At 38.9% G+C, this 57,926-nt stretch overlaps 1 protein-coding gene across 1 annotated transcript; it reads right to left on the bottom strand.

Moving 5' to 3' along the window:
• Positions 1 to 33,554: 33,554 nt before the first annotated feature.
• On the bottom strand, positions 33,555 to 56,168 carry LOC109995022 (brevican core protein). Its single transcript, XM_020648597.2, has 14 exons — positions 55,946 to 56,168; positions 47,706 to 47,785; positions 47,201 to 47,584; positions 46,888 to 47,062; positions 45,260 to 45,387; positions 44,600 to 44,893; positions 43,090 to 43,965; positions 40,204 to 41,850; positions 36,804 to 36,911; positions 36,468 to 36,626; positions 36,284 to 36,366; positions 35,390 to 35,534; positions 35,111 to 35,293; positions 33,555 to 34,383 (listed from the first exon to the last, which is right to left on the bottom strand). Exons 1-14 carry the CDS (start codon positions 55,963 to 55,965, stop codon positions 34,259 to 34,261), a joined length of 4,407 nt encoding a protein of 1,468 aa, XP_020504253.2. The 5' UTR covers positions 55,966 to 56,168; the 3' UTR covers positions 33,555 to 34,258.
• Between the last annotated feature and the right edge of the window lie 1,758 nt (positions 56,169 to 57,926).

Below are 57,926 nucleotides of genomic sequence, written 5' to 3'. Positions count from 1 at the left end.
AAGTTTTAAACTGAAGAATAGCTTCTAGCTGAAGATAAAGAAGATCCAAAACAAACAAAGAAACAAGAAGTAAGGTGCCCTGCTCAGGTTGGTGTGTTGTTTCTACTGTATTTGCTGTATGTTGTATTACATTTGTTTCTTGATTTCTTAAAGACTTTATAGGCCGCAAACTGCATACATCAGGTTCTGGGCTGATTCTCCACACACAGCGTTCATAGGTTTGAGGCAACCCCAATGACATGCTTTCAAAATAATAAATAGTGTTTCTAAGGAACCTTGACAATATACTCCCAAACTTTGGACAAACTTTTCCATCTCAATTGAATTTCCATGTCATTTGACTGTTTTTATTGCCCTCTTTGTTAAGCAGCTTGAGGAGCCAAGTCATCAAATATTAAAAGTAAAAAACATTTTAAGAAAAAATCTAAATATATCTACAAAAACATGCAGGGATACACTCATGAAGTGGAGAATTCACAAGCAAGGACATTGTTGAAAACAGTCACCTTCCCTTTGAGGTCCTGTAGTATCACAAACTTGACAGTTCAATCAATACCTGTGAAAAATGCTCACTTTCCCCTCAACAAGGAAATCAGAGAATAACCCGCTGAGTTCATCTTGACACTAAGATTTAGAATGAGAAGCTATAGAAACTCTGGAGTTTGCAGAGAACTACATTTATTTTAAAAAGAAGAATAAAACATATATTTATTGCATATCAGACAAATAAATGCAGTGAGTACAAAGAGGTCTGCATCAATCAGCTTTAACCCCTGATTATCTCACATTTTGTCAATTTTCCCTTTTCTACTTTCCCACGATAGCAGAGACTGATCTGCAACTGTTTTCAATATGCAAATGATCTCCAACACATCAGACAAAAGGGGTCCAGAAAGATGCAAAGCCTGCTGGTGGTCCTTCTCATCGAACAACAGTTGACTCCATGCAAACCGCAGAGGAGCTGAGAATAAGATGGAACATAAAATATATATTCAATATATGATGTACTTTATTTAAAGTCAATTCTATGTGTTTTTCTTATCTTGTAAGTGAGGCCAAATGGTTTACTCACAGGCTTTATTTTGAATTTTTACAAAGCTTTTTTTTTTTTTTTTAAGAACATGCAAATGTCCATTTCTATAAAGGCATGCATATTGCTGAAACAACTCTGGAAATTCTGCAGCATGCCTGCATCTAACAAGAGTGCCCCCTCTTTCATTTATTATACACCACCATGTCTAATTAAGCAGCTATTCAAATCAGAGCTGCACCATTTGAATATTGGCGCGACGTGGGGGTGAAAGGGTGCCAGGTCTGAGTTCTCCTGCATGCAGGGGCACAAACACACACACTGAATCATTGTGGCGAGGCTAAAGCATTACAGCTCATACATTTACAGTAATTATATTTGTAGTACATATCAGCAGCATCGACATGTTGCTCATGAACATGCATAAGTAGTCAGGCTTTAACCCGCCGCCTGTGCGCACTGCAGCCTGCATGTTGTCTGGCCTGGCAGCAGTAAAACAATGGAGGGATGTGAGGGTGCTTTACTGCTGTCGGAGGCTCTGAGACAAACTGTGACCCAGCAGCCAAAAGACTGTCTGCTTCTCACGGCCTAAGTAACGCGCTATAAAAGTAAGGGGCGCCTATAGGGAGTGTTTTTGCACGCTTTATCTTGACTTTGAACGCACCACATTAAGTGGAATAAATCGATGTTTTATGTTGCTGGAAATACGAGAACATAATAATATTAAACACTTAGGATTTAAATAAAAAAAGCGGAATAATGACGTTAAATATAGGCTATGTAAAGCATACATGACGCTGGCAATAAGTTACAGTCCGTCTAGTATAGGATCATTTGTGTTACTTTACACTGCTTACATCTAGGACTATTGGAGTTTTAAAAGTACAGCGATTTTTTTATTTTTTTTTAAGAAATTTGTATAGGTTTACGATTGTACAGGTACGACTAAAGTAGGTCTACAGGATTTATATAGTCTACGTTTTGGGACATATGAAGTATGGGCAGATTATTTGGGTCAAATCTATGTTTTTATTGGCTTTATAGACCCAAATCCTTTGTATTGTAATACTGCACATACAGAGTGTGTCTTATCTTATTTAAAGTGTGTTCGCAGTTATTTTATTTAGGCTGGTTTTCTCTTCATGAGGTGTACTGATGGTCTGCAGCTTTAGGGACCACTCTTTTGCGTTTGAGGACATTTCTCGAACTTTTTGCTGATATAGGCCTAGATAGTTATCTTTACACCGAGACAGAACCATTATTATAGTCTAGTCTGTAAAATAGACTGTTCTGTATCTTGTTGAACTAAGTTGTGAACAAATATTTTAAAGGCTACCATAATGCTGACATTTTTTAAATTTGAAAGAGGCTTAATCTACACTTTTCATGTTTTAAAGTGATTGTTTTTTTTGGTTTCAGGTCACGAGGCGAAAAGAGTTTGTTTAGAGTTGTGTGGCGCGCGCTCACAGCTCCTCATCAGGGATCTTTTTGGAGGTTGTGTGTGTCGATGATGAACTTGAATTATCGCAGGACAGTAAACATGTCTGTGCTTTTTGTTCAGATGGTGCAGCAAAAGTACTGATATGGATTGCAGTTGTTTCTAATAAAGTTAACATAAGTGACAAAGAGAAAACTTTTTTGACAGGCTGACAGGCTGATGCCAAAACAGGTGAGGCAAGCAGGCATAGCCGTTTATTTCAAAAGATAGTCTTTACTCCATAGCCTACATTTGGTTTTATTCCCCCACTAATTAACAATAGAACACTGATGGAGGATTTGTCGCAGCAGGCTGATGCCTTTAATAATGACGTGTAGGCTGTAAGGTTTTGGCACAGGTTAATAAAAACATGAAAGCTTCACAATGTCTGTTTTGATGTCAAATAGGCCTTGTGTGTGCTTCATTCGTTTTTGATAAGTGGATTTTGGTGGAGAAGGCTTTTCCTAACAGGTGTCAAACAGTCAAAGTAATTTCTCTCAAAGAAGAACGTGTTATTTTCAATGTTACAAAACATTACCTTAACATTCTTTTACTGTTAATAAATCCATCATTAAAACGCTTCCCTTTATAAAGAATGTCTAAAGTTATAATTACATAGGCCTATTTGTAATTTGAAGTAGGCTACATTTTTCAGTGTGTGTGTGTGTGTGTGTGTGTGTGTGTGTGTGTGTGTGTGTGTGTGTGTGTGTGTGTGTGTGTGTGTGTGTGTGTGTGTGTGTGTGTGTGTGTGTGTGTGTGTGCAGCAGAGATGTAGCTCTGCGGCCTGCGCATGTGAAGGCATCTCCACTCTGTGAAGACACACATCAACATGGCTGAGTTCACTTTATTTCATGCAAATGACAGAGCCCGTCTAGTCTGTGCATATACATACAAGACAGACATGGACATGAGATCCCACACAATAAGGTTCCAGAGGATTCTTCTCTCATTTTATTCTAAAGATTTCTGCTGCGATTATCATGATAATCAGCTGAGCTCAGAGCACCTCTCGTGTCTGTCTTTTTAAAGTTTTTATCTGAGACAACAACTTCTTTGAGATTCCGTCAATTCTGGGTGAGACGCCAAATACAAAAGGCGAGACTATTCCTATTAAACCTGAAGATGATGGTAACTTTTCTCAGTGATAGTATTCACTATGTATGTGAATTAATCCACGTAGCCTATTATCTCACAATAAATATTAAAAGACACTATCAGGATGTAACATCATTAGGCCTAGAAATAGAATTTATTGGAACAGTTTAATGATGCTGACGTTTAGGCACTTAAACAAAATAGAGGATACACATCTAACGTTCTATATTATAGGCACTACGTCTTGGTGTGCTTAAGACATTTTTACTATAGTCTAAAAATCATATAGTAGTGCACACTGAACACACACTTTGTCTGAAAGCCCCCACCAGAACTCAGAGATCTGTTTGCAGCATGACTGAATGATGGATCCACCGTGCACTTCTGCATGCGTCTGTTGGGGGGCGTGAGAGCTGCTGCCATAGGTCCTTATTACAATCACAGCGGCCGTCTTGCATAATATGAAAAATCTCAGAGGGTGGGAACAGTTTTTACCTCACTGACTCACGAGGGGGCGGGACTTGGACGGCGTATATGATTTTGGACAAATGAGACGTAAACGCATTTGGAGAGACAGCGGTGGGGAAGATGTAGCTCCTCCAACATCTCCCCCTGCGTGGTGAGGCGGAGGATGGGGGGGCTGAGGGTGTAGATCCAAAAGGAAGAAGAAAAAAAAAATCACAAGAGGACCCGTTAGATTCAAGAAAAAAATGGACGGTGTCGGCGGAACGTCACGATGCGCCGTCGCCACAATAAAGCCCAATACGTCGCTCGTGAACGCGCGCACTTGGCTCCCAGCATGCCGCACGTCCGGAGGGAGCAGGGCTTACCAGGAACTCATCCAAATCCGGTGCAACCCACCGTGCTGCATCTGAGAAGGACACAGTAAGAACCCTTTAATTTATTTCTGGTGATTTCTTGCATTTTGAGTCTTGAGTCCGTGCAAAACGGAACAGAGAGGCGCCAAATAGGGCAAAAAATCGGTACGTTTTAGGCTGTAGCACATTGTACTCTGTATTTATCTTCCAATATAACATAATCTCAAACACTAAATGTGTGATTCCTCTGCTCTAAAACCAGTTTAAGGTGTGCTTGTATCGTACACATCACATTGTGAGATAAAGGCTGAACATCATCAGATGGCAGCATCAGCACCTCAGACGTGTACTTTCACTTGTGGCTGCTTGGATCCACTTTTGTTTGGTACAGGATAAAAAAAAATCCAAAATGAGTTAAGTGAAATCTGAATGTGATAGTATGAAGTCAATTAACCTACTTAACACCGAGTTTATGGTCTTTCCCTTTGACAACAGTCTCCCACAAGGCATTTCATTAGTTTCAGGCACCTTTATTGGCATTTAAGTCAGAGGCAAATGAGGATTTATATGTATCCCTACTCTTATCCTTCTGCATTTTAACCTACATTTAGAATACAATATGATTCACAGAAAATGCCCAGCAAACAACATGGTCTTTCTTTTAAACAAGGCGAATTCTTTGCAGCCAACAAAGCAATTTTTTTTTGTTCCATTAATGCTGAACCTGGTCAGCCTTATATTCTTTGTCGTTTGTTATCCTGTTGTATAATGTTGCTCAATTCCAAAGCAGTTAAGTCCATAAAGTGGAGGCAATGGTAAACCCTTTGGCTGTAAGGCTCCTCATCTATAATTACTGGGTTCCAGTGGGTCCATTAAACGCCTCAGGCCGCTGTGTTGGTGGTGTCACTGTGGCCTCGGGCGGTGCAACCTGCCGCAGCCCGCGGTTGTGTTTGGCATGTTTGCTGTCAACAGATTACGAGCTGGAGAGGCTAAACAGTAGGGAAAAGCATGAAAAAAAAACAGAAAGGGTGATTATTGTTCGCCTACATAGAAGCCAGCAGCGTGGCTTCCTGCAGCCTGGGATTATACAGCACGGTGCCAGCACGGAGAGCTCTTACATAAGGCCTTGTTAATCTGTGTTGAAAGCAGGATTTTCCTCTCACGCATGTTTGATTTGGTGTAATTATTATTTCACTTATAATAATCTATTACTTCTGCGTCAGGTGGTCACGCCCTAGAAACGTTTTTTTTGTGCAATTCTGGACTTTTCTGTATTTAACTGATTAATGAGGGGGGTGGGGGGTGGCGGCATTGAAACACAAAGTGTACACGTGCAGGGGACTATTTCCTTCAACATAGAGAGGCCCTTTTACTGCACAACTAGCCAGGCCAGATTATGCAAAATCACAACTATTCCTCCCGAAAGAGGTCATGAGTCAGGTCTGTATCATGTGCAGTTAACATGACTCTGCACTTAGAGTGAACAGGTGCATCCAGGTAGAAAAATAAGAGGGGGGGGTATGTCGAGTTTAAAGACAGCAGCATCCTAAGAGCCTCTCTCTGCTGCAGAGTCAAAGAAGCTGCAGGTGCAAAGCTCTGACTCAACCAGCCTGCTGCTGAGCAAACACACACGGGGCTTGTCTGGTGCGTTCACTGACCTAGTGGGCACGTTTCCCACGCAGAGTGTTTTCCAGAGAGACAGAGAGAGAGACTGTGTGAGTTTGTGTGACTCTCATTTAAATAAAAGGTGTTTTTCAGGGACATTTCAAGAGACTATTACTGAGTCAGTTTTTTTCATTTCCCCTTCAGAAATTTGCACCCAAAGGCAACAGAAAAAAAGACGAGGACGTCCTCCAACTTCCAGGTAGGCTAAATATAAAAGCATGAATGAATCAGAGAACTATACAACCAACCCTATTGTCTCTGCATGTGACTTAAACTGGCTTACAGCTTGTAGTGCTCTACAGAAAAAAAAGTTAAATCCATACTGTACAACATCTTTAACACACACACACACACACACGCACACGCACACGCACACGCACGCCCACACACACGCCCACACACACACACACACACACACACACACACTAAGAAGCAGGCGATCACGCAGCCACAGCAGCAGCACGCTGTGTGGAACTAATCGATTACTCGTGGAAATCATTTTTAAATCCTTTCTGGATCCTTTATGTGAAAATGAATGTTCCGCTAAGACTTCGCAGCATTACCAGCAGCTTTTTGTGCTCCTGACAATCTGTTAAAGTAGAACATTTCTGTGTAATGCAGCTGATGCGTATTTAACAGAAACGTGTGTAATCTCTCTGCAGGAACAAGAGAGTCAGCTCTACCTGTAAATGTGCATGTCTTCTCTCTTTCATTTTAATATAAACACGTTTCCTTTCTGTACCTCCTCTGGGAGTACGGATATTTGTATTGGAAGAGCACCTTCCAAAAGCCAGGTTTGCAAGTGCAAAACTCTAAACTATTAGGCTACAGCCGAATATGATAAACACACACACAGTTAAACACTTTAAAGAAGATTTATTGAACGATAAAATGTTTAATTTGGGTTTTTAATTTAGCCAGGAGTCAATTTAACATTCTCTCTAAATCAGGAATTTCAAAAGTTAAAATAAGCACCAGAGGGAGATAACGTTAATAAAAAGGAAAATAAAGAAAATAAACATGTGGAATTACTACCATTAGAGTTATTTTTACTGAGTTTAGCAGGAGAGAAAGAACACTATTATTAAGCTACATGACAATTATTTGAGCCAGTAAAACAGCAACCAATTTCCCATTTAAAATTCATTGCAATTCAAAAATTAGAGTCTAAGTTGATCATTTTTAATTCCGTTAACACACACACAGCTCCTCACTCAACAACAGGTTTGATTGGGACGAAATTCTGAAGCCAATTTGATACAGCTGTATTTCAGCTCCGCTCCCTGCGGATACAAACAGGAGAATAGATAGAAAAAACAAACTATAACAGAATTATATATAAGCTTATTATATATCATTAAATATTTTAATAAGCGTAACGCTATTGATCTCGTGTGTGTCACGGCCTGAAAACAGCAAACTGATCTGCTAATGCGTGTTTCTTTTTTGGCAAAAATCCAAACTGCTACACAGCCTGCAATCCATCCTCCTTTATTGGGACCTTTCGAGAAAGAAAACGTGTGTAATAGATTTTTAAAGCGTGCGGTTATACGGATTTATATGTCATCAGAATTAAAGAAAAACAAAAAAAAACACCTTTTATGATAAAAAAAAAAAAAACTAGAGCTTTTAACGGGTTTCTTTGTTCTGCGGAGCGTTTTGGCCTATTTCTGCTGCCTCTCCATAATGGCGCACGGAAGTGTGTGTGTGTGTGTGTGTGTGTGTTAATTAGACATCACATCTCGCTGCTAACGCATTAATTGAAAGCCAGAGCTACGTGTGACGTCACTCCCCACTCTATCACTCTCTCTCCCACAGCCAATAAAAACGTAGTTTATTAGAAAGGCAAAAAAACAAATGCTTCTTTATATTTTCATGATCGGGGAAACTCACATCTTGCGCATTTGATAATTATTATTATTTTTTTTAACTTTATATAAAAAACCGACTTATACTCAACATATTGTGTTAACATCAGCTAGGTCAAAGCAGAATCCTGTACTGTAAAAATCTCCTGCATGCTTATTTGAATTCTGGAACTTACATCCAAATATGGTGAAAATATGATGGTAACATAACTCCAATCCAATGAAAACATTAGACATGGCCTGGAATTTAAATATTATTTATTAAAAATCTACAATTATTATTTAAACAAATCCACAATAATTTGCACAAACTTGTTGATGTACTTAACTTCTGACAATACCTTAGCTTCTTATGAGTCTTTTGTTACTTCCTCTTCTCCCTTAAAGGTATATACATATAAACTTTGTACTCAGTGTACTGGTTTTATTACAGTTTTTAATGTTGAGGCTGTATGCTCATAATATTTAACTAAAACTGAAGATAACATAATGCTATAAAAACCCATCGTTATGAATGATAAGCACATTGTGCCTGTACAGTAAACATTAAACAAACTGGACCTTTAAAACAGACTGAATACCTTTATGTAGTGATAGAGTATTTATCCAAACTATAAAAACGAGTGCATGTGTTAAATTTCAGGGGATTTCCTCCTTTGCATTCAGCTGTAATATTTTCTATTTACAATGTTTGTGTAAATTATTCCCTGCAGTGCTGTTTCACCCCCTCATAAAGACCTTTATTGTTGTTGTCTTTAGTTCACTGGATACTCGGCTTTAATGCTTTGTTTTGAATTCCTATAAGAGCCCGTTCACATTTCAGCGGTATAAAAAACACTTAATAGCTTGGAAAATGTGTTTTCCCAGCAGTATCCCCTGTGAATCTTTAGTCATGCTTGTTTTTCATCTCATTTCACTGAGGCGTTCTTAACACCATGTGATAAATCATCTGTATCAACACTGCAGATTTATGACTATTATTGTCATATGTGCAAAACACCAAATTAGCTCTGCTTTGTTTGGTGAATTAGCCTTTTAAGCTCTTTTTTTTGCCCGTGTCATTGTTTGTCCTTACAGGTGTGTCGGGAGCTGTGTGTGTGTGTGTGTGTGTGTGTTGTTGGCAGAGAGGAGGAGTGTGTGCAGGCCCGAGGGGTTGTCTGTTATCTTTGGTTATCTAGCTGTATGAGTGATGTACATTCTTCATAAAGCTAGATAACCGAAAGTAACAAGAATCCCATTACACGCCTGCACACCGAGAAGAAAACTAAAGAAACAAACACATCTAAAGAAAGCAGAAGAAGAGGAGTGAGCCCGGGACGATGGACGCTTCTAGTGGATGGATGACGTGAAGGTATGATGCTGCTGTGTTGCATAAGACAAGGGGGGGGGGGGGGGGGTCATGAAGGGATTAATGTGCAGCAGTTGACAAATGTCATACATGTAGTCTAATTAGACAATCAGATTTGATGTTTCTTTTGTTAAAATCAAAGCTTCAGTTTTGCTGGCATGGCAGGGAATACTGCAACTTGTGCTGTTGTGAGGATTCCTACATTTTACTGGGTGGCATTGTGATAGTGTAAGTTTGTGTGTAGTTGTGTGTATTTCCCCATACGACCTTTTTAAAGCCAAAGAAAGAGAACACACTTGTTAATTCAAAACATACATTGAGATTTAATTTGGGCTTAAAGTAACCTTGCACTGTAAAATCACAAACCTAGCTAATGATGAGCACCTGCTTCTATTCATACAAATAATGGAAAGATCCCCTAGGGTTTTATCTTTCTTCTTAGAGATACACTAACCAGTATTATTGACAGATAGGAGATGATGCCCTCAAACTTCCACATTTAGTCAAAATGCCTTTTTGACTGTATGTTTCACTTAAAGGCCAATTTTGGAGATTTGCAGACTTTTACCAGCATAAACAGAATTTTGTGTTTTTTTTACAATGGGCAAATAATCTGCAAGATTAAACAAAACTGTGCAGACAAATCAGTTTCCAAAATCAAACAAAACTTGAGAAGTTTATTTGCCGTGCACTTCACCTCAGAGATGTGTGGCCTTCACCTGCCTGCAGCCTGTTTTTGATTTTATAAAAATGAAAGGCCTCCTCACCTCATCACAGATCAAATCAAAGCAGGTTGCTCTGACACACTCACAAAGTCTTCATCTGCTCGATGTTGTAGTTTGGACCAAGAAGATAAAACTAGAGAGTGAAGAGTTAAGCAGCCTGTTTGCATGAGATACATTTTTTTTTTTTAAGGAAATCACAAGATATAATCCTTTCCCTCCACTGTGCCTCTTTATCATGCACACACACACACACACACACACACACACACACACACACACACACACACACACACACACACACACACACACACACACACACACACACACACACACACACACACACACACACACACACACACACACACACACACACACACACACACACACACACACACACACACACACACACACACACACACACACACACACAAAGTTCTTTGTTTGCTTGCACTCTGTTTTGGGCACAATTTGTCCCCAATTGGTTCTAATGAGCCTTTTTGCTGTTTCATCAGAGCTAGATCATTTGCCTAATCATGGTTTTAGCCCAGTTGTCTCACCTGAATTGTTTTATTATTTATTATGTTGTAGTCATCTTTAGATTTGGTGTAAACTACACATGGTGGAGTTGTAGATTAGATTAGAAAACTGATCCCCAGCGGGGAAACTCATTTGTCACCTGGTCAGTTCATACACACAACAAACAATATCTACAGTACATCACGGTACACAACAAGTAAATAAATAACAAACACCACTGAAACCGTTTGAATAATCATGTAAAGCCATGAGTCAGAAACACAACTAAAAATGTTCATTACAATATGGGACTGCAGCAGGAACAAAGGACCTCCTGAGTGGTTCAGTGGAACATTGTGGCTTCTGAGTCCGTTACAAAACATGTAGAGGATCGCCTTTAAAGATCAAAAGACTTTGAAGTTTGGTCCTCATTCTCTTATGAACAGCTCAACTCCCTTGTACATTCAGCCCCTTGCCAGATGTAAACATCTCTAACGGGAAAGACCTTTGTTCATGTACAGTAAGGCTTCAAGTCTTATAGCTTCGTTTTTTTCTGAAGTTAAAACCACAGCCATGGCTTGTAGCGTATATTTGGTGAGTTTTAGGGCTCAGGTGACGGTGATGTGCATGCATTGTGTCACACACAGGCAGTGTTGGAGAGAGAGGTGAAACTAAACAAAGAAACACCTCGAGAGGCAATTAGCAGCACTTTGCTGCCGTTTGGAGAGTCTCCACTCCAAATGATGCTCTTCTGCAGCCGACTTTCTGCGTTTCTAATAATTAATTTAAAAGAGGTTATCACAAACAGACCAACAGGGCCACTTCTGTAACAAAGCAGAAACACAGTGTATTACATGCCACCTCTATCTTTTTGTTTAACTTTGTCACTGATAGGGACTTGAAATATGTTTTTAAAAATAAGCAACAAAATCAACACATTTTAAGGTAACATCATGTCAGCACTTTCAGTTTCATCAAATCAGTGAGAACAGAACTCCAATAGTTTGTAAAGCAGTGTACATAAATCAAACACATCGGTTATAACAAGGCCCGAGTTTAATCGACTGAACTGATCTCAAAACCTGAAAACACCATTCATCTACAGAGTACTACATTTTATGAAAAAAAAGGTAAAAAGTATTTTCTTTTTCTTTACACTGTACTCTACTACACCCCCCCCCCCCCCCCAAACACACACACATTCCCAACATGCCTCTTCTTTCTTTTCTCTGCCCCCCCTCCCCTCATTCATTTAATTTTATTCTTTTGCTTTTTTTCCCAGCTTGGATTCTCAGATGGTTGGTTCTGATTTGTATGCATTTGCATAATGAATGTCATTTGCATGCTCAGGGGCAGACCATACCATGAGAACAGCTGTGTTGGTTGTTTGTGTGTGTGTGTGTGTGTGTGTATTCATGCATGGGCACATGTGTGTGTGTGTTTGTATGTGTGTGGTGTATATTAAGCACATGTAAATTACACTTATTTTTTTTTTTTTTTTTTTTTACACAAACAGACCATCAGATGTGTTTTGCACCCACACTGTATAAACACTTTGTTCTTCCTCTCTGACATTAGAGTGTTTGTGTGTGTTTGTGTGTGTGTGTGCGTGAGTGTGTCCTCTATGTGTGCATGTGGGGCAAATATCTGACGATCATGCCTCTTTCTGTATCCACGCCTCTCCTGGTAACCATTCAGCGATGTACAGACTAGAAGAACGAAAAATAAGAGACTGCCTCCTCAATCCCACAATCCTCCTCTCCTCCGACCCCTCCCTTGCCAGTTTGTCCTCCTCTCCCACACAGCAAGTCACAGTCCTGCCACCATCTTAGGTGTTAAGACTGGCACAAAATGGCAGCTGTAAAAAAGTAGAACGTGGATAGCCTTTTGCTTGCTGCACCTTCCCCCCACTTCATGTTGGCCCCCGATCGTTTCCGCGCCATTGGCTGCCTCGAGACATTGTTAATTACTGCCAGGGTGTTAATTGTACAGATCGCCCCAAGAGACGTAGCGGGAAGGGAAGAGATAGGAGGGGAAACCGTGGTAGCTTTTTCAGCGTTGGCAAAGTGGCATTTTTAAGGGCAGCTGCGTCGCTTTCGATTGTGCCCGCCGCGCTGCAGACGCTGATGAGCCACCATTTTGTGAAATTCAAAACAGAAAACCCTTCCACCGCTGTGTTTCTTCGGCTTTAATTAGATTATTCCAAAAGGCTTTGATTGCAAAGAGTTAAAATTTTGCTCTACTGGCATTATTTCTGCATGTGAAGCATACACAGGATATTTACGCTGCAGGCGTGTGCACACTGCTTTGTTTGATGATGCGAAAAAGAGGAGAAAAAAAAAAAACACCTACACGCTCCCTGACACCCACATGGAGCTGTAATTAGCAACATAGTGGTCTTCATAAATCTCAGCTTGTTCTTACACTTGGATTCATCACATTTGCAATATGCTTTATTTCTGGTACTGGTGGTAATGTGGATCATTTGGAAAACATAACTCTCCTGCTCGACTGCAGGAATGTCTGAACTTCTATATTTAACTGGAAATATCATTTGAATAATCAAATAGATGTAAACCATCACTTTGCCCAATGCTCCTGCTGTTTAATAGAAACAAAAAAATCTCTTCAGTGAAATTTTATGGCAGTATTTTATAGTTTTCTTACCTGGTGTGTTTAGTTGTGTTGGAAGGCTTTCATGGTTCAAATTGCTAAACTCAAAGTCTACATGCCTTTAAGAGATGTGTGCAATCTTTCAGAAAACATGTCTGAATTGAAGAAGTCTTAAATTTTATACTTAACTGGACACAACTCTGAATTAAGATTCAGGGTTTTTTTTGGTTTGCTGAAAAAAAAAAAAAAAAAAAAAAAAACAGCACGCAAACCTTTTTTCATTTGTTACTTTGAGGGTTATATGTGTTTTATGGTTAAGGCTCCTTAAGAGTTGAGAAGTCCAAGAAAAGTAAAAGTTTTGCAGAGCGGCATGCAAACCCTCAGCTGGTGAGTTATGAAGTCTTTTATATCACAGTGTGTATGATCAACTTTTAGGACAAATTAAGAAGTGAGAGAGGTGAATCCACAGCTCTCACCAGGACGAGCAGAAACTGGGGAGCCACCTTTGAGTTCATAGAGGAGAAGAGTAGTAAGTGAACGACTGAGGAGGAGGACGGGGGGGGGGGGGGGGGGGCAGACGGACTAGGAGAGGCAGCCTGCGACAGTGAGATCTCAATAGTGAGAGGACTTCTTTGTGTTTCTGTGTGAGGTTTATTTTGGGGGGCGCAGGGGTCCACTAAGAAAGGAGGGGAAGAAGGAGAGGGGTGGGGATCCTCTCCCGGCCCCTCAGACAAGCAGCACATTGTCCTCCCCGATGTGTGGCGGCACTTGTGGCGTAACGCCATTATTTAGGCCAGTGGAGGGACCGGGGGTCTGCAGACCGGCTTAACCAAAACTCCAATTAGACCCGGATCGTCCTGATTAATGGATGAGGGAGATTGGTAAACAATGACGGCCATTGTTAACGTAACTCCCCCCATTCCACTGCTCCTCAAACACACACACATACAACCCCCCCCCCCCCCCGGTTCTTTCACACAGGAGACCCTCCATCCCTTCTGCCTCTCACACACGCAAACACACACACAATTTGTCTGTCATGCCAGCGCTCAGGGGCCAGCCTTTGGCTACTGGTCTGTTTTCTACTTTCACACTGTCAGTGTCAAGTTTGAGAAGATGCTCTTTTGGTTCTATATAAAAGTTATTTTTATATCCAGAGCTGAATTTAATTAGAGTAGATTTTTCTGAACAATAACTATAAATTCTTCAAACTAAACTTGTGAATGAATTGTGAAAAATGTTTGGTTTGAAATGTTATGATCGACTGTTCTTTTACATTCCATAAAATTAGCTAAATTAAAGAATTGTTTTGAGTCTAAAAGCATTGAAGTTGGACTTTTTAAGCGGTGAAAATGAAGCGGTTTTCTTCAAAAAGCTGCGCTGGTTCTCGTATGTTAATCACTCACTGTGCCAAGCTCGGCTCTGCATTTCAATACGTCCTACTTTATTGTTTTTTTTAAGCATATGCGCTGAATAATTAGCCACCACATAGTCCAATCAGCGGCATGCCAATGTGGGGTTGCCATGGCGACCTCATCAGTTCTTACCCCCGACTCTCATGCCTCTCACCCCCTCCTCCTCCTCCTTCTGCCTGGCTGCAAACAGGACGGAGAAAAATAAAGCGTGGGAAAAAACACTTTGGAGGCTCAGACAATGATAGAGAGGGGGGACACAGGGGGGGGGGGGGGGGGGAGAGGAAGAGGACAAGAAGGAGGTGTGATGTTGGTGATTGAGAGAGCAGCTTGTGTCTAGACTAGAAAATATGGTTGTTTTGGAGTTTGGTGTTTTTTTGGGGGGTTGGGGGCTGATTTCACCTCGTCTGTTTGGATTGATTGTGTGTGTTTGTTCCCTCTACAGTCAGCGGATGGCAGCTTCCAGTAAAGTGTTAAAAAATGGCAGCAAAGTCAATACAGTGAACAGTAACAATAGGCTTTGTGATAAATGATTCCTTGGCTTAGTCAAACGAATGACTGTGTCTGTGCACGTAAATATTTTTCGTCTTTAAGAGCTTTTAGCTGGCGCAAGAGAAAATGTAAACGGCCTTCATATTAACATGATTTCCCCTGATTAGCGTTGTTCAAAAAGGCTCATTGTTCTCCAGAAAAATTGGAAATGTGCCAAACGAAAAAAAAAAAAAAAATTGTATCAGAAGATTATGTACTATTGAGCTCAGCTGTATTCTTTATTGTTGCAATAAGTTGCACACAAAGCTGCAACACGATAATCAGAGCAACTGGGCAAATTGACCGGGCTTGAGAAAACTGGTTAACAAATAGAATATGACAATATATTCTGTTGTTCCATAAACTGTGTGGATAATAAGTAAAAAAAAACATTGTTGTTTTCACATTGTTTTTAGTGAATTGTTGCATTTTTTGATTTACAGATGCAAAGTTGAGAACAGTGGAGGTGAATGAGGCTTTGCTTCATCTTGTTGCTTAATAATGAACACTTTTCTCTGTTTCTTCCTTTAAGGTTTCTGACCGGTCTGAACTCAGGATGAAGATTAAACCTGCCTCCCTGCTCTTTGGACTTTGAGTGCATCGACGTACTCCCCCCTCACAAATCTCACTGCATGGTTGATATTGGAGGAAATTCACAGATTCTGTGACTGAAGTCGTCTTCTTCAAGCTGACAGTGGACAGAGTCAAAACTGTAAGGTCCTAAAAGTAGTGATGGATACAAAAGTGACCGTCTACTTTCCAAGTGAACATTTTCATTTCAACAAGGAGAGGAACCAACGAGAACCCTTCAACACTAGTGGAAAAAAAACTGACATTTGGCCATTGCAAGGCCGAACATGTGGAGAAGTAGACCCCTCTGTCTGTGTGTATCATTTGGTGTGTGTGTCTGCTTGTTGTACACTGTGCTCTTTGGGATTGCTTTGCAAAGCTGTTCAGGAAACATCTGCACTAGATTTCCATGTAGGTCAGAGATTGGATCACCCTCATTTAAAATCTCTCTCACACACAAACGAAGAGACAGAAAAATTCAGTAATTTTAGATTTAAACGAGATAGATAATTACGTTAGTGGATTTAGCATTTCAATTCTTCTTTTTAAAATACACATTTTAATGTCAAGATTTTAAATGTTTTTTTTTTTACATAATATCTACTTTCTTCTTACGTATCTTTAGACTCTTATTAGTTTTATTCCTTATTGTCATATGTAAAATTGTGTTTCAATCAAATTGCTGACAATCTGTGAAACTGATTACATGAAACATTTGAAATTATATATATATATATATATATATATATATATTAAATCAATCAAGTTTGATTTTTAAATAATTAATTCAGACTCTGACTTTTAGGTTCTATTTTTAACATTTCAACATTACGTCATCCCTGTGTACAACAGTTTGACACTTTTTTGTTTGACAGCTGTTGCTCTTCAAGGTACTTTAAAATATCTTGATGAACTGGGTTAATAAGGCCTTGCACATTTCTTTTAACAGTAATCTATCATGCACATCACAGTCTGTTCATTTTGTGAACAATAGTTTATAACATTGAGAGCAAAGTCAATCTATTCATCTGTAATTTTTTATTTTTTGTTCAAATGTGCACTGCAGGAAGCATTTTGTGCAATCAAATCTATAATATGTTTACTTTTGATCTATGCAAGAGAGATGACTATATGAAGTTTATATCTGTGCCAGTGTTTGCACATGAATTGTGAAGTTTGCACATTAGAAGCTAAAGGTATACGGGTTCAGTTTGTGTCGACATTCAGAGAGAAGAGAGGTGTATTGTGTTGTTTGACTTATGTGCACTAAACGAGCGCAGGTGCAATGTGTGTGTTAGCAGGTTTGATTGGATACAGGTGAAGTATCCTTTCTCTGTTGATTCAATCAGTGTTTGCACAGTCAGTCTCAGAGACTCAAATCTGGATTATTCCACGTTTTATTTGTCAAATCTTTTGTGATGACAATGTATTAAATTCTGTTTTGAATTATTGTGTGGAAAATGAGAATATTTGCAATGATGCAAGTACTCTATAAATGATACTATAATGCACTATGAAGTACTCTTTTAGGAGTCTTTTTTGCAATTGCAAATTTTTGCACATGGGCTCATTTATATGAGCTCAGTGTTTGTACTATGCAACTGTGTGTACTGCAGGTGAATCAATAAAAGTATTAATGTTTACAATGAGAAAAAAACCTGTCAATGTGGATTTACTCCTGTGTGTTAAAGTCAGTTAATAAGAGATTAAGAATCAACCTGAACACAATCATTATTTTACAATCAACAACATCAATGACTTACAGTGACACATTTAACCTGCTAGCATATATTCAACCATTGAGCCGTTTATAGCTTAAGATTCTATTATTAAAAAAATAAATAGCTGAGTTAAAGAGACAGTATGGGTAGGATTTGTTTGTTGCCGTTTGTAAATGGACCATTCAAAGATGGCCCCTCCTTCCTGGCTCATGTAGAGAGCTGTAGAGCAGCGCTGGTTAAGCACAGTGAATGAGGGAGGGGGCAGCGTTGGCATGAACAAGGCAGTGAATCAGACAGTCAACGTAATCGGTTGTTTGGAGGCCGTTATTTTCTAGCCCAGAAAAAAAAACATGTAAAATCTGCCACACTATCCTGCTGATTTGAGAGCAGAGAGAAATGTGTATTCACTGTGTTTGAGAATAGATAAATAAATATAAAACAGTCAGAGGTCGCTGTGCAGAGACAGACACCACTATAGGTAATGACTGAGAGGTCTAAACACGTCTATGCATTGATTTGCATGCTTGAAAACAGCAGCACAACATTGTAACAGTTTTATGTCTTGACCCTAAGCACTACACAATAGAACATTTTGTGCCGTTTGAATATGGTGAACACTTTGTTATTTAAATCTTTATTTTAAGATAAAAGGTCAGAGGAAGTGGAAATCACCGATGTGTAAACACAAGATAAAACCAATGCATCATTAAAATCAACCATGTTGTCTATTATTTATTTAGTATGATGCAAGAAATCAAGTGTTAAAAATGTATTATTTATTATTATTATTTTTGCTAGCTTTCCAAAATTTGCTGCATTTAATGGTTACTGCACATGCTAACCTTCAGAAACTGCCTTACTTGGATTTAAAGTCTCAAACAATTAAATTATAATTTGTATTGTTTTGTGAGACTTTGAGCAGTCTCCAGTTTCTTTTTGTGTTTAAACCACTTTGAAAGTATTATAACATACAGGTATTTAACTGAGCAACTTATTGCACAGAACGCTCAGAGGAGGAAATATCCACTCAGTTAGCGGACAACAACATGCTCTCATGAACCCTAAACACAGCCACTGATCAATGTTTACACACACTGTAAGTTTGCAGAGTCACATCTGGGTGATATGTGTGTGTGGACTGTGTCACAGCTGCTCTTAAGGAGGCTCAGGTCAGTGAATCCAGCTGCCACATCTGGAGGGATGAGCTCCTCCTTCAGCTCACAAACACGCTGGCTTTTTAAATTCTTGTTGATGAGAAATCTTTCTGAGCGTTTGTTTCACAGCACTAAAGATATAAAGGGTTAATTATAAGAGGGTGTTATCAGAGCATCATTTATGTATAACTCACCTTCAATTCAATACAGGGAATTAGAACTAGAGCAGTGGTTCTCAACTAATCTAGCTTCAGGCCTCACCAGCACCTAAATTATGAAAGATTGAGACCAACATTTCAGCTATTAAATAACCAATTCTGTTCATGCATTGAAAGAAATATGCAATTTGGACCTGCATGTGACAGAACAGATAAACTTTAACATATTCAAAAAGCGCTTCATAGTTTATTTTTCCAGGCACACATTCAACTGCGACCCACTTTTTGGTCCCGACCCACCAGTTAAGAACCCCTGAACTGGAGGAACGATTGGTGTTAGGAGTAAATTCACTGTTTCAGAAAGTTTAATATTTCCTGTATTGACGACGATGTACATATTTGCATCACTGATCAGGTTGTTCAACAAATGTCCAAACATACAGTCAGTGAAAGCACCAAGAATGAAATGACACAGATTTCTAAAAAAATAAAATTCAAAGTATGAAACTGTTCTCAGCCGTCTTTATAGAATTCAATTAAAATACAAACATATTGGCATTTTGTGTGACAACATGTAAGATAGAAAGGGGTTGTATGTAATAACTAAACTCTACTTGTAATATAAGAGCGACTAAAATGAAGTGTGTGTTCATTTACCATGTGTGAGATGTTTTGATCACACTGAATATTCTTTTAACAGTGTGAACATTTAAAATGTCCATTTTTGTTATTCCTCATCTCTATAGGCTTTTTGAAACAGACTTCATTTTATAATTTTTTGGCTTTGAAAAATGTTACCTCCTTTATTTCTCTTATTCTAAATACACTGTATGTTATAGTTCATGAGTACAGACTCATTTTTTTGTCATTTAAAATCAGATTTCATGGCATTTTAACAAAGAAGTTAACTTACAAGATATCCAAACCCGTGTGACTGGCAGTGTTTGCACTGCACTTATACTATTATTATAAACTACTGCAGATCCCAAACTTGGGAATTTGTCTTTGTTTAGTTGGACATGAAACTTGTGTGAATGCGAGGGGCCATTTGACAGGTAGACCTTCTGCGGCAGTCAACGCTGCAGGCCGGCCCTCCAGACAGCAGCAAAGTTACGAGAGCGTCTGATAATAATGGATTCAGTAACAAAACAAAAGCTCATGTCGGGGAGGAAAATCGTGGGAAGTGTTGCTGAAAGTCTGATTAGCATTCTGTAATGCAAGTCCCTGTGGGCCGGTCGCCCCGGAGCCCCAAAAACCAGGAGTGAAGAATGGCTGAGCGGGCCAGGAGGGGGGCAGAGATGGAAGAGAGGTTGCAGAGGGCCAGACAGGGGATGCGGAAAGTCAAGGAAGACAGCTTCACAAAGACAGACACGGTGCTACGGAGGGGGCAGAGGACGGGGGAGGGGCAGGAGGGCTCGAGGCTGCCACCGTGAAATCAGGCGGGATGAGGGTACTGGGTTCAAGTTCAATGGCAAAATCTTGTCTGCTCGATGAGGTAATAAAGACAAAATGTCCATGAAAGACTCCTGTCTGACTTCAACTGGGCCTCTTGAGTCCAACTTCCAGGCCACAGTCTGGATTAACCATGGACTGCTGAGAACATTTAGACGAAACTTTAAAAAATCTGAAGAAAAAGACTGAGGGTCGAGTTTGATTTAAACTTTTTTTAAAGTTTAAACTATTTCCATTATCATTCATCTGATGTCTACTTATTTATTCAAATTTTCCTCATTTAAGAAAAAGAAAAGCTCTCCCCAGAGTGAGATGTTGTCCCAATTTAAAGAAATCAAAAGACAAACAGATTGAAGCCAAACTGTAAGGTTGAACAAACTTCACAGTTCTCCAGAGTGCTCTATATTAATAATGAGTTTGGTAAATATCTGGGTTTTCAGGCTGAACCACATTACAGGTTTTACTAAAGGTCAACACATTTGTAAAGCACTTAATCTTTGATCAGGTTAACACTCATCTTTGGCCCACTAATAAATCTGAATCAGTCTTATTTACAGTCCGACTTTGCCGATACCTATTAGTATAAGAAAAACACAAAACACTGGAAGTTTACTGTTTATAGTGAGAGACTGCGTAGCTACTCCATGTGTTCAAACATAACAGCAGTCTTGGAAACAACTGCAGACAAAAAGTACGCTTAGCACTAAAATGTTTATCTGGACACAACAACACATTTTGTTTGATCTAAACTGGATTTATCTTTTTTTTGTTTAATCAAAGAATATATTGCAGAAAACATGTCAATGCTTTTCAAAGTTTTTGGATGACTGAATTTCTTTCTGAATTTTTTCCAAAACTCAGGGTTTGTCCAAGCTTGAAAAACGTTAAACGTTATAATGTGAATGAGTGCTTACGTTGCTTTTGACAAGAAGCGAACACAAACACACAATACATAACAAACTGTTAATCATCAAAGTAAATTGCGTTATTGTAAATTCTCCGTTAAATAATTAAATCTTAAAAAAGGGATTTAAAAAAAAATCATTTGAATTTTTCTAATTATTTATTGCTCAATTGGTTCCCCAACAGACAGCATCGTCTTATTTCTGGTTATATATCTGTATAAATAATACACATTACAGGTTGTCTACATCAACGTTACATAATAAACATCTTTAAACCCTAAACAAATGATGGTCCCTTGGCCTGTTAAAGGTCAGAAATTAAGCGTGACATGAAGAGGTGTGACCTCGGGGCAGACACACAATGGTCACTTCCTCCCTAATTCACCACCTCTCTACACGTTATTGATGGGTTGAATCAGTGTGTGTGTGTGTGTGTGTGTGTGTGTGTGTGTGTGTGTGTGTGTGTGTGTGTGTGTGTGGAGGAGGAGGTCACTCTGTTCAACCTTGACGACCTTTTAAATCCACAAGTTGCTGGACCTTTGACCCCTTTGATTGCTGGCAGGCCTTTGGGATTTCCCATAAAAACACCTGTGACACCATGCTGGTGCTTTTAAAGAGTCCCTCCCTCCTTATATAATTCAAAGAATTCTAATCTGAATGGAAAATCAGAGGAGGACCAAAACCAAGATGTACAAAGGAGAGTGTCCCCTGTTTTTGATTATCTTTATATGAGATTAATCAGATTGTGAATCATAATGCATCAATAAGCACAATTAAATGTTGTCATATACTAAAAATGTATACCAGAGGTCGGGAACTACCAAGGGGTCACCAGACAAAGACTGACGAGGGCTTAAATAATTAAAGCTGTAGGGGGAAAAAAAAAAACATATTTTGTTTTCTGTTTAATTTTTAGGGATTCATCTCAGCTTTATTTTAAAGTATTAATTTGTTCCTGCTCAAGTCAAAATTGGAGATCAGTTGTTACTGGAACTGCCAACAATTTATGATCAACACATCCAACAGCGACACTTCAAAACAACACTGATAACCCTTTTCTCTTTTTCTCTTTTTTAGCATTTATGTTTGTGATCTTCAACTTTTTTTTTTTTTTTTTTTTACCATTGATGTACTGTTGCTTTAGTTTGAAGGTCTTCCCCAAGGGCTTAATGAAGTCAATTGTTTTCATGTGAAATGTAAAATTAACTTATTTTTAACATTTGAGCTGTAGGTGCTTTCCAAAGAATCTGAAATTTGATGTGATATGATATTATTCTGGTGGACAGTAAAAAAAATAAAAATTGTCTCAGAAATGTAAAAATCTGGCTTCTCTCTCTCAGCGGCGGTAGAGGTCAAATGTGGGATAAAGAGGCTGTTGACCTGCTGGTTTTCTGAGTTTAACCTCTTGGCTTCCTTTTTGATGAGAACACAGAGGTCGCAGATCAGGCAGGAGGGGTCAAGGGGGAAAATCCTCCACAGACAACCAAGACAGGAGGATGAAGTGTGTCGTCCATCTACAGCGGGTTGAGAAAATGTATTTTCCTGCATGTGTGCATTGGTGGCTTCATATCTGAACTTGATGGCTAAAGGTTAAAAAAAACAGCTGACTTTTCCTTTTTGTTACATGATCATGCATTGTTGAGCTCTAAAATGCATAACAAAGAATGCTCAGTTGATCCTCTTTACACAAATGAACATTGTCTGAGTTTTTCCCCCCTCTGTCTAAAAGTCATCGTCTTGCTGGTTTCCAACAAAACAGTCTAGTGGGTGCTTTTTGAACGTTTTGTGAATCATCCTTCAACTCTCCCACACCACTGACAGTTGGGGCGGCGAGCTCGATGAGGAAAACAATATCTTATAGATGACGATATAAAACCCAATCAGTCCAGACGAAAACACAGGCACAAAACATGGCTAGAAATCAGCCATGAGTGTGTCATGGCACGCTGGAGGGTCTGACTTCTTAATTAGACGTCTAAAAAGGCCGGGTCAGACGGAGCAGACAGCGAAAGAAAGGCAGGCGAGATGAGGCCCTTCAAACTGTCTGCGTCACACTGTGTGTGTGTGTGTGTGTGTGTGTGTGTGTGTGTGTGTGTGTGTGTGTGTGTGTGTGTGTGTGAATAGAGCTGTGAGAAAGTGTGTACCATGTAGTTTGCATGTCTGAGTCCCAGTGCGTGTAGGAATGTGTCTGTCTGGCACATGTGCGCGTTCTTGCAACCATGTGAACATGTTTGAGGTGTGTAGAGAAGCAGTTTCACCTTGAAGACCGAAACAAAGGCAAACATGTTCACCAAGATTATTTTTTATGTGTTAGGGTCATTTTATTTATTTTATTTATATTTTTATCGTCTGAACAAAAATGTGACTCTTCACTTTACCTTGGGTTCTTGTGTTGCCTGGGTTCTTATGATGGTTCTTGTGATGGTCAGGTTATATATGTCTGTTGGGTATCGTGCACTATGGGTTCTTTTCTGTTGAATTGTATTTAATTATTTTTAGTATTTTGCATTTCTTATGTTCTTCTGTGTTTGGTTTAGTTTGTTCTTGTTTTTGCTGTTTGTCAAAGCACTTTGTAAACCTGTGTTTTTAAAAGCTGCTATATAAATAAAGTTATTATTATTATTATTATTACCTGAAGCAATAAATGTGCAACAAAGAGGAAGCAATGTTTAAAAGATTATACCTTTAAAATGATCTATAAAAAATAATGTGTTCACATTAAAAATGTCTATAAATAACTAGAGCTATGTTAAATATTTTGTTGGCTTCAAAACTAGACATATCTTCCACTCGTTTGTCTGTCTTCTCGGGGAAACAAGTTATACTAGTCAATGAGAAACAAAGTGTGCTGACATTGTTTTGTTATGCTAATGCTGCATGGAGCTTTGATTTATTTAGAGTCAAGTCTGATGACTTCCATCAGTGATGGTGGTTGTTTAAAAAATGAACACAACAATTTCCCAATTCCCAAGCAACTTCATCACATCATTAAACTAAACCTTTTGTTTTGATTTATATATCACTAGAAGAAGATAAGGTGTACACTGCATACAGTGCTTCAAGGGCACATATTACTAACTGCTCGCCTGGAACATTTACAGGAAGGCGAGGAATACAAAGGAGAAATGGCCTTTTACCTGCTCTTTTGTAAAGCGTCTCGAGATGAATGAATCGGCGCTATACAAATAACGATTGATTGATTGTCTGGTCATTATAAATTATGATATAAATGTAAGGTTTCATGAAATCACTTTTCCTGAGGTGCTATGGCTGATTTATAGAAATAGGTATTTAGAGCTCTGAACTACACCTATGTCAAATAATGTCAACTATAATTCATCAGTCTCAAAACACACTTGTGCTTTATTTAATAACATACCGTATACTTTATAAGTCCTTATTTTAATCTGTGTAAATATCAAGACAAGTGGTAGTTTAACCTCTGACAACACTTCATACAGGTGCTCAAAATGTACTCTTTTGTTAAAGTGATGAAAACAAGTCCATAAACAATGTGAAACAAACAGCTGAACACAGAGGACTGAAATCCTCCAGCGGGCCCAGGTTGCACAGTGGTTAGTGTGCATGCGCCATATATGGAGGGTGTAGTCCTCCAAACAGGAAGCTCAGGTTCAAATCCGACCTGTGGCTCTTTTCCCGCATGTCATGCCCCACTCTCTCTCTCTCTCCCTGATTTCTGACTATATCCACTGTCATATCTCTCCACAAATCCCAGAAAAAAATCTTTAAAAAAGAAAAGAAATGAATCCTCCAGTAACACTGAGGGTTGATAACCTGCAAAACTAAATTATTTGAATAGAAATGGCTTTAGCATACTTTAAACAGATCTTGGCATTGACAATATTATTCATGAGAAGGATTTGAAAACGTTGCATTGACTGTGAATAGTTGAAATGATTGAAGCACATAAATCAGACTTGTTTTTTTCTTAACGAGCCAACATGATGTGCTTGGTTCTTTCTCACTCTTTTCATCTTCATCTCTTGTCATTTTTGTCTCTAATTTCAACACAGCACCCTCTGCAGGTTGGAAAATATTCCATAATGGCTTCCCATTTTGCATGTGTCTAGCCTCCAGTATGTTTAAGCCACGTTAAGAGGGTATATGGGAGGGTGGGGAATGTGTCTCAATATGTCATTAACGGTGAAAACAAGTCAAAGCCACTTATAATAATCACTTCTTCTAACTCACTCATTGTGGCCTCCGAGCAGACACGTCCCGGTCGATCTGAACTGTGGGTGAGAACCGACTGGGAGCCGTCCATCGCAGCTGCAGTTATTTGTTGTCTGCGGGACATAAGAGGGAGAGGTCAGAGGTCAAATAAGTTCACAGGAACTCAAGGCTTTCACATGTTAATGATTCAGATCAGCACGAGAAAAACACATACATAATATAGAGGTGATTATAACGTTTCAGGACTCTGGTTTGTTGTGTGTGTCACAATCTCACATTTGATTGACATGACTGGTGGACATGAAGGACCTCAGGCCGCCGTATGTTTGAATATTAGAGACGTCCTTCAAATTATCATGAAAATATGGAAATGAGTAAACATGAAAGAGCTTTAAGAAAAAAAATGAAGAATATGAAGAATAAACCAAACATCTTTGTTTTTTCTTTTTATCCATATTGGTCTAAAAGTGTCAATCTAAAAAAAGTTTTCACTGATCCAAAATAATGGTGCCAGTACTGTTCATAACTGAGGTATAAACTTTGATGTTGTTTTGATAGCTTGTATAGTTAGTACTAGCTTTGTTACCACAATGACATAAGATTTTATTTGTCTCGCAGACAACCCTGTCCAAATGTCACCAGAGCACCGGAGGAGACTATGAATTGTAGCAAATGTTTTTGTTTTTTTTAATAATTATTTTAGGTTTTTATATATTATCAAGTCACCTTAGTGTGCTTCTGTACAATGTAAAGGTAGATCTACCTTCAAATTTCTGCTCCACTCTATTTGCAACAACCACATTTTTCATAGAGGATTAACAAGCAGATTTTAGTCATTAAGTTGTAGATTAAACTATACAGTAAGAAATATTTGCTCAAGCATTAAAATGCAGATTACAAATGACTGCACCAGCAAGAACAATCGTCCATTAAAATTATTATTGACCTTTGTTTTGTACATTTTACTTTCAACAGTCTATTTTGCAGGTTTCCTTTAAAGCTCCCGTGAGGTACATTTGGTATGTGTCAATTTTGGTCGCCACCGGTGGACAAAGCAGCATCTTCTCTTTTCTTTTCCTGCACATGTGAACGGAGTGTTTTTCAAAAAAAGATGAAAACATCTTCCTGCTTTCTTTAAACGGTCCAATGTGTCGCTATCATGAACATTTTCTGTGAAAAAAATAATAACTGCAGTTTTCTCACTTCATCTGATATCCCTAGTGGATTCTAACATTCTTTTTTAAAGATTTTTATGTTTGGGCTTTTTTTATGCCTTTATTTTAGAAATGGGACAGTGGATAGAGTCAGAAATCGGGGCGAGTGAGAGTGGGTAGTGACATGCTGGAAAGGAGCCACAGGTCGGCTTCCGGTTTGCCTTCTTGGAGGACTCTAGCCTCCGTACAAAGGGCGTGCGCACTAACCACTAGGCTACTGGCGCCCTATTGGTTTCTAAACTAAAAAAAAAAAAAAATCAATCTTTATTCTGGTGGTCTTGTTTGTTTTTGAGGGTCCTATTGATTTGAGTCTGTCTCAGCTCCTCATGGAAGTTTTAAGTTAAAGCTGCTGAGGAAAGTCTATGAAATTATAAGGATTGTTTAATGTGACAAAAAATAATCTACAGATGTCCCTTTGGGATCTGGAACTGTGATTAATAAATAATGATTTTATTTTATTTTTTACAGAATTTAAAGACTTTACAAATAAGCAAAAAATAACTCTACACTTTGATCTAAAATGACAAATAACCAGAGTATACTTTATAATCTTTTCTTCTTAACTTTGTTGTAAAAGAGTATTTAACATTAATTGAGTGAATGATTTGAATCTTACCCTCATAGCTGGTGGTATACTGACATGTTCTCATTTGTTGTATTTGACTATTATTGCCTTTAAATAAACTTTTACATATATTTATTAACAGGTTTAACAGAGGAACAACAGGGATATCTTTTCTGTTTCCATTTTCAAACATTAGAAACTATCTAGACCAGATAAAGAGTCAGTGTCCTTATGACACATTTTCATCACAGTGTATTTTAGACTGCAGGAACTTGCATTTTGTCTCATGCTACTTTACTGTCCATGCTAAAAACGATGACCACCATCAGATTTCTGCGATATTCCAACATCATAATAATTCACCCCCCTCCATCACACACTGACTGACACAGACCCACACCTTGGATGTTTCATCAATGGTCACACTGGAGGAACAGCTGTGAGAAGGAGACAGTCTCACATAAGCATGAATGAAACAAAGACTCAACAACAATCCTCAGGAGAAGTTTAATCTCAACGACTGAAACAAGAGGCTGAATATTAAAAAGAGGAGATTCCCATGCAGTCATTTTGTTCTTAACAACTTCAGTTCAGAGCGCCCCCAGCTGGAGCTGAGCAGTACTGCAGCAACTGAAGGGTAACAGCAGCAAGTTCAACATCACCAGATCGCCTGAAGCTGATGTTTCAGCATTTATCCATTCTTTTTTTAAGCACAGATTGTGAATGTGTTTTTACTTTATACATATATATTAAAGAAATAGTTTAGGTGGGGAAAGTTACCAAATAACCTATTTTAAAGTATTACTTATTTTATTACAGTAAAAAAAAACCTGTAATGATGAGAAATTCTGCTTTATCGTTATGTTATGTATTAAAACATTGTTTCTTTAGTTGAGGTGAATCTGAGAATAAGTTTCAGGATTAAAGGTAAAACTGAGAAAAAGAAAAAACGGATTTTCCTTTGCACAAAATGATGATACATTTAAAATATTTTATTTCATTGTTACTTCTTCATTTGAATGATGCAGTTGTATCTCATGACTTTAAAATAAATTCATGTGAAACAAAAATGAAAAAAATAAATCAGTCTTTGTTTTATTGTAAATGTTTTTAACAAGAAAAGGCTTTTTGAGATTAAAAATCTCTGTGGCACAGCTGACGGTTAATAAAGATATCAAAGTGTAATGCTATTGTTTAAAGGGATCAGGATACAGGAAGATAACTGAAGAAATGAACATTTTGTTTTGATCAATGCTTTCTGTTCAAGAAAAACATTTTAATTCGCAGAAAGGTCCAAACGGTTTCATGTTTTTATTGATCGTTTCTGAAGTGAGAAAACTCTTCAGTCAGTGATCCCACAAGCTGTTTCCCATGCAGGCCGCGTCCTCCATATTCCCTCTCTGTGGGTTCAAATTATAACCTACTTGGTGTCTCTGTTTTCACACGGCTGCCTGTCAGTCAGTCCTCCCACCCCCAGCGTAAATTGGTGCAGTGTGAAAACAGCCACTCCCCGTGCCCTGTGGCTCTAATTGGCACAGATTAAAGCAGCCATTATACGAGTGGAGCTGATCTGAAAGCTGAGCCGCCGACTGCAGCCAAGCAGCACGCACTTTTTTATCATGCTGGGAAACCGATACACACATACTCACTTTAAACACACAGAGCAGCACTCCTGATACAAAACAGTTCAAACAGTGTAGGTATGAAACTGATACAATGGACTCTGTAAATGTGCTGCATCGCTTTAACATGAGATATCTGTCATGGTGTTATTCAGCACAATGGTGCAATAAGACATTAATTGTAATATCATCTTCCCACAGCAAACACGTCGGATTCATCGTTTCAGTTGAACTACTTTACTGTAGTAGTTTCATGCAAACAAGAAAACAAATCAGATGTTCATGATTTCAGTTATCTATGTATGTTCTGTTCAGTGTAAAATATCGACTCAAATTACTTCAAGGGATCCTCAACGTAACACCTGATAAAAATTACATCTGGGAATTTAAAGTGGACCTGGTGAATTTTGTTGCTTTTGTTTAAGGTAAAAAAACATGAATTTGTTATTGAAAAAACTAAGAAGATGGAAAATAAGTGTCAAATACTCGAAACGAAAATATGATAAGGCGGTGAAAAAGCAGGAAACATATATCTGTTTTTGGGTAAAAAAAAGTTATTGAACTAATTCCTCATTTTTTAACGTCTATGAATTGGAGTTGCAGTGTTAGTGGTTTAAAAATAAATGTTCTGTGTTTCTCTAAAACACAAACGTATTTGTACATTTTGAGCCAAACATCACTCAATTGTTCTCCACATAAATTCCTTGATAAATTAAAAACTATTGAACGGAGCAGATCTTAAGGAAACCCTGAGAGTTTTATGCTGCTCTCCTGCTCTCTGTGAAACGTTGTGGAGAATTTCACATAATCACATTCATAAGAGAAACCCAATTAGAATTATGATTGATCTTCATTTTTCAATTTAATTAATATAAGAGCTTCAAAACTTCAAGAATCTGTTACTCAAAGATGGTTTTGGAGGGAAATTAAAGATGATGTATCAGGTCCATCAAAGTGGTCTTAAAGCAAACACGGACACATAAACTCCTTCAATAAGACCCTGTGTATTGTTAAATAATGACCAGAGGAAGAAGCGGATGCTACTCGGATCCCTTACAAACACAAAACCCCTCGACTAGATTCGACTTCATGAGAGAAAGAAACCACAAAGGTTGTTTGTATCCTGGTGAGCGGCACAGCGGGGTGAAGGGTTGTGGGTAAATCTGAATGCTGAGGTTCCCAGACCATTTGGAGCGACGCCTTTTCAACTTCTCTGCAGCCTTCTGCCTTTTCTTCACGCTGACTCACAGATCTTACCCGAGTCACACAATGTTGTCCAATTATTAGCAATTTATTCTTCCAGAAATCTATTTCCTGTTTCCTTTTGAAATCAGTTCAGGTCGCCTTGCACTGATTCAAACTGTGAGACAAAACTATAATTCTTCAGCTGGTTAGAGACTAATATGGGCCATAGAGAAAACATGTTGATGAGGATGCAGGTTCAGTTTTGAAACCATCAATATGTCTTTACTGAACATTAAAGACCAACAACTTTTATAATAAAATAAAGCTGTGGTATGAAATACAAGGGTAATAAAGTATCCAACAAGTAAAATGTCAAAGTCCCCCTGAATGTGCTTAGCCTCATTTATGTTGCAGGAGTCAAGAGATAGTTGGGATTAGAAGCACAGTGAATAAAAGTCATTGATATACATACATCAAAGTACTTCTCTTGGTCGTCATTCTGTCACTAAATCGCTAGCTGTTGCTTAAAGAACAGTCTTATACAGTAAAGTTCAAATGCAGTGTGTTTGCAGTCAGACAGGCAGGTAGACCATCCAATCAATTTCTCTGAATGAAATGATGTGATGTGACTATATACTGTTGGCCTGAAACCAGCACAGATTGTCTTTTATTCTATTTCAGAGTATAAGATTTATATGTATCTCAGGATATAAACTACAAATAGAAGTAATGAAACATATAACACACATTCTTCTATATAATGTCTCAACCCTACATTTAAATCATGTTGATGTCCATACAAAATGTCAAATATTCAATGCCTCAAGCTTCTTTTTAAAGCCATGATTATAATTCTTTTTTTTTTAAGTTAGTTGGAAAAAAATAATTAATCTTAAGGCAGACTTTGCCGAAATTCCTTTTTGCTGCCCTAGCAACACATTCATATTGATAATAACTCACTCCTTTTCACTCCCCTACTCCTCCCTTCTCTTCCGGCAGTTCACACCAGCGGTCATTTTCGGGTGTCAAGCACCTCGCACTTGGGGTTTGGGGAGGTGGGCCCTCAATTAGTGAGCCACGCGTCCTGCGGAAGAAAGAGGAACTCCACAAGGAGTCCTTAACGACTGGCCTATGTCCCCTCTGCTCTGACCCCGTGACCTTTCGGGTCACAGGCCACAATACGCCCCCATCTGGAGCTGTGTTATCGGCTCTATGACAGAGGGGACGGACAGCAGATCTCTACATTCAGTCTGAGCTGCGTGACGCCATTGAAGGCCTGAGAAAGGGGTAGGGACACATCTCTGAACGTCGCACTGCTCGATGAATTCAACCCACCCTATGATCAGGTCTGATAATGATGATCCATCGTAGATTTGATTGCGCCCGGCCAGAGGGAAGTAAGGTTGCATGAAAGTGCAGCACACCATGGGAGAAGCTTGTATTTTTGTCCACTGAGCTGCAATAATGTGGATCTGTTTCAGGGTTTATGCATTGCTCAGTGAGAAAACGCTGAGAGAAAATAGCTCTACATTTACCTTCATATAAATAAGCCCTCACACGTTTGTTTGAATTAACATTGAAAATTAAATATACTTTTGAATTTTGTTTTCCATAGACTATTATTCTGTGTTTCTTTGTTCCCTTAAAGTTCCTATTTGCTCATTTTTTAAACCCTTCACTCTTAATTTAATTTTCAATCACTCAGTATAGTCTCTGCTTCTCTTAAATGGTTGTCTGATTATATAACCTCATGTATAAGTGTAATTTAATGCATTATTTAGTCTTTGATGTATACCTGCATTGGTGCAGGAGTCTCAACAGAAACACCTGTAGGGTAAACTCCTGTTGATCCAAATATTTTAAAAATGTTTCTTTTCTAAATAAAGAATTCATCAAAAAAATGATATATATATATATATATATATATATATATATATATATATATTTATTTTTTTTTTTTTTTTTTTTTTTAAAGAATAATTGGTTAATGGTTTTAGCACAAACACAACAGCCTAGATAAATGAAGGGTTAAATCATTCAATCAATGAAGGCTTCAGGCAAGGGTTAAGGCTTCACTGCTCAAAGCAATAGGACCAAATAGGGGATACAGTTCTCCTCATGGTGTTTGAACAACTTGACCGTTGTGCTATGTTGGTATATCTTTAAAGTTAAGAAGAAATTAAAGGGATTCAAAGTCGTTGATGACAAAACGCTAAATACAGAAGGACACATATTGTTTTCTTTGGGCCTGCAATGATTTAAACAGGTGTTGCACTGTTTCTAAAATGCATAGCTGTCTCAGGTATATATGGGGTTAGTTAGTTCTACAGCCTACCTCATATGTAGCCTATAGAGGAAAAAAGGGAACCACAGCAGTAACAAAAAACATATCCTCCAAAAGCACAGTCACTTAAAAGTGTTTGAGTGTTCACAATGAGCTCTGTCTGTTTCAGGCCTTCCTACTGCAGTAACATTATTAAAGTTAAGTAGGTGATTTTGTTTGGGCCTCAGCTGTGATAACAATTGTTGACTGGTATCGCATCAACATCTTTCTTTCATGCTGTTTCCTGCGGTTCCAGATATGTATCACGGCTCAATGACGCCATCTGGTGGTAGAATACGACTATTGTTATCACAAACAAGAAGCAGAAACAAACCCTGAAAGTTTCATGAGTAAACTATTTACATTTTGAACAGAACAAAATATATAAATAACACGGTAGTTACCGGGGCTCTGTTAATTAAAGTTCGTTATATATTTAAGAGCTAATTCATGAGTTAAATACATGATTTGCAGTGAGAGGCTCCAACAATTCAGAAGCTAGCTCAGGTAAGCAACACACCTGCGACGATTAGCTCACCTGAACTAACCCAACTAACCGACTAAATATGTCCTCATTTACCCTTTGCTTTCTTCTTCATCTCTTAAAACTTTAAGGTTTATACTGTTGGCAAATTAAACAACACAAAAGCACATGTACAATCATTAACAAACTTACCTTTTTCCAGGTTCCTCTTGTTTTCCCTCAATTTCCTGAATGACGAAAGGCGCACGTTCGCGTTTTCCCTTTTGACACCTGACCTGAGTTTACCTTTCTTAAATGTTTAATCTGATTATAAACCTGTCAAAATGCAGTGAGAAAACCTTTCAAACGACCCAAATACATTGGGTAAATAACCAGTTTGTGTAGTTTAACAAGTTTTAGTGCAATTCAATTTGTAGGCCGAACAGTTTATTGCCCAGACTATATTAAAAAAAATGTATTTTTAGAAACTTAATTTTTATCTATAGGCTATTCACACATGATTATTTATTAATGTATAGATCTAGCTATCACAAGATCAAATATTGCAGTTGCCTTACAAATCCCCCTCCCCAAAAAAACCCCACAAACACAAAGAGAGACCCTCACAATCTAATGCAATGTTCTAGTTCATTTAGCCAATATATTTTTTACCATAGCCTTTTTAAGAGTCATCACTCTCACCCTCTCTTGCACCTAATAAATCAGCTCAAATTCTTCTTTATTTGTTTTTATTTCTCTCTTGAAACATCTTAATCCACACAATCTGTATTAGTGTGATAATAACTCTTCTGTTATTATCATTCATTAGTATCATTTCCTGTTGATCCAAAAAGATGGTTTCTCTTTTGTTGCCAGTGTGTGAGTGAGTCTATGTCCATTGACACATGAAATGATGAACAGACACAGTGCTTGGGGTAAAATAAGAGAACAATTTATTCTTCGCTCTGTTCTACAAAACTTTATTACAACATAAAGCTGACGAACAAAACTGTGTCTGCTGGAAATAAAAGGTTTCTCCTACGAATATGCGGACAGCTATCAGAGGTGTAAAAGCAAATATATATGTACAGTAATTATTGTATGTTCATGTTGAAATTGTGCTTTGGAGTCCTTAAGAGTCTTAGATTTAAAACAACGGGGACTTTTGTCTACACCTCAATCACAAAAAAAAAGATTACAAATCTTTGCTGGGTAGAAAAGATGTTGAAAACTTTAGCACCATATTAAGAAGGTTCTTGATCTAAAAGAACAGGTACCTAGACGAGGATCAGACTCAGTAAGGAGAATCAGACGTTACAGTATTTCTTCTCATGAAAAGGACTCACTTAAAACTTTTTTTTTTAAGGCTGATAGACACTACATCAAACTCGTACAGTCCCAAGACCAAAACACAGTGGGAAATATTCTAAAGGACATTAAAACGAAGAAGCTTTAAACTTCCACAAAAGAAAACAAAGCCTGTCTGTGCACTGAGGCTTCTTCAGTTTGTGTCTCTCTATCTGTGGTTCATGTTGTCCTGTTTGTTCATTGGTAAAAGCCTAAATTCTTGACACCATGTCAAGTTACAACAGCAGAGTTTAAGAAATGAAGACAAGGAAAACATGGCTGTGATTTTAGAACCTGATGTCCCAGTACTGTGGTGCCTCTTTAACAGCTTCACGCTGCTCATCATCAATGGCAGCAAAGTCTCTGCTGGGCTGAGATGTCACCTCGGGGTGCTGTGTTGGACCCCTGGCCTCTAAAATATGAATTGAAAACAGTGTTAAAGAGTGTAATGAAGGAGAAATGTGCATGAGGTTTCATTTTTACATTTACATGTTACTTTGTCAAGATAAAATGCTACACAGTTTTTAGTTGAGCTCACAAATGTCTGTCCTATATTTTTCTCTCTGTAACTGTATTTTATCCCTGCTGCATTCATAACTGTGCTGTATTTACAACCGAACTGTTTTCTTTTTCTCACCCTTTTTATCTTTATCTCTGTTGTTTCTAAAAGCCTCCCGTGGACAGGTGTTGCAAATTAGAATTTTGCTATAAACACTAAGAGCAGTGCATCTGGAACTTGTGCATGGTTAAATGTTACAGCACCAATGTTACTGTATGTCCATGTTAAATAAACAAACAAACAAATAAATAAATAACTGAGCATGTCAGGAGAACACACCATCTCGAGATAACATCATTAAAAATCTATTTTCAGTCTAAAGTGGATCTATGTGGCAGAAAGACATTAGATGCATTAGGCTTTCTAGACTTGTATATAGGATATAATGTTGGTTTTCTTGACCTTTCAATGGGGGTTTTTGACAATGAGAAACATTTAAAATACAGTATGAAAAGACCCAGAAAATGTTAAAGGACCAAGTAAAACATGTTTTATATATTTAGTTCATATGTGACACAGAGTACCTTTAATACAATTTAAAATAAAGGTTTGTTTATCAGAGTTTTTTTTCATATCTTACCGGGGATGCAGAGGATCTGGGGCCTCTCCCACCTGCCTGCAGACAGACACCTGACCACAGGGTTCAGTCTCTGCTGGAAACCCTGAGCGCAGTGATAACGCACAACTGCATTGGTCTCATATCTTTGTCGAAGTTTTCCAAATATGGAGGCGTTTTGAACCTTTGGTGGTGAACCACATGAGGCTGTTAGAAAAGATAAGACATGTCAGCTCAGTTAGTATTCAGTGATGTAATGAGGGGTTCTTGAGAAACTCTAAATGTCAAATCTATACTACTCACAGGTGCTTTTCTTGCAAGTGTATGCAAGGTGATAGTTGCAGGGAACGTCACTCCAGCGTCCGTCATCGTGCCACACCATCACCACGCAGTCCTCACCAGATAGAAAGTAACTGTCTGGCTGCCCTTTGTACCAGTTCTCATACAGCTGAATGGATGGACAGGGGAGATAAAGATTACATTTATAAAAGTAACAACTCCTTTTATATGGAATTACAAAATTGCAAAATTCTAGTTTCAGAGTTTGTGTGCAAAGTGTATCCACATAACACACCTTTCCACAAATAATGATAATTATGATTGAATATTGAACTCTATGAAAGGTATACAAGGTAAGGGAAAACAGCTGAAGAAGAGATCTTCACTTTTAGTCCCAAGTATGGGTCCAGCTTAGGAATCTTATCGCCTTCACACAACTTGATGGTAAATGATAAATGGACTATATAGAGCTTCTCTAGTTTTCTGACTACTCAAAGCTCTTTTACACAGCAGGTCACACCTACACATTCACACCCTGATGGTAGTGATCTCTATGTAGTATCATCCATCAGAAGTAACTAATCCCATTCATACACCACCAATGAAGCAGAGGGAGCAATTCAGGGTTAAGTGTCTTGCCCAAGGACACATTGCACATGTTGCCCAGCTGGGGATTGAACCCTTAACCTTCCAGTTGAGAGGCAATGACTCTACCAACTGAGCCACTGATAAGGTCTCAATAGAGCTAACTCTTGGAGTTTTTTCTTGTTGCTTTTTTTTGCAATCATTAAACTATTTCACGAACAGTTAACTAATCTTGACGTGTAAAATAAGTTGAACTCCCCCAATAAAAATTCCTTGATGATAAAGGTGTTTGGATTAGTTAATGAATTTAAAGTCTTTTATAATATTCCTCACCAGTGGGTTCCCATCAGACCAGCGGAAATCATCCTCAATAGTTTTATCATTTAAACCCGTCCACTGGTATTCTTTGTAGTTGCCTGGCAAGAAATATAAGTAAAATGGATTCTGTGATTAAGAGCCTTTCTCTGCATACAGCACTCATAGTAGAGAATGAATCATCATGGTGATCAGAACCCACTGTTTATGAAACTCTGCTCCTCAGGGGTCATGATGGACACCAGGTGAGCTCCCAGCATGCGACAGTGCTGCTCCGCCACCTCCCAGCTCAGACGCTGGCTGAAGTGTCGGTAACAGAAACCGTGGAACTTATCCCAGGCTGGTTCACACTGCTCCTCGTCTGTAGAACATCACAAAGCAGAGAAAGAGACAAGGCAAACAAGCATCTTAAATATGTTTAGAGTCATGTTGTTATGCTGCAGCCCTTACTTACATTTACCCTTTGTTTATCTGGCAACCAAATGAAACCAGCTTTTCCAACTTGTTTGACAGAAATGACAACAGACAGAGAGCTTACCAGTCTGACAGAAGTCTCCTCCGTATGTTGGCAAACAGAGACACTGAATCTGCCCACCTCGCTCAGTGCAGGTTCCTCCATTGAGACAGGGCTCTCCCACGCAGGCGTCTGAAATCAAAGAAAGGCCAACTCAGATTATCATTCTGCCTGAATCACTTGAGAGGGAACAGTCTCTGTGTATAACCAAGTATGTTAAAAAAATAATTAATTAATATACTGTGACATATTGCAGTATACGTCCTGTTGAAGCTGCACTATGCATGTAAACCAACAGAGGGCGACAGAGAGCAAATGCAAACTCATCAGGACATCTTCTGTCTTGTCCAGTTTTACTCCACATTTTATTTCTTGTTTGTTATCTGTCTTCTCCTTCTTTTTGTTCTTACACTCTTTAATAATCATTAAGTTTTCAAATTTAACTTAAATTCCAATTGTTATTTTCTTTGCGTGACTGGGTTGTACTTTTTCAAATACATTTATTTCTGGTATAAAGTATAACTCTTCCGTCAGGGGATCAATCCCAAGTCTTCCTCACAGCAGGTGGAGAAACCAACCACTATACCAACAAGACCATGAGATACATTTCTACACTCCACCCATGTAGTAATGTAATTTACAGAAGTTTAGGGCTATATTTAAGTCAACTCTGCTGAAGTGATTTACAGTAAATGAAACTTTGTAATTGGTGTTAGCAGTATTAGAACATTATACTTGGAGAAAAGATTGATTTTCTGTCATTTGAATACTTCAACCTCTGCAAACCATCTGTTTCTCTGCAAGGGAGAAAGCAATTGTTCAATTTGGTCATTAGACATTGAAACACCAGGCCAAGCATGTCAAAAAACAGACACATATACAAAGTGTTATTGAAAGGCACTAGTATTGATCTTTCCTGTAAAAAAAAAATATGATTATGATGAAATCAGTGACTCATCCAGATATTTACACGGGCTGCTCCATTACTCACATAGCTTCTGCGGTTTCACACTTGCACCTGTTTTCTGGCAACATTTTTTAAAAGCATTGTAGGGAGTGTGTGGCAGCTCAGGTTGCAGTTTAAGTCATCCTCCATCAAAATTGTTTATTACTTCTACAAGGCTACTGCAATGTCGTGTTCACCTGAGCATAGAAGCAAAAACTGTTCCAGTAATTTGTCAGGAAGTTGACATTCCTTAAGATCAGAGATTGGTGTGTCAGTTGAATTTTTTCTAAATTTGTAGATGAAAAAAAAGGAAAGGGAGACACATGTGTCTAAACTAAAATTAAACATTTACAAGGTGATTTGGTTTATTTGTTTCCCTTTGACACCCTATAAACACAAACTTTGTGGTGTCTGTCATTACACTGCACACTCACACACTTCTTCAGAGATTTTTGTTTGTGTCAGAGTGTGTGTGTGAAAGGTAATCACTGTGTTACAAAAGACAGTCGAATGAGAACTATAAAGAAAAAGCACTAGTGTGGTTTGACCCTTGATGGGATCACTACAATAAAGCATTTTGACCACCTAAATTTAACTTTTATCAACTTTTTTCTCAGCACACAAAAGCACACAACAATATCTTGTTGATGTTGTTGAGCTGTTGTTTTGCATGCTTTGTACTTTATATATCTTTATTTTTATCTTTATTTGTATTTTCTATTTTTTTTATACTTTGGTGCAAACCAAACTATCACAGTTTGCACCGTTGTTCGCACAGAAACAACTTTTCGATTTGGCAAACGTTGACATGGAAGACGACTTTGACTTGCCCTGTAGGTTACAATGAGTGGTTAGTCATTCAGAGAAGTCATTGATTGTTGGCTTTCCAGATGTGGTTCTCTGTCTTTCTCTTCAGCTGCTGAGTCTCCACTCCATTACCATGAACCATTACATACACATTGCTGCTCACCAAATTCAGGCTAAAAGTAATTGCATGCTCCAATCTGTGCAATACTCTTTTGTTGAGGCAATATTTTCAATGCTTAAAAAAAGGGGAAATAATGATAAATGAGAGTATTTGTAAAGAAGAAAGTATTACCAGGAAAGACAAATCTGTTTTGTGATACGGTAAACTTGAACCCATCAAGGGCAATTACCGGATTTTAATCTAGAGTTTTGACAACATCTTCTTTGAAAGACTCATATTCTATGGAGACTATTTTCTTCAGTGAAACACGATGGAACTTTCTGCATAATAATATTAAAGAAAATCTTGATGAATTTCTTAATATATGAAAATGAATGGCGTCATTTGAACTAATGAAATGAAAATTGGACTTACCGTGACCCTTTTTTAAAATCACATCTAACTTTCTTATTTTGACAGGCTGTATGATATAAAACGTGTCTCCCATTACTCTCTCTGCAGCGGCCCTTCATTTAGCTAAACTAAAACATTTCATAATGAAATAAAACCAAACAATAACAAAGGCATCAACTGATGATGAGACAAAACACATGATAGATTAGTTGACTTTATCATTCCTCTTAAAACACAGAATGGTACAAACCTTGCGAGATAACGATTAAAACAATTGAACATGGCATTTATAACCTATGAAGGACATTTAAAATTTACTTTTAAATGCTTCCATCAACAATAAATCAACACTGAACAACAAGTGTGCTCATGAACATAAAAACACTGTGCTTCTGGTGCTAGATCGTCTCAAATAGTCTGAAAACATGAGAACAGATTCAACTCTTGCCAACCTGACATTTATAGATTAATTATACAACTGTTAGTTCTGACCCAGTCATCTGATTGGACAAGAGGCATTCAAATTTTTAACCTAATGTTTCACTCCACTCGGTGTTCTTATTGTTAGTAATTAAACCAAAACTGCTGTTGCACCCATTATTTCATACCAAAATCAACTACAGGTATGTTTAGATCAGGTTTATCCTAGATTTCTTCAAAAGACACAGTGAGGGAAACAACCTGCACTTGTTTGGTGCAGAAATTAGCTGATAATGAGTTTACCGTAATGAGTATACCAAACCATTACTCTCGCAGAAAATTGCCAAATTCACACACTCATTCATAAACATACCAGTATATATCAGTACTTCACAGAAGTCAGTCTTTGGATGAGTAAGAAAACATCATGCATGACAAAAGTGGGCTGTAGACAAATGTCAAATGGGAGCTGTCTCTGATTGAGAATCTTGAGGGGGGAGGTGGAGTCACAAGGAGAGAAGTGGGGAAGCGGAAGAGGTCAGAAGTGTGAGTGGGCTTTTTGAGACAACAAAGTGAAACAAACATGGGAAGTCATTTGAAAAGGAGGGGGAGGTGTTTAAAAAGAAAATTGAGCAGAGGCAGGTTGGGGCAGAGGACAGACCGGGGAGTTTAGTGCACTGTCGCATCAAGTAGCAGGAGGAGGACAGTTAGGCTGATAAAAGTGGCTTTAACATTACCTGAAGCTTTCCCTGTGCCGCCTACAGCTGCCCTCTCATTGGGCAATATAAGCAGGGTGGGTGGCTGGGTGAGACTAAACTCAACATCCACCAGACCTTGATCCACTGGTGGCATGAAGGCTGTCACCACTGGGGGCTCAGGCGTCTTGTGGGTAACCTTCTGTCTTGAGGTGGTCGGGCTCCAGGAGCGGCTGGACCAGGGTGTCGTGGTCTTAATCGTGGAAGGATTTTTCTTTGTGCTAGCAGAAGTGGGTTTTGTACTCGAGGAGGAACTCAGAGATGTTGTGGAGGTAAGGGTCGGGGATTTTCTGCTGTACTCTAGATCGTTCATGGACTCTTGGGGTCCAGTAGTGGTGGTCAACAGAGCCCAGTTTGATGTTTGTGATTCGAGAGGAAAAACAGTAAAGTCCTCTTCAAATGTAGGGGCGATGCTAGCTTCTTCTTCTTCAAGAGTTGGGACAATGTTAGTTCCCTCTTCAGTTTGGGCACTGTTAGCTTCGCCTTCATTTGGTTTGGAAAAGTTAGATTCCTCTTCAGGACTTGTGGTACCATGACCTTCTTCATCAAATGTTTGTGTAACATTGGCTTCTTCTTCAAGAGCGGGAGGAATGTTAGCTTCCTCACCAAAGTTTTTGGCAACCATAACTTCTTCTTCAGGGGTTGGGACAATGTTAGCTTCTCCTTCAGGGGCAAGGGTTAGGGACAATTCACCTTCTTCTTCAGGGGTAATGCTAGCTTCTTCTTCAGGGGTTGGGGTAATGCTAGCTTCTTCTTCAGGGGCAAGGGTTAGGGACAATTCACCTTCTTCTTCAGGGGTAATGCTAGCTTCTTCAGGGGTTGGGGTAATGCTAGCTTCTTCTTCAGGGGCAAGGGTTAGGGACAATTCACCTTCTTCTTCAGGGGTTGGGGTAATGCTAGCTTCTTCTTCAGGGGCAAGGGATGGGGACACTTCAACTTTTCCCTCAAGTGTCGGGGCAATGCTACTTTCCTCCTCAAGTGTTAGGGTGATGTTAGCTTCTTCCACGATTTGGGTAACGTTCCCTTCTTTGTCTTGTAGAGAGAAGACTTGCGCTTTCTCTTCAAGAGTTGCATCAACCTTTGTTTCTTCTTCTTCGAGATTTGGACTAACTGTTACATCCTCTTCTTTCATTGGAGAAATTCTGATGTCTTCTCCAAGGATTGAAGTGATTATACCAGGTTCATTTCCACTTGCCTCTTCATACCTGTTGGTCATATCCAAAAACACTCTGTAACCTGACGTCTGATACAGCGCTGTGGGTTGTTCAGTGGGCAACTGAGATGTGTTTGAGCTCTCTGGGGTCTCAATAGTTGCTAAAATTACTCCAGAGAGGAGGCCGTCCTCAGACTTAGTTGGGTGCAGTTTTTCTTCACTTTCCATAGTGGCTGCATCTTCGATTTCTAAGCTTGTACTTCCTTCCTGCCTAAAAATAGAAGACTCCCAGAGCTGTGATGCTGTGGAGAGGCCCATGTTGTCTGAATGATGTGACCCAGGTGAGACTGTTGGATCAGACAGTGTTGTGTGAGGCTCTGCAGAAGCACCGCTAGAAGATACAGAACTTGTCAAATTAGCTGTTGAGCCAGAAGTGGATGTGGGACTTAACGCTGCTTCGACGTCAACGTCACTCTCTAAAAAGACATAAAATGAGATTATTAGAATATTAGTTAGTTTTAGGAAAAATGTGCTAAAAGTTGGATCAGCACACAATTACACCCCATGTTATGAATCTTTTGTTAGCAGCTTATCAGCTTTCAAAGACTGAAAACAAGGAAAAAGCTAGCCTTTTGAAAGAGACTGCTAACTAGTGTTTAATAGCTACTGGACTAGAAAAGGAAACAAAACAACTAACCCAAAAACAATTTAGACTTAATCTCATTTTTATCAGTACAACAACTGAATTCATTTTCATTTTTTTTTCATTTTCATTTCATTTTCATTTTTTTCATTTTTTTTTAAACCAGTAAGAATGTTAAGTTAAATCCTTGATGTATAAATCTCTTCCTATTCTTATTTTTTATATTTTAAGTGCTTATTTATGTATCTATTCTTATATTGTTTTATTTGCTTTGATAACCTGCTGCTGTAACACCACAATTTCCCAGTTTGGGATCAGTAAAGTAATTCTATTCTATTCTATTCTATACCAGATGAGAAATTATGTTTTGACAAGCTTATTGACCATTTTCATATAGCAGCCATTTCCTTTTGGTGTCAAACTCATGATGGGGGGGCTTCAAACGCTGTAATTATATGATACTGCTGTGCTCCAGTTTGTCACATAAATTAAGGTTATCTGACATCTGATCTTGATTGATTACCAAGTAAAATGACAATGAAAAGAGACGAGCAGAGGAGAAATATGTGATTGCCAGATGAGCTTAGATTATACAAACCTACACACTGGAACACAGCAGTGCCACATTATAACGTCATTAGGCCTCATGCACTGAAACATGATGTGAGAGGAAACATGGCCTCCATGTGAACATGGTAAATGCTCCGGACAAGTCTACACTGGTTGCTCTTCAACTTCTCAGTGACAAACATGACTACCCTACTCCCTACTCCCAGCCAAGAAGTTATTGCCACAAAGCACATCTTTTAGTTATACTTTTTGCATCTTTTTTTATCAAACAAAATCTAACATTTTACTCTTTAAGTTTAAACCGTTCTCCTTCTTTCTGCTAAGCCAAGCTAATCTAACTGCTGGTTACAGCGTCGTATTTATCATTCTTCACAAGACTACAGTGCATCATCTTATCTTATCTTTTGGCAATAACTTATTTTCCAAAATGTGGAATCATTTTTTAAGAAATTAACGTTTGTTCTTTTGTTCACATGCATATTTAAATGTATGCTTTCCGTACCTTGAGAAAAATCTCCTGACCCATCCAGATTCACCCACAATGAAGGGAAGTCCTGCATGGAAGATCGTGTTGTTTGTGCTCGTTGTGTAACAACTTCTTCTTCTCCTCTTGAAGCCTGAGTTGAGTCAGATACCTGTACAGCATCTTCTACTGCTGCCTCCTGCAGCTCCACCTGAACCATGGGCTCAAGGGTCATTAGAGTCACCTCCCAGAGACTCTCCTCCTCGTCAGTACGGTTGCTGTCAGTGTCGCTGTAATTGGCAGGCGTTTTGTCAAAATTCCTGAAGGCATCGCGTATTTCCTGGGAATCTAGTTGTCTCTCCGATGGTGTTGTGCTCTCTTCAGAAGCCTCGCCTGAGACCGTCTGGTTTTGTTCAAATGATAGTACAGGAAACCCTGTGGTGCTTTCTGGCTCAGGTTGGTTAAAGGTCAAATTGAACTTGTTTTGAGAATCAGTCTCATTGAAAACACTAGGTAGTAATGATGCGTTTTGTGCTGAATCATAGGTTTCTGTTGTGCTGATAGTGATGTTCATCGGTTCGGTAGAACGCTGGGAGTCATGGCTCATTTCAGTAGGAAAAACAGTTTCATTAAATCCCGGAAGGAGGTCCATTGTAGGTGTGTTGTTAAAGGGAGGCTCTGTTGTGTCTGATAGTTCTGTTGGTTGTGTGTGGATAAGGTTGTCCTCTGGGGAAGCGCTGGAGAAAAGGGGAGAAGATTCAAGCACCCCTTGTGCTTTAAGTTCCACCTGTTCACCATTGTTGTTCAGTTTGAGCTCTTGATCTGTTTCCATTAATATAACAACATCTTGGCCGATGTCTTCTGGCTCTGTGGCCACATAGTCCCGGGGAGAGTCGGTATGATCATTTGTGCTCTCTGCAGAGGACAGATAAGGGATTGAAATTTAGATAAGAAATAAAACATTTCTATTGCTTTCTCTTTCTGTATTTTCTTGAAAACTTCCTTAAAGGCTTTATATATGATTTTTTGATCCAGCAGATGTCGCCCTTGAGCACCAGCATGAAACCAAAACAACTTGCGCTGCATTGTTGTGTTAGCATGCTAATGCTAGCGATCTTTATTATGCTCGTATCTTCACACTGCATGTAAATCTACCTGAAATGAGCGTGATCTAGAAACACAGTTAAGCAGTGAGTACAGCATGTTATTCTTCTTTTCTCTAGTCCCTCAATTAAACAACTTTTATACACGAGGGGAAGAGCCAGCTGGTCGTCCGGGCGATGTAAACAAAGTGAAGATAGGACTCTGAAAACTCTGAAAACATCACAGACAGTGGGACTCGGGTGTTACACCCATTGTAGACAGTCATGACTCACAGAGTTATTTTCAGAGGATATACTTGATTTCTATTACATTGAAGTGTGAAAAATCACATAAAGCCTTTAAGGTTTAATTGAATACATATTGATGTATTTTAACTAACACATATATTTCTAAAGCTCTACTTTTTTCTGAACAACAGGTGACAGCGTAATATCCTTACACTCACCTCTGAAACAATAAACGTCATGAAGGCTGGAGGGCTCTGGGAAGCCAGTTTGGTTGATAAAGCGATACAGGGTTTTGACGCCTGCTAATGGCCCTCCACAGCGCTCTCTAGGGGTCATTATGGGGTAGCGCACGCTGCCGTCTGACAGCCAGCCGGGGCTGCAGTAATCCAGACCTTCACTCCAAGCAGAGTACAGCTGTGCAGTTGTAGCCAGCTGTGCACCTGCTGCTCTGCAGTAAGACTGTGCTTCAGCAAACGACAACTGTTGTGGGATGGGGTCATGAAACACCTCCCCTAAAAACAGAAAACATTTTCAGTTTCATCTTAGATATAAATATAGTCCAATTTATAGATTAGCTTGAAGATATTACAGACTGGGCCAATACTAGCTCAACACAGATGTATCCATTAAAGTGGCTAACATGTTAGCTGATTGTATCATTTAGAGACACCATTATACAGATTGTGCACTAGAGGGGGAAAAAAAATGTACTTGGTACCTATTTTTTCCATTACAAAAACAGGCAAATTTAAGATAATCTAATGAAATGTTTCATAATTACAATAAATACCTGTAATAACTTTTGATTTGAAGCTCTTAAAATTGTTTACCTGAAACCTACAAAAGGAAGAACTTCAGTAAGACATTATTGTTCTCACCGTCAAGTTCTTCCACATAACAGTAAACATCATATAAATCATCTGGATCCATTGTCCCATAGTTCCTCACTCCTGGTTGGCCGTCCATGTCTCCATAACAACCCTCACGCGGAACTTGGATTGGGTACCTGCAAAAAACAGAAACAAAATCCTGGAATATTTCACCTGTTTGTAAACTGTGTAAAACTAATACTGTACTTTCCAGAGCTACACTTCAGGCTAAAATGTTCATAGAGGGTTAGAAAATACATCCTGTATTATCTTATTAGACACAGAGATGAAACGATTAAAATAAAGATTTGAATCTTTCCTAATTTACAGCAGGGCTGGCTCTTGCTATTTTTGCGCCCTAGGCGAGGTTATTATTATTCATAAGCATGCTCCTGACTTCAGTGTGAGAAAGCCAGGACATTCAAGCTACACAGGGACAGTCCCCTGCCGGGATTCAAACCCTGGTTCTCATTGTGAGTGGATAAGGCTAACCCCCACGCCTTGAATTTAGGATTTCACACTTTACCATCAGTATGGAAATTCAAAAGAGCGGTCCAGATATCAGTGGAAGAAAGCCAGGACATCCAAGCTTCACAGAGAAAGGCCCTGCCAGAGATGAGAACCCTGAACCTTCTTGGTGGGAGGTGGCAGTCCTAACCACCACACCACTGACCCTACCTTGCAGTGCTTGCCAGCTTTGTTTTTTTTTTTTACACTTTCCCATCAGAATGCATCAAAAGCATGGTCTAGATCAATGGTTCTCAACTGGTCTAGCCACAGGACCCATCACCCACTCCTTAATCAGAAATCGTGACCCAAGTTTCAGATATATTTCAACCAATGAGATTTGTTTTATGAACATTTTTGCAGTCTGGACGTCAGACGGTACAAAACATATGAAGAACAAAGAGATGAAACAAAACAAACATGTTTTTAAAACTTTTTAGACTATTTGACCAATTTTTTCCCAGGCACACTTACTTTCGCGACCCACTGAAAACGACTCCACGACCCACTTTTGGGCCACCAGTTGAGAACAATTGGTCTAGATAACAGTGAGGGGGTGTGGTCCAGACGACTGTGGGAGAAAGCCAGATCACCCAACCTACACAGGGATACGCCCTACAGCAAGATGTTCTGGAGATATGAACCCTGAACAACATCTTGCTGTAGGGCTAAATCCTTACCCCTCCACCACTGTCCTTTCCTGCTGGCTTACTGCTGCTTACTGCTGGAACAGGTGTATCACCTCATTGTTCATCATAATGATCACTCAATGATCAAAGTTTATCATCAACACAAACTTAAAATGCAGCTAAATAAGATCAACAATAGTCATCTAATCATAAATTTCCCACATATATTTATATGACAGTGAAGTGTTTAATGGTTACAGGGATTCTCAAAAACTAATAATCTTAGAAACATCAGACTATAAATGATCAGATTTTTACTGAGTTTCCATCCAACTATGCTTATATTTACCATTAGACAACATACAGAACTCCATTCAAAATGTTCAAGGTTAAAAACAGAGCGCCTTCAGAAAGCTCTCACCTATATAGCCTATGCCTTGAGGCAGCCCTGAATACAATAATTTTAACTTAAAACAAGCTGATACAGGAAGGATGAGATACCTGACGGACTGGTCTGCCAGCCAGCCTGCGTCACACTGCTCGTAGCCGTCATAGTAGGCCGCCAGCAGCTGGTCAGGAGTGGCGATTTGAGCCCCGATGGCCTCACAAGCCATCTGGGCTTGATGAAAGGAGAATGCATAGCGTCCCAGAGCGTCTCTATAGTGGAAAACAACACCTAAACAAACAAATGTGCACAAAAAACACATGTTAGCATAAATGTATATTTCTATTATAAAAAACACAAAATAACTTTAAACAAATAAGAAATCTTCTTCAGAACTTCAGATATGGTTCACATCTTTCATTTGGTTACCTTTGACCTTAAGTTGTACGAGGTCGCTGGCATCCTCGAGGCCCTGCTGCACCTCGCAGCGATAGTGACCCGTGTCGCTGGAGCGTAAATCTCCCAGCCACAGAGACAGATCATCGGGGGAGGAGGTGTAGTTAAGCCAGGCAGCGCGGTCTCTGTACGCCTCGTTGACTTTTATCCTTTGACCCCGCGCCACCAGGATCTGCGTCTCCACCCCGCCGGATACCACCGTCCACTTTACCCGCGGTGCAACGGGGGAAGAAGATGAGGAGGAGGTGGTGGGAGTGGAGGACAGGGACACCAGGCAGGGGATGGAGATGGAGCTGCCCAGTGGGGCGGAGATCGGACCTGAGTGGGGAATTGTCACCTGGAGCTGCTGCACATCGTCTGCAGAAAAGAAAGAAGAAGAGAGTGGATATTTGCTCGTTTTAGTGACTCACTTTGAATGCACCTTTACTGATCACTGAATGTAAGTGAATACTGAAAGAGAGAGAAAACACTGACATACCAAATGCAGATGGAGTTTGGGTGGGGAAGGCCAGAGTGAGGCGACAGACTGCTATGAGAAATGGAAGTATTTGGACTTGTCTGTGGAGATAAAGAGAAAAAAGATTAATAAAGCCTTCCTAATGTTAAGTCAAGGGAACGAGAGGTCAAAGGTTATTTCATCTCCTAAAAATGTCCAATTTCACACATGTTTAACCTTTAATAGGCAGGACAACTTCTGGTACTGGAGGTCATGTATTGTGTTGGCTCAGCTGGTCATGTGACATACTCCAATGATAGCACCACACTGATTTATCGTTGTATTAAAGGTCACAACTGGAACACCTTTGTGTTACCATAGCTACAACATTCACCCGCAGTGGTTACAGTTTTGCACATTTATCCAGAAACAGACATTACCATGTATTGTTCTGATCTTTAGGCACCTAAAATTTGTCATTGATATTATCTTCATACCTTTAAATACATGTTGTACTTTAAAGAGCTGATTTTACAACACAAATATTTTAAATTAGTTTTTGTGAGCTTTTGCACATATTAAAACATCAAGCATGAACAAAAACAAATGGATTCAGATCTAAAGGAGAAGAATGACACGCCTTGTAAGAAAGAGCAAACGAGTTCACCAAAACATGCCTGTGGGAGAAGCTATTATTAGAACACGATAAGAGTCCAAAGCCATGCAGTCGCAGCAGTGCTTTGAAATAAATGCTAACCATCTTAGGCTAGAAGGCAAAGAAATGCTAGTTCAAACTGAGCAACACATGAGTGTCTGTGCCAAATTGAAGGGAAATCCATTCAAAAGTTGTTGAGGATCTCCAGGATCTCCAAAGTGTCAAGAATTGCCTGTTCAAAATGTCATTGCAGACCATCCAATAGTTATTTAGATGTTTTAGTCTGGGCTTTAAAAAAAAAAAAAAGATAACACTTTGCATAGTGAATAAAAACAGAAAACAGTGTTTTATATTTAGAGTACTGCCTCTGAGAAGTGTTATTTATTCTATTTGTACATTTGACAGGGAATGATTCTCATTCATCAACAGAAAAAAATAACTACAAATGAGCCAAAAGTAGTACACGTCTTTCAGATTTTTTTCAGATGTCAAAATGTCAACCTTAAAAACAGATCAAACAGACACGTTAGGATTAAACAGCCTATCAAAATATATCTCCAAGCATTATCTTTTAGAATGCAACATCACTAGAAACTAACCCTCCTAAGAGAAAAAAGTAAAACATGTAAAACACTCTACACACAAAGTCCCATGAGACACTGAGCATGTATCTAAAAGCTCGATAGTGAAGCATAAAAGAGCAGCTTCTCTGGTTTTCTGGAGGGAAGCAGGGCGCACAGACTCCTGACCACAAACCATTCATCACCTCCGGGAGCTAATGACACAGCGTCTCAGACCCACGGCGTCCTGCCAGCTCCCCATCACCAGCCTGGCCCTGTCATTAACCCAGCAGGCATGGCAGCGCTCACAGTGACCTCACACAACCTCCTGACGAGGCCATGATGAAGCTGCAAATGTTCATTCATTATTCAAAAGCAGTGCTACAGATCCTAATTACTTTTCAGGACTGATGAAGTGCCTGTAGAATTCAATATTTTTTAGACAAGTATTGCGTTTATTCACAGACTTTAATGGTTCCCAAAAAAAGCAGTTTTGAATGTCGTTTTTAAAACAATCGCAGCCTTGTACAGTTTGACACTTTTTATAGTTTTACACAGAAACTCCAAGTTAGGGAATATTGTGAAAATTTGGGAATAAATTCCTTACCAACTAATTTCTACACCAATGTGTTTCTAAAGGTGTCTAGTTACACATATAAAAATATTTAAATTCAACTACTGTAGGAAAATCCGTGAGAGCTGCTGAAACTTCGGGTACCTGGAACCTTATTGGTTGAAAATTTGATTTTTTTTTTTTTACATGTGCCTTAAATAGCATATAGGGGTCAAATAAGGGGTTATTTGGGATGCTGAATCCATTACAAGCATTTATTTTGCACCAAAACCACTCCTTGGTAGAGAAACGGCCACGCCCACTTTTCCAGCTCTTTTGAAAACCCTTTGTTTAGGTGAAAATCAATGTTGCTTGTTGCATGTGAATTATAAAGTATCTTCATAGGTCTATTTATAAATGTATTAGTGATGGCAGCTTTAACATTTGTAACAAGTGAGTGAGTTTTGAGTGGCAGGTACCAGACGTACTCAAGCCATTCTGTGGATCATGGACAGTGTTTTGGATTTTTCTGTTGGTAATGAAAGATCTCAAGTCAAAGTCTTTTGTCTTTGTGTATTTTATTGCATATAGTAAAGAGTTCTTTTGCAAAAGGGGTAATCAGCTACAAAAGTATCATCAGTCACAAGTGCATCAAAGATTCCCGGGGCAGTCCCGGGTGCAGAGCATATTTATAATTTCAGAGGGTGTAGATATATTACATACACATGAGAAATACATCGTCATTGGTTTCAGCTTGCCCTAGTGACTGCGCCTTCTACTAGTTTGCCTGATGATTTATCGATGCAAGCTTCTTTCTATAAGGTACCTGGTACGGAGGAACACCAACAGAAACTCCTTTGTCAGGAGGGCACTGATTTAGGATCATGCTGTACTCAGATAATGAGGAGAGTTCCTGTTGGAGATACAGACCAAGGCCATACAGAGAAACAGTTTTTAATTGCTAAATGACGCACAAACATCTAAATCTTTTAAGTTCAAACCAGAGCCGGCCCTAACCATTTTGGTGCCCTAGGCAAGATTCCAGCGGTTGCCCCTTAAATTGCAGCCAGTTTGACCACCAAAGACAATATTCATCCACTTAAGAAAACTGGCATACAGCTTTATATTTACCAGAATTTCTTTATTTTAAAATAAAAAATACTTCTAAACAAACATGAATAAAAAGTTACTTCACCATAGCAATATATCGACATTAATATTTATACAATAACATGACGGGCACCTCATGTTGGAATCTGATGGGGTGGAACCTAAATATTCTAAATAGGGTAATCATAAAATGGTCACATGTTTGGTGTGTAAAATATGAATCTAAGATGCCACTATAGCTTTATCTGTCGACTGAAAGCTCCTACAATAAAGCCCTGATTCCTGAATGACTCTCTTTATGGACAACTGTTGAAAAGAGAGAATAAACAAAGCTTAATACAGAGGAGCCTAATTTGATTCTGTCTAGATGACTTAAATAATATATGGTAAAGTGTGAATAAAGTCAAAACTCTATATTAACAGAGTCAGCACCAAAAGTAAGCCCTGAGTGAACCCAGCAGATTCTGAAATGTTATATCAAACACATCCTTGGTATGAGTCAGCACAATTGTAGCTCACTAACTTGTGTCAGATTAAAAAGGGCCTTGTCTGACGGCAGAATAAAACTGTTGTGTGTTTGCCCGCCAGCTGGGTGGACTCCACACGGGTTGCTATCACTATTAGTATTCTTGACAAGAAAACGCCTCACAGAAAGTGAGCAGTGGGCCAGGAGGACAGCTGCACACTGTGCTTTCACTTCATACCAACTCCCTTCACAAAAGGGCCTCAAGGGAAAATTAAAGGACGGGACACTGGCACACTTGCTCTGCTTTTTCTCTTTCCCTTTCTCTCCGGCTCTTTTCAAGGGTGGACGTTTTTGAACCACTAAGAATCGTTCTGGAGCAGTGCTTTGTACAAACAGAGCGGCATTAAGACACTGAACACTGTATGAAATGATATAGGGCTGTGATTATAAGTGACTTTGTGCATTTAGATCGATGACTAGGGAGGAAATCTGTGTTGCTGCAGATTATCTGATTTCGTATAATCAAGATTTTCATGGTTGTCTTTTGCCTTGTTGTCTCTCTGCAGCAGTTCTGCTCTTTTAATAAGACTAACAAGTCAAGCTACAAACCAATGCCACCCACTGCATTTACAGGTCTACAAACTGCAGCCAATGCATTATCCACTAATCCAGTCTCCTCCTGCTGCAGGAGTACAGTACAATACTGCAGCTAACATTATGGTCATCAGTGGAAAATAAAATGAGGGAAAAATGAACATTTCTGATTTAAAGTTTTAATGTAAGAACTATAATGAACATGGCACCGCTGCAGAGGTTCTCTGTCTGTGCTGAATAAAAAGCTTTGCTCACTACATGGTGTGATCGGCCTCTGCAGTTCTCTGCATCAAGGTCAATTCAGGCGATCCTCAGGAAAATAACTCCTGATCCCAGATTAGCCAGGTTGAATATGCAAAGACTCTGGTTTGATTGATGTAAGCTTAATGCACTGCTGAACTTGAACTGGATTTGTCAGTGATGATGAGTCTGATGATATGTGACAGGATGGATTTTCTAGAATACACTGTCATTTTCTTTCCTCAAGGGGACAGGGATGAACTCTTGTCTGAGTCTATGTCTACATGTGTGTTTTGGCTTCATCCCTCTACTCTCATCTCCAAACACTGACTTATGGATACAAATCTACAGTAGATGGTTTGAACCAAAATAGTTTAAAGAAAATATGCAATGAAGGAATGAAGCATGTAAGGTACGACTTTCTGCAAGAGAGGACTGAATTTACATCAAACATTTTCAGAACTGTAATGACACATTTGGTTTAAACAGATTGAGAGTTGGAGTAGTACTTCGGCCCATTTACAATGTCGTATTCACATGTTCAGAAAGGAGCGGTTGGTAGGCTGAATCTGAATGTATTTATTTTAACAGAGACAACGCAATTTAACATAATTTCAATATAAAGCATGAAACTGATGTGCTGCATAAAGAGTATACAGCTATTGTTAATTTCCAACTCGTGTCCCCAGTTGGGCTGTTAATGTCATGGTCCAAAGTGTCACTGGTTTGATTCCTGCCCGCCATCTTGCATGTCATACCACCCTCTGTTCTTATAACATTTTGTGGTGATCTATAACAGGAACTGTAAGGAATCTCTGTAGCATACCTTTGATAGAAATCTATTAGCATAGAGCAAAGGATTCAGAGATGGTTAAATGAATGAAGCATTTGGGAAACTTGGATCATCTGTGGAACCATGCTAATAACCAAGCAGCTTATACCAGTTTTAATAAAACACTATAAAAAGAAAACACATTTTTGTAAAGTTCATAATTTAAAAAGCTTACTTCTATTCATGTGGGTAACTATCAGGGATCTGGTCAACAAACAAATATTAAGAAAATATAGGACTAAATCAAGTTTGAAATATACCTCCATGCTAAATCTACAACTTTAATAACTTCATTCTTACCTATTGCTAATATACATACTGTGTAGGTTTGGTAGCTAATGGTAGAATATTTTGTGTATCTGTCACACGTATTAGCTTTAACTACAACATTCATAAAGTTGCTTTGTTTTTAAGAACAAGAAGAAGCTAAAAAAAAAATTCACCACTGTGGCAGAGAAAACGTGCTGCCAACCAACTAGTGTGTTAGAGGTGTAATTGCTCCATCCACATCCATCATGATGATATCAATGGGAGTTATGTTTTTATATGTTTTTATTTATTGTGCTGTTTTTATGATGTATATTTCCTGTATGGACCTCTATTGCAAACCAAATTGCTCGTCAGGTAAAACAAAGATTGCACACCCCATTCCAATGCTCAGCAGACTCAGCACCACACTATATGTTTCTATGACTTCTGCACAACTAAAACACCATGCACCATGATCCTGCATATTCTCATACGCCAATGACACTCTTCTAATACCCTAAAAACTAAAAAGGCAGATCAGAAAGAAATATTTTCTTAATGTTGTACAAACATTCTGACTCTATGCAAACAGCCTCTAAGGGTGACTGAGTTGCACTTATTATAGAACTTATCTCAACTTTAAAACTGTGCTGGAACCAGCTACCCCCAATCTGTCTCCAAACAAGATGATCTATTTGGAAAAGCCACCCACCAGATGAGTCACCAACCAGGACCACCAATGATCCTGGGAAAGAGTGAAAAAGTCTGTTTCAAACAAATCCCAGATCTCAGACTTGACTCAGAAAGTCAGCTGACCACATATTGTGCACACAAGCCGTTTTTTTATTTTAACCATGCATGGACACTTTGTTGTGAATTTTCTCTGTGCTGCCTCCGGAAAAACAAAGAGACAGTTTATTCATCTATTCCTGGCTTCTGACTGTGTTCAGGTGTGCTCCGCTTCCTAAGACTCATCATTTTCACAACCCACGGAAAATGGGCCTGGCAGCCTCAGCATTTTTCTGTATCAGTGACAATAAAATCATGAATTGAATAGAAAGCAGGAACTCTTCAGTTTCAGACTTATATACTCCAACATTCAGTTATCAAAAGCTCTTCTTTGTCCACACAGATCCAGGAGTTGTTTTAGTCTTTAGCTCTGCATTGTGTGTTACACTGAAGCCATCACTTTATAAAATACAATTATACTAAGTACTGCACATTATTGATTACAGCTTTATTCTACAATGTTAAGAAGGGAATAAATGACCAGCCTCCAGCACATTTTCTCCTAAAACTTTTACAGCCAGTATTCAACATTGTGATGGCTTCATGGGCTTTTTTAGTTTCTGACGTGATCCAGAAACTACAAAACCATTTATATTTTACAGCTCTATAAACTTATGCATTGTACTTCTAAGTTAACTGGAATATATAATCAATCTTTTTTTTTGTATAGTGCCAATTCATAACAAATGTTTTCAAGACAATTGAGATAGCAGACACAAAGACACAAACAGAGCAGATCTATACCATACTCACTGATGGTTAAACATTAAACCACCGTGAGCACAGCACTTGGCAACAATCAGCAAAGTTACAGTGGTGGCAAGGTGAAAAAAAACAGCCTTTTAACAGGCAGAAACCTCAAGCAGAACCAGACTCGCAGTCAACAGCCATTTGCCATTACTGTGTTGGGCTTGGAAAGTGGGATAGAGGGAGATGCAGAATGAAATCTGGTGCCTGTACATGATCGTGGCCAATCCTACTGAGTTAGGCAACAGACTTGTAACAGAAGCAGACTTCGTAGATGTTACATATCTACGAGCCCAATAATCAGAACGAAATGCCATTTCCCCCACTTAATTATTCATTTTGAATATTTGAATATATTTAAGTATGATGTTGTAAAGGTCTAGCACACACATGTACCTACTTCTAGAACATGTTTCTGCAACTCATCTTTATCAACTTTGCTCACCACAGCAACTTGGTCTTCATGCATGCCACCAGTATTCTGTTTAAACAGGTTGCCACACCCATGCAAAAATACGACATATGCTATATAAAACCAGGCAATCTATTTATTTATTTTTAAATCTATATTTGCTCTTTAGACATCCATTGTCAATAGTAGAGCTGAGGATATGACAAATGTATGTTTATTATCTAGATTTAAGCAAAATGTTAAGAGAAACGTCTTAATGGTCATGATGAAAGCAGACCAGGTAACCTATTGTTTTCTTAATGGTCAGACAGGAATGACCAGAGAATCATATCATTGATTTGGGTTTCATTTGCCAGTGGACCATTAAAATAAAGTGTGCCATCACCTTTATCCTCTCTCTACCTGTCCATTAATGGAGTCTACCTGAGCCCTGAGGTGGATAACATGAAGAGAAGAGACTAAATGTGCACTTCAGTCACAAAGTAGCTCTTTAAGTCTCCTGCAGGGCACAAAGTCTAAGAGCTCAAATCAAGCCTTGCCTTACTCCCAGAAAAAAAAAACACAATAACTTTGATTTTAGAAATAAGTGTCCAAGTTATTTCAGTCACATGTAAGGAATTTAGCTCAATTAAAGTGTCTATCTTCGTTTTCCATTCACTTTTCCGTACATTCTCATGCCCACCTGTGTGGAAAAGAATAAATAGCCTTACTTTACTATTATTGCACAATAATGAGCATGCGGTAAGACAAACTAGCTAATTAGCTAAATGCTATTGAAACACAGTGGGGGGTCTCTGTTCAAGAAAACCAAGAGGCAGACACTTAGAAAAAGTTATGCTTAACTTAGTGCGTCAGTCCCTTAAAATGTTGTTTTTCTTAGTAGAAAATAAACTACCGGCTACAATGTCAGGACCTCCGCTGAGGAAAGCAACTACTGTAGTGCAATTAAACTGGTAAACACGGTGATTTTCTTAAATTACACCGTGACTTGAAATCGAAAATAACTTCAACATGAAAGTACGCCATAGACTGCGTGTGTCTCATTAACAACAATACTAAAAAAAAAAAAACCTACCGGGTTCCTGTGAGCAGCATCTTTCAGCTGATGCTGGTTGCTTTGACTTCTTGGCAGTAAAAAGTATTTTTCCGTCAGCTGCTCTCTGGATGCTGCAGTGCGTCTTGTCCTGTCAGAGGGGGAAAGCAGCCCTGGATGCTGTGCGCAGGTATGAAGGAGCTGGAGACTGCTGTCCGACACACTCCCAAAGCTCCGAGGGGAAAGGAGGGAGTTCGGAGAAAGTGAAGTCCCATATATAAAAAAAAAAATCTTGAACTGCCCACTTTTTCAGCCAACACTCGGGATGGAGATGGCGCATGTCTGTCAGGGGGGGGGGATTGGGAGGGATGACATCTAAAATAAGCGTTTTTATAGGCTATGAGCACTCAGGAGATGACCTATATGTTTTTATCTGCAGGGTACCGACTAATGCATGGAGAGTCATTTGGATGAGGCAGAGTGAGTTGAGTCAGCTGCTGCTGCTGCAGGTAATATTGCAGCACAATCACCTACAGTGGATAAACAGGAGGGTGAGGGAGCTGACAGTCCTCTAACTCTGGGGCTGTTGGTGCTCTTAAGTCACATTGTTTAACTTTGCTTGAATCACCACCATGGGGGGTGGGGGGGGGGGGTCATGCACAATTTGCAGCATCCTGCAGAGGACCAGCTGCAGCTTAGAGATCTACAGCTTTGATGTATAGATTGTGTTTGTTCCAAAAAATTATACAGATAGACAGTGTGACAATCGTATAGACATTAGATAGATAGATAGATAGATACTTTATTTGTTAAGCACTTTAAAACAACCACAGTTGACCAAAGTGCTGTACAGAAGAATAAATAAAATACATAACAGCTCACATGAGATAAAAGAAAACTACATGTGAAATACAGAATCAATTTAAAAGACATAAAACATAAGTAAAATGAATAGGCACGCAAAAAAGAAAACATATAAATAAATAAGTTGACATCTTACTGTGTGTCAAAGGCCAGGGAAAAGAGATGGGTCTTAAGAAGAGATTTAAAAACAGGCAGAGAAGAACAACTTACTTGACAACACAAATTGTGTTTGAAAGTACTACGAAGAAGAAAAAATTGCAGGGATGACTTTTTTTAAAGGTTGATATTATGCAGTTTAAAAATCAACACAGCATGCATTTATGGTCATGTCCACGGCCACTTCAACATGCACAGTTGGACCAGTGCAAAAATTAGCTACTTTGACCACACATAAACCCCTAAATGTAAATTACTTCAGGATTAAAAGAAGCCTTCACATCCCTCTTTTGTTGCATCCTTTAAAAAACATGCCTTCAGCAAAACAAAAATATGGTATTTTAAACCTAACTAACTAAGTTAGTGGTGTAGCATTAGATTTTACAAGCAATGAGACAGATGTAGTTAGGAGAATGGTAAAACTGACACATTGAAATTCAACCTACTGTCTCATCTCCGCACATCTGGCAACATGCTGAAGGAAGTAAACTTTGAGACACTGTTTAGTACATTGATTTAAAGTGTATTGACATCTTTACCCTGTTGGTTTGGGGCTTTGGAGCAGTTATTCCCCTTGCCTTGTAAATCATAATTTCAGTCAGTCATTTGTAAGATTGATGGCCATGCTGAAACTGCAGTCATAAGTTACTTGTAGTATATCTTCAGGGATCTTCTTGGCTGAGTACTGTATATCTTGGCATCAGTTAATACTGTAACAGAGATGAATAAGGTCAAGTGATGTGTGGACGTGTGCCCTCTGCAGACGGAGTGAATGGTGCTTTGTAGCGGTCGCCCTGTGACTCGACAGCAGTGGTCGATGCTGCACACCCTGAGGAATCTCACATCCAGGTACCAGCAGGACTGTCTGAGAAGGAAATGTCAAAGCTCAACGCGCAGACAGAAATCAGAGGTGAGCTGGAGTCCAACTTTATATTCCAGCTTTGATGGACTGTCATAGTGACCCCGATAGATTCAGGACAAGTCAGCAATAATCCTCACTGTA

The sequence above is a fragment of the Labrus bergylta genome, chromosome 19 (assembly GCF_963930695.1).
Source record: "Labrus bergylta chromosome 19, fLabBer1.1, whole genome shotgun sequence".
In the NCBI taxonomy this organism is placed as follows: Eukaryota; Metazoa; Chordata; class Actinopteri; order Labriformes; family Labridae; genus Labrus; species Labrus bergylta.
Note: the sequence above shows the minus strand (reverse complement) of the source record. Positions and strands in the feature narration are given on the sequence as shown.

Coding starts and splice junctions, on each gene's coding strand:
- LOC109995022 (XM_020648597.2), bottom strand. CDS start 55,965: ATGCTGCTCACAGGAACCCG. Junction 47,585..47,705: donor CCAAACTCCATCTGCATTTG/GTATGTCAGTGT, acceptor TCTTTTCTGCAG/ACGATGTGCAGCAGCTCCAG. Junction 34,384..35,110: donor CCAGATCCTCTGCATCCCCG/GTAAGATATGAA, acceptor TTCATATTTTAG/AGGCCAGGGGTCCAACACAG.